We start from the raw sequence: 72,089 nt of genomic DNA, 5'->3' as shown, positions 1-72,089 counted from the left end.
CCATCAAACTGAAAACCTTGGTTTCGTTGGTGTTCATCTATAGTCCAACTCTAATTGCCTCTCTATCCAAATCCAGAGTCATTTGACCAAGCTGCATGACTCGATGAGAGAGCAAACAGATGTCATCAGCGTAGTCGAAGTGTTTGAGGAAAGATGAATTCCATTGAGTTCCGCCACATTTCCCCAACAAGGCAGCATGAAGAACGTCACCGATAATAAGAAGTAATAATATCGTAATGACAAAGTGCACTGGCAGACTCCGCTCTGAACCTCAAAATCCTCCGAGATTTTACCTCGGTTAATCAAATGACATTTTTCGTACCATATGTCGCTCTGATAGTGACTATTAGTTTCTTCGGAATGCCCCTTCTGCGTAGAGCACTCCAGATACACTCCCTGTTCACGGTGTGGAAAGCTTTCTCCAAATCGATGTGGATCCGGAGCGAAAACTAGCCTGCTCTCTCTCGATCAAATCTTCGAGATGTTTTTTGATGCGTTCCAGCATTATTTTAGTTATTATCTTTGCGATGACAGGGGGCATGCAGATACCCTTCAAATTTTCACACTCAGAAAGAATGCTGTTCTTTGGGATCTTAACGATCATCCCCTTCTTCCACTATCTAGGGAAAGTGTCAGATTCCCAAGATTTCGATACTAGTGGAAGTAACAGATCTACTTTCCTTCATTTGAGTGTATTGATGGCCGAAATGAGTTCTCTTCTTCTTGGAGGAACAGTCCGTATCCACACGTTATGGTGACTGGCAATTTCATCCACAAGAGAGGGAACCTCACCGGATTCGACACGGTTAAGGGTCATGCTAAATTGTTCTTTCCACCTCTTCAATTGCTCGTCATCGTAAATAGGAGTTTCTTCGGAAATGATAGTCGAAGACATGTTTGGCGAAAAACGAGCACAGTACTGCAATCGAGAAATCTTCCAACTGTAAAGCATTATAGAGATTTTGAGGATAGTTTTGTCCTGGAAAACATTGGACTCTTCAGTAAGACAATTATTCCAAACATGCTGCACACGTTATGAAGGGTTGGTTATTTTATTATGCACCAAGACATCTCCTCAATCACCTGATCTTATTTCATTGATCATTGTTAGAAAGTTTTGAAGCGAAAAACTTCATAACGAAACATACGATGAATGATTTTGAATTTGCAAAAAAAAAATTGTATAAAGTTTTTTGTCCTTAGCTGCACCTACCCATCTCTAAACGACACCAGCCTCATATACCTCGTTTCGGAGAGCTACGGCAATTTGACCGTCGTTTTTAAATAGTACATAGAAGCACTGCACTGAATAGGCTCTGAAGGCGATCGAAAACTAACAAACGGATCGCGGTTAGAGGCAAACCTGAAAACTGAAAACTTCCCGAGGCTCGCGGCCGTTATGAACATCAAATGGCGCGCAGCTACTACAGTGTTGCACTACTTTACCTCAAACATATTTTGAATTTCGTTCAGTGCCATCTAGAAGTAAACATTGGCAACTAGTCCCATATTCACCACTTTCCAGTAAACCTCTGCCTCCGCAGCTCGTATATTGTCAAGAACTATTTACAATTGTCACCTGTTTGCTTACTTCTTGCTTATTCACTGTCGTGTGCTAATGCTTTATAGACGGATGGCGAGCGCAGACATTAAGACCGCACTAGAAGCAACCCTTCGTCGCATAGAGATTGCTTTCGCGCGAAGGCCAAGTGTAAACCTAGCCTCAAATTTACTATATTCCGAATTACATTCTATTGTGTACTTTCAGGATGTCACGACTGCAAAACCTCGGCTTGTTGCAGTGAGCAAGACAAAACCTGCGGAGGATGTCGTGGAAGCTTACGAGGCCGGCCAGCGCCACTTTGGGGAGAATTATGTACAAGAGCTTGTCGAGAAGGCTTCCCATCCGGCGATCCTTGAAAAATGTAAGGATATCAAATGGCATTTTATTGGACATCTGCAGACAAACAAGATTCAGAAGGTAAAACAAGAGAGGTGATTTGAAACAAAGTGCCTTTAGTAAAAACATGCGATCATTATTGTGGAGAATGCATGAAACGTATGAGACGATGATCTGGTTCGTAACGAATAAGGTGCCTTTTCCACTATTGTACACAGACCACTTGGAACAGTTCAGCAGAATATCGATCATTCATATGTTCAAGGGACTGGCGATTTTATACGGAATATCTTTCTACCGCATTTACAAAAAGGTGAAATTCTATGTGAGCGGGGAGAGGTAACGCTTCTAAGCACTCAGGCTGTAGTGGTCCATTGTACCCGTCTCCCCCGTCTAACGGAATATGCCAGATCCCCGTTATAGACTGTGGGAAATTGGCTAAAGTTGGCAGAGTCATTCATGTTATCGGCTTTGTTTTGACCCAGGTAGGAGCTTCGTTGAAATGGAAGTTTTCCCCATCTGTATTTGAAGTATGTCTCAATCCCAGTTGCTGCACCGCCTGCTCAATCTAAATGATGTCCCCATAGGCCAGTGAATGTTTGTCGCTTTGAGTAGCAGAGTCGGCTGGTCTACATCGTATAGAGTCTAGAGGTGCTTAAATTCCATTTTAGCTAATGAGTTCTCATCGTCGCGGCTTACACGACCTTAATGTTCGACAAAGCGAACAATTTCCCAGAAGATTTTGGACTTTTCGTTGATGTGCCGATGGCAATGGGTATCAATTCAGGAGTGCCCGTTCATCTATCGACTGAGAGCTCCGGTGCCAAGTTCTTAACAGTCATCCATAGGATAGCGATTAAATGGGTTTGATGAAGACATACCCCTCTTGCTCACTCCAGAAACTGGGATCACTTTTTCCAATGGTAGATTAACGAATACATGTGACAGTGCGTTGAACGCTGACGGCAATTATGTGGACACATTGGACGCGGTCATCTTTGTTAGTCTGATAAGTTTAATTGGGATATTAAATTTCATCATCAACGGCGCAACAGCTGTTTTCTCCCTTGGCCTACCTACGTAAGGAACTCCGCCGATGTCCACCAATTCGATATCCCTAAAATCTGTCTGGCGTCCTAGCCTAGGCCATCGCTCCATCTCAGGCAGGGTTTGCCTCGTCTTATTTTTCTACCATACATATTGCCCTTATAAACTTTCCGGGTTGGATCGTCCTCATCCATACGGATTAAGTAATCTGCCTACCGCAACCTATTGAGCCGGATTTTATCCACAACCGGACGGTCACTGTATCGCTCATAGATTTCGTCGTTATATAGACTACGGAACCGTCTATCCTCATGTTGGAGACCATAAAAACTTCGAAGGATTCTTCTCTTGAATGCGGCCTAGGGTTCGAAATTTTTTTTGCTAAGAACCCAAGTCTCCGAGAAATACATGAGGATTGGCAAGATCATTGTCTTGCACAGTGAGAGCTTCGACCCTCTGGTGAGACGATTCAAGGGGAAAAGTTTTTGTAAGCTAGGCTCTCTTGGTTGCCAACAACCGTGCGCACATTTCAACGTCATAGCTGTTATCGGTTGTGATTTTCGACCCTAGATATGAGGAATTATCAACGGTCTCAAAGTTGTATTCTCCTATCCTTATTCTTCCTGTTTGACCAGTGCGGATTGATGTTGGTGGTTGATTGGTTTTCGATGCTGACGTTGCCACCATATACTTTGTCTTGCCTTCATTGATGTGAAGACAGTTTGTGCGTGTCGGGTGGTTATTCCCATGATGTCGATATCGTCAGCATAGGGATGGTTGTTGTTTAGGATCTGCGGGATCCTAAGTCCCCAGCCACTTGATGGTGGACCGGACTAAATGAGGAGCAACTTACTCCCTCGTTTTTTAGTCCATGGATCCCTAGTTTGGAGCGTACCACCCCAAGCATTAAAAAAACGAAAAAATCAATTTTTTTTTTTTTTTGGATGGTGCCACTCGCATTAACCTAAGCATCACCTTTTTAAGGGTCAGGTTAAAAAGGGTGCACATTGGTCTGATCTGTTGCTGATTTGGTATAGGCCAATGATGTCCAGGGCCAATGGGACTATCCGACCTAGCAAGATAGCGGAGAATATCTTATAGATGACACTCAGCAACGTGATATCTTTGTCATTGCTGCACTGCGTGCGCTGGTCAGGCACTGATTCGATGTTACCCTTTGAGTATACGTTGATGAACTGGTAGATTTAATTGGGCGCCTCCATATTTAACCAGATCGGCTGTAATTCCATTGGCTCCTGGCGACTTATGAGTTGCACAATTTGTCGATCGACTGTGAACTTAACGCTTGTGATTTTGCTTTCTCCCATAATTTTTTCCAACTGATTGCCTTTAAAATCATCATTTACATTTAACTACTTTCCAGTGGCAGTGTGTAATCATTCATCCAAATTACTCTTTTCTGCCCCCTTCGGCGTTTACATTTTAATCGTCACAACATTTTATCTGTGCATAGTCGTTCCTGCGGTTTGCATATTTGTAGGCAAATATTTTATTTTATTGATTCTCGGTCGCATTTTGTCTTCTATATAATGGCGTCACCTCCAATTTATGATATCTCGATTGCGACGGTTACTGCGGAAAATCTTACCACATCAAATGCTAAGGCATTCCTGCAGTATTTTTAGAGATTCGAGCAAAGTTTACCGACAACATATCCTATCGCTGCAACACTTGCCATGGCTCCACGCTGTCGGATGCAATACAGTTGCTTAATAAACAGTCTTCGATCTTGGCAGCCATTCAGCGCGCCGTTGAGGCTTCCGCTTCGGTACCGAAATCGAATGGAGTCCCACTTCCGGCGGCATCTACTGTATCTTCAGCTATGTCTACTTCTCCTTCTGCCAAGGATGACTTAACCAAGCCCAGCGATTCAGCACGATTCCGCCGAAAACGTAAACCGCAACTCTGGTGCAGTGCCAAAAATGCAACCATCTACTAAGTCGTCGTTATCTACGTGCTCCCGGCGGCTTAAGAATTCGTTCGACGAGACTTTGACTGCGCTTCCTACTGTGCTTAACAGTGTATCACCAACCTCTTCTCAGGAGTCTATGCACCAGGCCTCTCAATCTGAGTTGATTTCGTCTGCAATGTCTTCCTACATCAGGGTAGCTTCCACTGGCTCTACATCCCTGATCCAGCGGCCCCTATTCGACGAGCAACGGTCCACCAAGCCTCCGATCATTTCTCGTTCCATCGCGCCTACACGGGGACAATATCCGCAGCCTCCTCAGCAAGTCACAAATCGGAACACAGCCGCTCCACTTTTTGACATCGTTCCTGTCGCCAACGAAGCTTCACTTCCCGTTGCTGCCACATATCCTAGCAGTACCCATACCAGTGGCGCCAAACTAAGGCTGGCGTTCCCACCTAAACAGCTCTTTATCTCCAGGCTAGCCTACGAAACTTCTACGGACGATGTCCTGGAGTATATAAAGAGCAAAGTTGGTTTACCTTCTCCTCTGTCCTGCATCAAACTGACGACATCTTTCAAGGTAACTTATCCACACGAAGTTGACGTCCTCGTCAACCCTTCTTTCTGGCCTGAAGGTATATTCATCAAGCCATACAAGCGCCCCAATTCGCGGGTAAATTTCGGGGCAACCCGCCTGCCTCGCCGAGCTATATAACTGGATCTATGTGTCCGTCTGTTTTATCAGAACGTTAGGGGTTTAAGACCCAAGCGGGGGGCCTTCAATTTATCCGCGCTGGCTCAGCAACACCAGGACATCTGTATCTCCGAAACCTGGCTAGACGATGCCATATTAAAATTTCGAGCTCCCCGAAGGGTACTCCAATTTCCGCTGACAGTAAGTCCACCGGCGGTGGGATCCTAATTGGAATAAAAGATACACTTTCCGCCGAACTCGTCTTCTCCTCCTCTAACCTTCCTTTTGACTGTGTTGCTCTTCGTGTCTCCCCGTACAACTTCCTCCCGTTCATTGAATCTTGTGTATATGTCCCCTGTGCTTGCCCTTCTCACCTGTATGAAGAATTGTTTGACAGTTTGTCTGAACTCCTTACTGTTAGATTTCCCCCCCTAGCCGTCCAATTCCTTCCAACAACCTCTCACATTGCTCTGCCCTGAATTTCAATACCACCAAAATTTCCTTGAGTCGCACTCTCGATGTTTTCCTTTCCAACCTCCCCGGGCGCCACCTCTTTTTATTTCCTTTCACATCCCCGTATGTCAATTTGGAGCGGAGCTCCCTCGTTCAAAACTAAGCGTAAGTCTACTAAGTTCAACTTCCCCAAAGCCAATTTTGACGGACTGAACTCATCTTTAGCGTCTTTCAACTGGGTACATATATTAAACAACTCATCGTGTGATCAAGGTATAAACACCTTTTACAATATCCTGTCCGATCTCCTCGCCTCTTATGTCCCTTCTTCCCCTGTTCCCCCGTTCTTACCCACCTTGGTTCACAACGGAAATTCTTAATAACATTCGCCTGAAACATGCACTGCGGAAGAAGTTTGGGGCTTTTAAGAATGACGCCGACCTTGCTCACTTTAAGGTTATACGCTCCACTGTGAAGTCAATGGTTAGAAAAGCGCGTAAAAGGTACTTATTAAGCGTCGAAACCGCCCTTGCCCGCAGTAACGTAAACCCCTTTTGGTCTAACGCGTAAAATAATCCATTCACTTGCTCCTTCCTCTGAGGACAATATGTAATAAGGAATTTGTTTTCTGTGTATTGTCCACATAAAATAAATAAATAAACTGGGGCATGCATAATTTGAACCTAGTAATGCCATGGTATGCGAGGTGGAAATTGAGTATAATTTATAATCTTCTTCTTCAGCCTTTGTCCCGTTCACAAGCGGGGTCGGCTCGTCGTGATCGGCTTCGCCATTTGGCTCTATCGAATGCCTGATCTGGGTGCAATCTCGAGGCTTTCAAATCCCCATTCAGCGTATCAAGCCACCGTTGCTTAGGTCTGCCTTTTGCTCGTTTACCATCTACTTCGATGTTCAGACCAATCTTTGCAAGTGAATTCTCGTTTGCACGACTTGCGTGACCATACCATCGAAGACGCCTCTCTCGCAACTTTTCCACGACCGGTGCAACCCCATAACGATCGCGGATATCCTCATTTCGGATGTGATCTAAACGTGTGACGCCATTAGTCCAACGTAGCATCTTCGTCTCCATTACCGCGAGACGCCGTTCATTGTCTTTTATGGTCGGCCAACACTCAGAACCATAGAGAGCGACTGGACGGACAACATTGCGGTAAATTTTAGATTTGAGACGTTCGTTGATACGTCGATCACAAAGGACACCAGTTGTGGAACGCCACTTCATCCAGGTTGCGTTAATGCGTGAAGCAATTTCATAACGCAGCTCTCCATTGGCTGATAGCGTTGACCCGAGGTATTTAAATCGCTCAGATCTGGGCAGATCACTGCCGCTGACAGTGATTGTGCCTGTTTCATGGGGATCGGTCGTCAAAAATTCAGTTTTGTTTAAATTCAATCTGAGACCGTGTTGCATGAGGCGATCATTCCATTTTTGAACAAGTTGCTCGAGATCATTTTTGCTATCAGATGCTAGGAAAACATCATCTGCATAAAGCAGAGTGTAGGGCGCTGGACGTTGGATATCCCGTGTGACGGTGTCCATAACAAGGACAAAGAGGAGTGGTGAGAGGGCACTTCCTTGATGAACTCCAACAGAGACATGAAGCGGTTTTGATACACCCGCCATACTTCGAACTTTACTTTTCGGATCGTGGTAGAGCAATTGAACCCAGCGCACGAGTTCTTCTGGTACTAAGTGTTGTCGTAAAGCATACCAGATGAGTTCGTGTGGTACACGGTCAAACGCTTTCTCTAGATCCAGAAAGGCAATGTAAAGAGGGCGATGCTTCTCACGGTGTTTCTCCATGAGTAACCGCGCAGCGTGTATTGCGTCAGTAGTTCCGCAGTTCTTGACAAATCCGGCTTGATTCACGATTATTTCAACGATTTCGCGAATACGGTTGTCAAGAATGCGTTCAAAAATCTTCATGGTATGGGAAAGTAATCGGATCGGACGGTAATTTGAACATTCTGCTGGACTACCTTTCTTTTTCCATATTGGAACAGTGGTACTTTCTTGCCAGTCAGATGGTGTTCTTCCTTCCTGAATAACCCGGTTAAAGAATTCACTCAGCCACGGTGTTGGGTCCCAGCTCTTTGCTTTCCAGAGCTCAGATGCGATGTCGTCAGGTCCTGTTGCTTTCCCCGATTTCATTTGTTTTATTGCCTCCTCGACTTCAGTTGCGCTGACTGGTGGAACTGCTCCAAATGTCGGCAATGTTTGTGAAAGTGGAGGATGAGCAAATTCTTCAGTTGAAATCTGCTCGAAGTATTCTCGCCATCTATCCGTCGCGGCTCGACGATCAGTAAGCAAAGTACCGTTCTTGTCATTAACACAACAGAAGTGTTCGATATCCTGTGTGCGTTCATCACGGCTTTTAGCAAGTCGGTACAGATCTCTCTCGCCATCCCGAGTGTCCAGTTTATCGTAAAGATTTTTGAAATGGTTCGCTCGGGTGACAGCGACCGCTTTCTTTGCTTCCCCGTTGGCATTCTTATAAATTTGCCAATTAGCAGGCGTTTTATCGTCGAGAAATTTGTGGTAGAGGCGTTTCTTTTCACGGACCTTCATTTCAACATCATCATTCCAAAGCCAAGTATCTCGGTTGATGTATCGCTTACCCGGCTTGGTGACCCCGAGGGTTGCAGAGGCCGCTTTGTGGATCGTGTCTTTCATTTGGTTCCATGATTCTTCCACATTCGTAATGATTGGCAATCGTATGAGTGAGACCGTTTCTTCGTTCTTCTCACCAAATCGCCACCATTTAATGCGCGGCGGGCCAGTGCGTTCCTCACGCCGTTTTATCGGTGGCTTAATTCGCAGGACAGCAATCAACGGCCGATGTTGAGGTGCGATGGTCTCATAGGGAACGACTTTGCAATCAGTGACAGTGGTAAAATGTTGACGTCTTATGAGAATATAGTCGATTTGCGTTTTATTGTTCCCACTATAAAATGTGGGAAGATGAGACAATCGTTTGATGAACCATGTATTCATAAGTACAAGGTCATGGGTGTCCGCAAAATCGATTATACGCTCGCCACCTTCGTTGCGCGCTCCGAACCCCTTTCCCCCATGACACCTGTTACCGTCTGCCTTTTCACCCACATGACCATTAAGGTCGCCGGCAATGATTATGTAATCGTCAGCAGGCACGTGACAAGTCTTTTCATCGAGAAGTTGCCAGAAGGCATCTTTCTCGGCATCAGGTCGGCCTGTCTGTGGTGCATACGCGGTGAAGAAGTGAATAGTGCGATCAGCTGATATAATGGTGAGCTTCATTAGCCGATCATCAAATCGTTCGACTTCTTTAATGGCATCACGGAAACCCTCTGAGATGGCAATGCCAACACCATATTGAGTGTGTGGGTTACCAAAATAGAGAAGTTTGTAGCCATTTTTACCGCGTTCGCGTTCGATGTCGCAACTTTTGGAACCAGACCATCGGGTTTCTTGCAGAGCGCAGATGTCAATGCACCTTTTCCGAAGGGCTCTTGCGAGTTCCTCGGTCTTTCCAGTTAGGGTACCAACATTTAGCGTGCAGACACGTATTTGTTTTGTTCGTTGTGTGCGGACTAACTTGCTTACGTCCTGACGCCGTCCATGCGTCAAGAACCCTTGCCCATTTCTCGACAGGACCGGGGCCCGTCCTGCCGCGTCGACTGAGGTGGACGCCCTAGCATTTCTCCGAGGCCTGTGACTTAATCCGATCATCATGTTTGTAACGACATTCTATGCATTTTCTTGGTCGACCTGTCGCGGGGCCTGTCACCAAGAGAGATAATCGTGTTCCAAAATTTTTTTCATCGACTACCCTAAGGAGAATATAAAATTAAATGGTGGTTTTCGTGAGATGAGGCGCTGTTAATATGGGTCGATGATGTTCCGGGCGTATTCTGCCAAATGGTATAGCAGAGATTATCGTGTAGATAGTATATACATCTCATTTGTGAATTTGGGCCAAATAATGTATATGTATCAGCCGTCTGGCGTTGATTCGGTTTCTTTTGAACACTGAACGGTGCATTAACCCTTGAGGGAGTTTATCGTCTCGATGCCCTCCTGCCATATCCTGTTTCTACTTTGACAAAACTTCCGCCTCCAGTAATAAATTTATTTATGAATATCACATTTTCCAGGCTTCTTTCTGGTATCTTGAATCGTCCAAATCGCCCGTATTCTTCTACAAATGGCCGTGTTCTGTGCGTATATCACATACCTCTCGACGTGTTGTCAAATTTCGTTTACTGTAAGTTCAGTCCTAAGGCCATTCGTCAATGCTGCATCCGATGAATTTCTGAATTTGTTTCACATCTGTTCGTCCTGTGTCGGGTCGGTCCATCTTAAGCTTCTAAAGCACTATGTGCTCCTATGTTTTTCAGAACAGATTGCCGATCTGTTTGGAAGTCGTCTGGAGTATCTAGGTAATCTTGTGTATATATTTCCCCGCAAACCAAGTTCGTCTAAACCCAATTCTTCTTCAGCGCTATACGTCTATAGTGCTATATATGTCCCACCGAAGAAAGGAACAAGTTGTTGCGGAAATATAGATATATGAATACCAAAACAAATAATAGAGAAAAAGAAAATCGTCTTATTATTTACATTAACTAGAAGCACCCCAAAAATGCATCCAGTTTGAGTACTCAATGTGAGGCAAGTGAGCAGAGTGTTAATATCGTCCTCGAAAGGGCCCATCTTTGCTTGCTTGTCACGATTGCGTCTGCTCACGGAGGAACAGTCAGTCCATTTCTGCGAATTGACTTTAATTCAGAGAAATTTTCTTACTGTGCGCCGACACAAACTTACTGAAAAACCCGACCGAGGATAATAATGAGTATTGTGCCAAGAGGAGTGAATTTATTTGCAACGCAGGTGAAGTCGCGTCACAAGATCTGGCTGATTGCGGGACTGTGAAGACAGATCGATAAACGTGAGGAGTTTAGAATTCTGTTGATCACTAACAGCGGATTGGACACGACGCGCTAGAACTTGGTTTCCGTGGCAGAGAACGAGAAGTTCAACCCAACGCATGACCTGGAAAAAGGAATTTCATGATCCTGTTGGTAAGGGAAGTAAAACCTATGAGCAACGGTTTCGGCGGCACGCTTGCATGTGCAACATTCCAATCGTCTTGAACAATGGCAATCTGACGGGAGAGTGCATTTAATTATATGCAGCATTTCGTCTTTTGTCATGTTTAGCACCTCTTAATTTCTCCAAACACTCCTTTCCTAATTCCCACACCGAAATTCACTTATATAAAAAAATTCAATATTTAAAATGACCTTGCACTTTTTTCTAAAACTCTAAAACCCATTTCCATTTAAATATTTCAAATTTTAACTTTCAATCTTCTACCATTTTGAAAAGACCCTCGACCTTTTGCTTCCACCCAAGTCTGCTCATGGTGCACATTATTGGGTGCACACTGTGTGTTTTTGTAAACAAAATAAAATCATCTTAAATATTGAATTTTTGATATAAGTGAATGTCGAGACGGAAGTTAGGAAATTGGAAGGAATATATTGAAAAAGTTACGTGAGGAAAGAAGAAATGCTACATATTATTAAATGCACTCTCTCATGAATTTGTTACTGGAAAAGGTGAGTGAGATGTTGCAAATGGCACAAAGCCGCAGACTACATTATGGGGGATGGTAAAGATACGCATATTATCCGATTATGAGCAATTAAAGGGCTGGAAGGAGCGCTTCATTACCATTCTGAGTCGTATAACATCCACTGACAATGATGTACCATACACTACAACTTGCGGAGCAGAAGCGGTTTCATTTTCCACTTATTTGCAAATAATAACATTGAAATTGGTTAGTATGAATGGGAAAAGGGATGATCATTAGGATTGAATACGACAATCGGAAGTGTACTTGCATGTTTCTCGCTGTTGATAGAATAGTAGCTAAAACTATGCAACAACCACATTTTTTAACTTCTGTCTGTATCAAGCACTATTTTATCTTCTTTAAGCTATTTATAGTTTAAAATTATCATATTTTTTCCAAGGTTTCAATCTTTTGGCACTACTGTTGCAATGATTATTTTCGAAGATGGTTAAGTTTTTACAGTAGCAACTGAAGGGTTCGGTGATTGAATCTTTGTAACATTTACATTGTCATATTACCACTAGTTCGAAAATTTCTCAGCTATTCATTTTTGACGTCTTTTGAAAACCAAGTTATCACTCGGCTGGTTAGGTGTACTCAGAAATTGGCCCGATTTTTCCTTTTATTCGTGTTAGCTATTGTGTTGTTAGAGTCTCTTAATTTCCAATTAGGTCAGTTTTTTGAGATAATGTTTCGAGTCTTCACGGTGGCATCTAAATATTTGTGATATTGTGATATTTGTTACTTTGTAACTTTTCCTTCGCCAGAATCAACATGCGAAACCCGAAATCAAAACGTCCCCTTACCCCATTTGTAACTTCAGACCGCACTTTCGCCTTCAAGTAGCCCGTTATCAATGTTAATTCATGTGGACAAATATCCTTTCTTACCTCTTTATTCAAATCCAGAGTCAATTGACGAAAGTTATTGTCGGCAAGAAAGTAAAAAGATGTCATCAGTGTATTCCAGGAATCAAGGTAGCATGGGAGAAGTAACTGTACAAATATCATTAATAACAAAATGCAACCTTAGAAAATTCTGCCTGGGATTTCAAATTCCTGACAGCGACTATAAGTTTCTGCGTAGATATGCTTCTTGATGTGGAAAATTTTGTCAATCAGTTCAGAAGTATCCGGAAGGAACTCCATCCTGCTTTTTATCGATCTGACTTGCAATGTTCCTTCATCGACCAAAATAGGCGCGCAAATTCCGCTGCAATTATCGCATCCAAACCGTATACCCAGATGCCGTTCTGCCTGTTAAAATGGTCATCATCGTGTATGAGAAGTACTCCATACCTTCCTTTAGTATTGCTAGAAAGATGTGATCCATGCCAGGTGCTTTGAAGTGTTCAAAGGACGGTATGGCAACTCTCATCTTTTTCACCTTCAAGGGATGGTTTATGAATCACCAGTTTGCATCCCTGAAGTCAGATGCTGTTAAAAGCAGTGAACGCATGGTACTATTTGGGAGTTGGATATCAAAGATAATGGTGTCCTGGCCACTGAAGCCAGGAATGGTTTCCATGTGTGTGTATGGTGGGGGAGAAGCTACAGCTTCTGAGCACTCAGGCCGTGTTGGCCCATTGTACTCGCCTTTAACGGAATATTCCGGATTCGTTAACATATCGCAGGATTTGCGTTAGTGGATGTGATGCTACTCGTCGCAATTGGAGGACATCGGCACCAAAGACCTGATGCCTGATGCTTCCTCATTACAGGAGGGACACGTATCATCTTCGATAATTCCTATTCTGAACATATGCCCAGCTAGTGAATTATGGCCTGTCAGAATGCCCACAATACACCTGCAAGTCCTCCTGCTTTTCGACAGGATAAACTTTGCGGTACGTATGTTGGGTTCTGGCAGGAAAAGTTTGATGTGTCGAGCAGCATTTAAGCTCTGCCACCTGTCGTTATGGGAAACTTGTTCCCAGTTTTTGAAAACAGATTTAGCCAATGCTACTGATACCCCAATTGCTGGCTCCGGTCCCGGCATAGGGGAGATTGACCTCCGTCCGAGATTTCATTTCCCTCTATGCCACAGTGACCAGGTACCCAGAGTAGTTCCACCGTATTGAATCTAGACATAGAGTTCAAACGGTTTCTGGATTCCTAAACGATTTTCGAGGTGATCAAAGGACTGCTCAATGCCCTCAGTGCAGCTTGACTTTCACTGCAGATTGCGATGCGCCTGCCCTTCAATCGCTCGTCAATCACCCAGTTTGCCGCCCTTAGGATCGCATAAACTTCGGCTTGAAAAACCGTTGCATATTGTCCCAAAGGAAAAGCCCACTTCTCGTTTTTATTCGAGAGGTAGACTCCGGCTCCAGAACCCTCTTCTGTTTTTGAGCCATCGGTGTAGAAGACTTCCGTATATCCCGCCACGCATTCCTCTGGGTCTTCCCAGTCCTCTCTACGCTTCAGGGTAACTACATATCTTCTACCAAACAGATGTATGGGGACACGAGAATCGGAAGACATTGTAAGAACTGGATTTAGTCCTCCCAGTAACTCTTACAATGCTCTGCGTCCCCCACATCCGTTGTTTTCCCATAGATCTAATCGAATTAGCTTATGAGCTGCTCTCATTGCAGTGCTTTGAGTAAATATATCCAGGGGCTGCAAATTGAGTAGTGCATTGAGAGCTGCGCCGGATGTCGTGCTCATGGCACCAGTGATACCCAGACAAACAGTTCTTTGCAGTGCGTCTAGTTTACGGTGAAAACCTTTTTGTCTCACCTTAACCCACCACACTACGGATGCATATACGAACATCGGCCTAATGATGGCAACGTATATCCACATTACCACATGAGGCCTGAGTTCCCATGTCGAGGCAAAGGTCCGTCTGCACAGCCCATAAGCTGTGAGAGCTCGTTTCATCTTGACCTCTACATGTTTGTTCCAAAAAAGTTTTTTATCTAGAGTAATCCCCAGGTATTTCACTTCTTCGGAGAGTTGAAGGGTAGTACCCCTCATCTCAGGGAGGCAAAGTCCATCCAGTTTTGTCCTTTTTGTGAATAAAACCATTGTGGTTTTATTAGATTAACTGACAAACCATGTCTAAGACACCAGCTGTCTATCAAATCAACGGCACGCTGTATATTCCTACACACCGTTCCAAGATCCCGATCAACAGCAAGTACAGCCACGTCATCAGCATAAGCTTGAGCGTGTATTGGCAAATTTTGCAGTTCGCATAGCAGTGAGTCGATCAACATACTCCACAGAAGCGGCGAAAGCACACCTCCTTGGGGGCAGCCCTTCGTTGCTTTTGTAGTCAGGTAGCGATCGACCTCTACCTCAGCGCACAACAATCTTTGCGTTAGCATAGCATGGATCCACTTAATTAAAGCATCATCAACACCATGCGCTCTGGCGGCATCACACAATTTTTGAAAAGACGCACAGTCAAAAGCCCCTTAAATGTCCACGAACACCCCCATCGCGTACTCACCATTCAAAGTTGCATCCTCTATCTTTGTGACCAAAGAATGAAGAGCAGACTCACAGGATTGGAATGGTTTCCATAGTTTAGGAGGTATTTGGGTTTGATTTATCATAATGTAGCTGCTAATCAGAAACTGGTCAACGTACTAGTGGCAATTCATCATGTTGTAAGCAGTAAGCACCGAGTTAAAATAGGAGTTGTTTCGTATAGCAGGACTTCATCATATGTCAATCAGCGGTATAATTGATGAGCATTCTTGTTTATATAGGAATCAAACCGGGAAGTATGTTACAAGGCTAAAGACCACCATTTTCCAATTGGACGAAGTTGAACCGTACAAAAAAATATAATGGTAGAGAGGTCAATTGGGTCGAAAAAGTGGTAGGGGCAGTAGAGGAAAACGATATTTGCGACGCCGGACCTGGTTTCTATTGAGGCAACAGTCACCTGGAGGGACGTAAGGATATTGGCGGGAAGGAAAAGTTGCGTGGCTAGGAGTTTTTTGGAGACCAGTATTGCAGTTCTTCTAGCAAAGTGAGTGATTGATTAGACTGGTGTCTGTGGCTGGTTTACATTGGAAAATGCATTTATTTGAGGTGGGAGATGAAATGTAATTTCTGAGATTGTACTCGACTCCTCCGCCTAACGGAATATCCCGTTTATGTATCGCTGAAGTGTGCCCATAGGCGAGGCATTCACATAGAAAATGGATTTCACTTCCTCCTAACAGGATAGACACGTGTCATGTTCAGTTAGTGAATTATGGTCATTCAGAATGCCCACAACACTTTTGCAAGTCTCCCTGTTTTTCGACAGAATAAACTGCGCTATATACATTTAACTCTGACAGGAACACTTTGGTGTGTCTAGTAGCATTTGCTCTGCTAGCAGCCCTTACCAATGCTACTGAAACTCTAATTGTTGGTTCTGGTCTGAATCGAGTTTCGCTAAAACATTCGAAATTTCCTTTTCCTCTACATCACGGTGACCAGGTACCCAGAAGTATCAATGGACTACTCAGTGTACTCAGTGCAGCTTAACTATCATTGCAGATTGCGATGCGCGTGCCCTTTAAACACTTATCAATCATCCGGGTTCCCACCCTTAGAACCACAGCCTGAAAAATCATTGCCTATTGTTCCAAGGGAAAAGTCTACTTCTCGTTTCTATTCCAAAGGTAGACTCCTACTTCAAAACTCTGTTGTTTTCGAGCGGTCGGTATAGACGACCTTAGTATATCTCGCCATACAGTTTTCTCTACGTTGAAGAATAACTTCCTATCTTCTATTAAATAAATATTTAGGAATCCATCCTGAAAAACAGTAATGAAGCCTAGGAATTGTGTTATGCGAGTTCGTGTTTACGAACCCGGCGAGCTACAGAGTTCTACTCAATGCTTTTAATATTCAGGTTGTGTTCAACATCACCGTAAACTGCTGGGATTGCTTGGCGAACTGATGGCCAGCTGCGGTGAATTGATTAGGCATCATCGAAGAAAACTGATGGTCGAATGAAAGAGAGCGATGAGATTACGCGAGGTTTGTTCAGTTGAATCGAGTTGGCCCCCGATGGAGGGTCCCGTTTCTGGCGTCCCTTCGTAGCGCAGCTTTCAGTATTGATAGTATTGTTCCAAGACTCTTAAATCGCTCATTTCTTGGTAGATCTTTGCCTAAAAATGAATTGGGGTTGGTCGTCAAAAACTCTTATTTTATCCAGTTTGAGACGCCGACCGCGCTGCACAAGCGGTCATTTCACTTTTAAAAAGCTGCTGGCAATCAGCTTGGTTGTGAGATGCTAGAAAAACATAATCTGTACATAGTATCTAGTACGCTGGACGTCGGATGCCCCGTGTGGCAGTACTCATGACATGAATTAACCAACAGAAGTGACGAGAGGGATTTTTCTTGGCATTCTAGCATACAAGATGAATTTGTGTGGATCCAGTAGAGTTATACAGAGAGGGCGATGCTTCTCATGGTGTAATTTGAAAGAGTTGGAAATGTGATCATATATCTTGTTATGGGATAACAACCGAATCAAAGGGTAATCGGAATCACAGTGTTCAGCAAATTCTGCCGGTGAAACCTGCTGGAAGTGCTCTTGCCTTCCTATCATTCCTCCATCCTATCCGCAATGTCGCATTTTGACAAGTTGATACAGGCCAAATATTTCAGTTGACAAACCGCTTACCAGGCTTGTTGACGAGGAGAGTTGCGTAGGTCGCTTTGTGGATTGTATACTTGGTTTGATTCTACGTTTCGCGATCGACAATCATTTAATTCTCAGGACAGCAATCAACTGCTGATGTTGAGGTACGTTAACCTCGTACGGAACGGCTTTGCTGTCAATAACGGTGAAAAAATGTCTACGTCTTAGGATAATATAGTTGATATGTGTCTTTCTCTTCTCATTATAAAATGCAAGAAGATAAGATAATTTCATTCAATAAACCATGTATTGAGAAGTACAAAGGACTGAGTGTCGGAAAATTGACGGTATACCCGCTACCCCCATTACACGTACCAAACCGTTTACTCCTCTGGCACTGATCGTCGTAACCCTTTTCGACAACATGACCTGACATGAGATCACCCGCAATAATGATAGAGTCGTCGAAATGCACGTTACCGGTTTTTAGCTCCATTACTTTCCAGATGGAGTCTCTCAGCATTGGGTCGAGCTATCTTTGACGCGTATGTGGTAAAGAAGTAAATCGTGCGATCAGCTCAGATATTAGAGGGCTTCATGAATCGGTCATCATATCGCTAGACTTCTTTTATGGTGTCATGGAAACCCTCATAGACGGCAATCCGCAAGAAAACGTTACTGATGGTTTCATCCAGGGCAGAGGCAACGAATCAGACGCTGCCTCATCTCTGCCCTAGGAGCAGCGTAACAGAAAGTGGCTACAAGTGGTAATCGCTCCATTTATACATAATCGCAAACATGATATGCGTACGAAGTATATTCAAGTGAACATCGCCTTTTGTACATGGCTAAACTGAGCCGAAGTGATTTTTTTGTTTGAAGATTGAAGAAGTCCTGAGTCCGATTGACGATGATGGACCGGACCCAGGTCTGACGAGAAGGGAGTGGAAAGAGGGGGATTTCTCCGAGCCCGGACTTTTATCGGGGGCCCAGGATAGAAATTTCAAGGAAAAACGGGTAATATGGGGCTCAGCATAATTTTCACGACAGCCCCTTGTAATTTTCATTCCGGACCCGATTTTTTCGCATAATTTTCACCTCGGGCGCGAATTTCTCTATGGCCCAGACCGATCCAATTTTGTGGTCCACGGGCCCCTCTTTTTGGGCTAAATACGCAAGTTATTCAAAAAGACGATTGAAGGTTCACTTCGGTATTGTCTAGGCATGAACACAAGTCGGTCTTCAATATAATTCGATTTCTAATTGGTCGGGTCCATTATCAGGTCCATGCGGACTGAGAACTCCCTCAATCGTTAAGCAAAAAGTAGAGCACACAATGTCACAGCTTTTTACCACACCACTGAAATTTTAGTAAAGTGGATGCGTATCTTCCGCAAAAACCTTGAGAGTTCCTTCGCCTTCCCGCCGTACCAATATTTAATTTGCAGACATAAATTTATATTTCCCGGACTATTTTGCTTACTTTCTAAAGTCGTTGATTCTTTAAGAACCTTTGGCAATGTTTCGACAGGACCGGAACCCGTTCGCTGCGTCGACTGAAGTGGAAATCCTGGTATTTTTAGGCTTGTTTATTAACCTGATCTTTTTTCTTTAACATTAAATACATTTTCTTAGTGTGCGTGTCGTGGAACCTGTCACCAAGTGAGATCATGTAGGATTTAGCATAGTAAGCTAAATGCAATTATACTTTATTCGATTTCGTAATAGAGGAAATTCTCGACAGAAAGCAAAAAAAAATATGCAACCTTTAAATTGTTAAAAGACTTTTTTTGTTTTCTTCTGAAAGTAACTGCTTTTCCTCGATATATTTTTTTTATATAATATAAACTTTTTAACACGAATAATATTTCCAGGTGATAAAAGTCCCTGGGCTTGAAATGATTGAAACTGTAGACAGCGAAAAACTTGCAAACAGTTTAAACAAAGCCTGGGATCAACTTGAAACTGATAACAAAAAACCTCTGCAGATTTTAATACAAGTTAATACCAGTGGAGAGGAGGGTAGGATACTAAATAGACGCGAGAATCAATGAAATTATCAGTTTTTCCTGTTATTAGCAAAAAGTGGTGTAAAACCAGACGAGACTCTTTCTCTTTATCGGCACATTGTTGATAATTTACCAAACCTTCATGTAAAAGGTGTGATGACTATTGGCAAATTTGATCATGATTATGCGACAGGTCCGAACGAAGATTTCGTTACATTGATGCAATGCCACACCGACATATGTAAAGCAAACAACTTAACAGCTTCAGATGTACTTGTATCTATGGGAATGTCGGCTGACTTTGAAGAAGCGGTAATAAGAGCATGAGTTCATAGTTCTGTATGTGTAAATTTGTTTCTTCGTTTTAGATTATCATGGGTAGCTCCATAGTTCGGGTTGGATCTTCTATTTTTGGAACCCGACAGAGAAAAAGTGAATGTTGAGACGCTGATCTATGCCATGCATTGCTTAACGTCACCAATTAGCTTGTTATGGGGCTAGTATTCCCAGTTTTTTATTAGTTCTCTACTTTTAGTGTTGTTGATATAGATTAAATAATCTGTTGTATAAATTTTGGTGTAAAACATAATATGTTTAAAGTAAATATGGGGAAAATGATGTAATTGATGTAATTAAATTTTTGCAATAATCATTAGAATAACTTGCGCCGATGCCTCCTGAGAGGTGATAGAGAGAAGAAGATATGTCTATTTTTAAGATGACGAATATATTCCGCTTTCCAGTGGAATTTCCATCGATTTAAATTCTAGGGAGGGAATTTGGGCCCCAGGAAATTGCACCGTCAATCTCATTAAAATCTATTCCAGACGAGAGAAAACACTCTACCACCACATAACTCAAACTGTATGTGGACTATCAGAAGCAAAACTAAGAAATTGCTGTTGATTTTTTGTAATAATTTTCAAATTTCATTGAAATAAAGTTGTTTGTCATTACGCAAAAATATATTTTTCGAATGGTAATAGTCTTGTAAGTTACATTAGAACTGCTTCTAGTAAGGGACTTGAAAACAGAAAAAGAACACCCCCAATTTCCTTAGTTAAAATAACTACAAAATGTCCTAGTTTCACTTCCAAAACTCGCTCATTTTCTAGTAAGGTATTGTCTTCAAGAAAAAAAATTAATGACCCGGGAGAATACATTACTCAGATATTTTTAGCATAGAGCACACAAGTACGTCCAGTATTTACGTATATGAATGAAAGACTAGGTCACATACAATTGCTTACAATACTACTAAAGAAAGAAAATATGCAATCGGATAGATTGAATCATCGTTCTGTCAGATGGCGTGTAATCGGCAAAGAAATTCAAGCCAGAAAAAAATTCTGAAAAATTGGCGTGTTGCCAAAAGGTAAATATGCGGAGTCTGAAAAATGATTCGCTTGTTTTCACTATAGTTGTGTAAAATATAATATAATAGGGTGTTTTAACTTTAATGAATCGAGGTAACTTTAGCAGAATCTGAACAGAGGAAACTGTAAGGAGTAAAAATGTCTCTTCAAATTCCTTAACATTTCCAAAAAATATTTGTATAAAATTGGGAACTATTGCTACCAATATTTCGTTAATTTGAAGAAGTTGGCAATGCAATGAGCAATAATTATGAAAATAAACTCCGGAAGAAATCTTTCGAAACTCATATTAAAATTTTCTGATGTTAAAAACACCCTGTAATAGCCGAAAAGACATAATTCCTAGTGAAATATACACCACCACAAGAAATTAGAATTCCTTAGAGCAAAAATTTAGGAGAGAAAGTGGAGTTCAAAGATTAGTTTCTGGAATTCTTGAGAATATGCGTCAAATGTTCATACTATCATTTATATATAGCAGCCTTTAAATATAATTGAATCAATAATTACAAACATTCCGTCTGACGTCCCATGACGCTGAAAAGGAAGTTGGTGGACATCTAACCACCGTAGTACCTCCGTATTGAAGTGCATACTAATATTCTAAGAGGATATGTAGGAGTGAAACTTGAGTTACGCCGTGTTAATTCAACAGACGTTTAACGCTTGGTAGGTCCTCATTGAAAACACGATGCATTTGAGCAATTGACCACAGCGCAGACTCGAAAAACATTTTGAATAGTTCGATATAATAATAATAATACCTAGATCAATAAATAGAAACAAGTTAAAGGCCGGAAATACGTTGCGTTAGGTATGAAACGGTTTGTGCATTTTTTACGTAAGAATTTTTAAGTGTAGAGTTGTTCCATTTATATCTAACTCGCAAGACAGAGAATATGTGTTAATCGATTTGGCTAACAGCTTGTTTGAATAAACATTTATTAAGCAATGGAAAAAAATCGAGAAAATATCATATCATGATACCATGGCAACTGTATGTAACCCCTCACAACATGAGCCTGTAAAAGGCGGTTTTCATTATGCTAAATTTTCACTACATTTTTATTATATTGTTGTAAAGTTTTAGATAATTTCAAAGTATATTTTCCGCTTCTTTATGATAGTTACATTTTAGAGGAATTTTAGGCGATTGCAAGTAAAGAAAAATATTCAAATTTGTGTAATTTTCTGACGAGGGTTTAATATCGTTTCAACCTTGAGGTTTCAGAAAAATGCTTCGAAAATTCCGAAGTGGGAATAAATGTCATAAAAATGAAGAACTTTGACGAAAATCTGACGCTGAAAACATACATTGCAAACGTTGCTTGAGGAGGATTGGATTTGCGAGCAGCTATCCAGGAACGTCTTTAAGCCCAGCGACCCAAACATGTCGATATTTGAAACAATCAATCATTAAAATAACCTCAAAGAATTCATTGCCTCCCGACCACAGAGCATTGTTGCGAAAATACTGTGTGGCTAACATTTGGGAAAGCAGACGCACTGTACACTTACTGATAATATAAATAGACGTTGTAGGTATGGCCCCTTTTTCCCCCAAACAGTTGGATCATATTCAGGAATATTATTGCCGAAGAAATGTTAAACGATGACAAATGAATGGATATCCATTGATTGGTTGGAGGAACGAAGAACAAAGTCCGTCGTTCTGGGAGCTCGGCTGAGCGAATCGACGTAATGAAACTTAAATTGAAATTTTCTGCCAAACTTGAAATCAAGATTCGCCTAATAGCCAATTATTATCAAAGGCTGAAACAGTAAGTAGGTGACATGAGAGAAGTTTCAATAGCGGGGTCATTTTGTTCCGAACGCACCGCCGAGGTAGTGGAAATGGAGGTTTAATTAAGAGCTGCTTTATTGAATGAAGTAGGAAAAAAGGTAATTTATGAAGACTGAAAACAAAAATGGACTAAATGCTGAACCTTAAGGCAATCTCCGATAAGCCGAAAAGGGGAGACAAGATTCAACCATTTAAGGGGTTTTATACAGTCGTAATGGCCGCCGAAACAGAAAAAAATTTATTGCAAATTCTTTAAGGACATTATCTCAAGAATATTCTCACGATTTCATAACGATCGGAGCGTTAGGCCCGAAGTTATCGCTATTTATAACGCATTGCCTCGCTGCCACAAGGTAGTTGTGCATAGACTTTTGAATCTACCTACCCTTTGTAAAAGTGGGTTTGCGGTGGACACGATTACTACTACTAGTCCAATCAAAGCCAAATTTCCACCACTTATTTATTATGATAACAGCTAGTAAAGAACGAAAGGATTTCAATTCTTTTAAAAAATATTTCTTATAAGTAAAAAAATTGAAATGTTTGCATATAAAAAAAAGTAAATATTTGAGTAAAATCGCCTTCATTTTTTTAATAGTTCCTATTTTGCAAATCCCTCATTCAACGACGAGATAATATGACATACTAACGAATATTTTTCCAAATTCTGTGATCGGCTGAACCGTTATCAAGTTATTGCGTTCACCGCAAAACAAAATAAATCGGGAAACCGGAAGCTAGACGCTTCAGGTATAAAAGGTTTCGTGCATATATATAGTTAAATATTCAACTGTGTATTATCTGTTAAAGATCCATTTACACAAAAAAATTGATCTGAAAAGCACTGTATTGATAATAGTCAACCGCGTAGGCTTCACACTAGAAGTTCAATATTATTCAGAAATGTGATGAAGCTACCCTACAACAGATACAAACAAGTCGGAATACCGGAAGCTCGCGCTTCGGGTATAAAGGTTTTGTGTTTATCTTATGTAAGAAATTTCAACGCACATTTTTCTATCCGTATATAGCTACAAATCCAACATAATCCTTCATATTGTTCCAAACCACGAGACATACGTACATATTACAGCCATAGATATTACGCTCACCCTAAACAAACAAACTGCCTATTTCGCAATACTGTACAAATATATCATCATCATCAACGGCGCAACAACCGGTATCCGGTCTAAGCCTGCCTTAATAAGGAACTCCAGACATCCCGGTTTTACGCCGAGGTCCACCAATTCGATATCCCTAAAGGCTGTCTGGCGTCCTGGCCCACGCCATCGCTCCATCTTAGGCAGGGTCTGCCTCGTCTTTTTTTCCTACCTTAGATATTGCCCTTATAGACTTTCCGGGTGGGATCATCTTCATCCATACGGATTAAGTGACCCGCCCACCGTAACCCATTGAGCCGGATTTTATCCACAACCGCACGGTCATGGTATCGCTCATAGATTTCGTCATTGTGTAGCCTACGGAATCGTCCATCCTCATGTAGGGGGCCAAAAATTCTTCGGAGGATTCTTCTCTCGAACGCGGCCAAGAGTTCGCAATTTTTCTTGCTAAGAACCCAAGTTTGCGAGGAATACATGAGGACTGGCAAGATCATAGTCTTGTACAGTAAGAGCTTTGACCCTATGGTGAGACGTTTCGAGCGGAACAGTTTTTGTAAGCTGATTTCATCGTGCGCGGATTTCATCATCGTAGTTTTTATCGGTTGTGACTTTCGACCCTAGATAGGAGAAATTGCCAACGGTCTCAAAGTTGTATTCTCCTATCCTTATTCTTGTTCGTGTTTGTGTTTGACCAGTGCGGTTTGATGTTGTTGGTTGATTCGTCTTCGGTGCTGACGTTGCTACCATATATTTTGTCTTGCCTCCATTGATGTGCAGCCCAAGATCTCGCCCCAATGGCCGCCTGCTCGATCTGGATGAAGGCAGTTTGTACGTCTCGGGTGGTTCTTCCCATGATGTCGATATCGTCAGCATAGGCCAGTAGTTGGGTGGACTTGAAGAGGATCGTACCTCTTGCATTCACCTCAGCATCACGGATCACTTTCTCGAGAGCCAGGTTAAAGAGGACGCATGATAGCGCATCCCCTTGTTGTAGACCGTTGTTGATGTCGAATGGTCTTGAGAGTGATCCGGCTGCTTTTACCTGGCCTCGCACATTGGTCAGGGTCTGCCTAGTCAGTCTTATTAATTTCATCGGGATATCGAATTCTCTCATGGCCGTGTACAGTTTTACCCTGGCTATGCTATCATAGGCGGCTTTAAAGTCGATGAACAGGTGGTGCAACTGTTGTCCATATTCCAACAGTTTTTCCATCGCTTGCCGCAGAGAGAAAATCTGATCTGTTGCTGATTTGCCTGGAGTGAAGCCTCTTTGGTATGGGCCAATGATGTTCTGGGCGTATGGGGCTATCCGGCCTAGCAAGATAGTGGAGAATATCTTATAGATGGTACTCAGCAACGTGATACCTCTATAATTGCTGCACTGTGTGATATCTCCCTTTTTATGTATGAGACAGATTATGCCTCGTTGCCAATCGTCAGGCATTGATTCGCTGTCCCATACCTTGAGCACAAGTTGATGAACCACTTGGTGTAACTGGTCGCCTCCATATTTAACCAATTCGGCTGTAATTCCATCGGCTCCTGGCGACTTATGATTTTTTAGCCGATGAATTGCACGGACTGTTTCTCCTAAACTTGGTGGTGGCAGTATTTGTCCGTCGTCTTCAGTTGGCGGGACCTCCAACTCGCCGATGTTCTGGTTGTTCAGTAGCTCATCAAAGTACTCAACCCATCTCTCTAATATGCCCATTCTGTCGGAAATCAGATTTCCCTCTTTGTCTCGGCACTATGAGCATCGAGGTGTATAAGGCTTCATCCTGCTGACTTGTTGGTAAAACTTGCGCGCCTGGTGCGGTTGCTCCCTGTACTTTTCTAGTTCACAGACTTGTTGGTTCTCCGAGGCTTCCTTTTTCCGTCTGTGAAGTCGCTTCTCCGCTCGACGGAGTTCGTGATAAGTCTCTGCGCGTGCCCGCGTTCTTTGAGAATGCAACATTACTCGGTATGCGGCATTCTTCCGTTCCGTTGCTAGCTTACATTCATCGTCAAACCAGCCGTTCCGACTCCTTTTGCGGCTGGGGCCAAGTATGTGTGTGGCCGTATCCATGATAACGTTCTTCAGGTGGTTGTGAAGATCATTTGTTGATGCTTCATCTCCAGGTCCTCTGTTGACTGCGGTTATTGCGGCATCCATTTCCCTCTTATAGGTGTCGCGGAGGGTTGTGTTGTGGATGGCTTCAGGGTTCACTCTCACCTGATTGTCAGAGGGGATTCTAGGTGGTATTGTTATTCGAGCTCGGAGCACCATGCCAACGAGATAGTGATCCGAGTCTATATTGGGCCCCCTATATGTTCTGACATCCATCAAGGCTGAGAGGTGGCGGCGTTCGATCAACACGTGGTCAATTTGGTTGAAAGTGGTCCCGTCTGGAGAGGCCCACGTATGTTTGTGGACCGCTTTCTGCGCAAACCAGGTACTTCCAACAACCATCTCGTGTGACCCTGCTAATTGAATAGTCCGCAGTCCGTTATCATTTGTTTTTTCGTGTAAGCTATGGGAGCCAACGTATCGCCTGAATACGGGCTCCTTCCCTACTTGGCTGTTAAAATCCCCAAGTATGATTTTGATATCATATCTGGGACAGGCTTCGAGGGTTCTTTCTACTGCCTCGTAGAAGCTATCCTTCTCCGACTCTGCAGTCTCCTCTGTAAGGGCGTGAACGTTTATGAGGCTTATATTTCTAAACTTGCCTCGCAAGCGCAGAGTGCATAGCCGTTTGCTTATGCTTTCAAAGCCGATAACAGCAGGTTTCATTTTTTGGCTGACTAAGAAACCTACTCCGAGCACATGGTTTACTGGATGACCGCTATAATATATGGTGTAGTGGCTCTTCTCCAGGAAACCGGTCCCTGTCCATCGCATCTCTTGCAACGCTGTTACATCAGCCCTATATTGGGACAGGGTATCGGCTAGCTGCTTATCAGCTTCATCTCTGTACAGGGAGCGCACGTTCCATGAGACAATGCGCAAATCGTTGTTCCTTTGTCGTTGCCGGGTCCGTCGTTTTAAAATCCGTCCTATCCGAGGCTCCTGTTGTGGCTTCGTAACATGTTGTTTTCCGTGTAGGGTTGTCAGCCCTACCCAACCCCCAACCTGGAGGACCAGTTGGTACAATTTGTCCCGTTTTTAGGCGCGGGAGACTCGCCTTCATCCTTCTCCGTCTGCAGCTTTTCGTCAAGAAAGAGCTCCCAGCGGTCACCACGTGGAGGTGGAGATAGGGTTTGGTAGTAGAGCTGTTGGTGTTGGTTCAGCAGGCATTTCCCAGGTTTTATGCTCCATCGTGGATACCAATCCACGTTTCGCCCCGGGACCTATACTACCCTTTGACCACCACAAATATATGCATATATATAAATGTATCGTACCCATATTTCCGATTTACTACTATCTGAATTAGGCACTACCCGCAAAGTTCATTAGCACGCATATATTATATACCGACATACATACATGTCTGGTTGGAGTAATTGATATTCATATTTAATATAAAACAAGTCGGGAAACCGGAAGCTGGACGCTTGAAGTACGAAAGGTTTTGTGTATTTCCTAGTACTTAGCACGTAATATATCCATATATTATGTGAGAGTATCCACTTTCGGGCGGTATTGACATTCATAGTCTTCAATTTTTAAAGAGGCAACAAATTTGAGGTATTATAACTTTGTTAGTAATAGTGCGATTTCCACCAAACTTGGTAAGATCATGCTCTATATTATAGGCTATATCATTGCAAAATTTCATGGTACTAGGGTGAACTTAAGGGGGGTTTCTTACCAATTACAAAAAATTGTAGTAATAGACTATTATTAACTTTATTTAAACAGATATCGGCATGGAAGGTATTTCGGAGCCCAGGCACCATATAGTGGCAGCCTCCTGATTTTTTTCAGATTTTTCGGTTTGGTAGTTTCTGAGAATGGCCCCCTTGAAGAAGTGATCACTTTCAACCCCCCGCGCTCCCCACTCTTCCAACGAATGTCAAAACTAAGATCGGCTTTGAAAAGTACTAATCGAGACCTTTAATTTGATACCCCACATGACTATATTTGATGAAAAAAAATGTTACACCTCCCTTTTGCATGTATGGGGACCCCCCCTTAAATTCGACGTAAAAGGATGTAATTCACTATATGCGTGAGCGTTCACAGTTCCCACCTTTCTACCAAATTTGGTGTCAATCGCTATAACCGTCTCCGAGAAAAACGCGTGTGACGGACAGACAGACAGACAGTAAACCGATTTTAATAAGGTTTTGTGTTTACACAAAACCTTAAAAACTAAAACAAAATAATTCTTTGCCACCCCATCCATAGGAACTCATTTCGTTGTGGTATTGACGAATTGATATGTGATGATGACGTCATCCAGGTTGTAGAGTGCACGAAATTCACACAAAAAAAGGTAAAGTTTTACCCCCTATAACTTTGTTAATAACAGTTGGATTTTCTTCAAACTTAACCAAATTGTGCATTATATTCATTACACGCATGCCAAATTTTGTACTTCTAGGATGAACATAAGAGATATTTTTCTAAAATGCGGAAATATACTATTATTAACTTTATTTGTGCAGATATCGGAACCGGATATATGTTGAGGCTTAGATTTCGTAGAGATGCACCACTGTAATTTTTTTCAGATTTTTCGGTTGGATAGGTTCTGAGAACGAGACCTGTTACACCTTTTGGGGGTCATATTTTGAGCCCTCACTCCCCTATGTTTCACCCAATATTAAATATTGAACCAGTTTCGAAAAGTACTAACTGATACCTTTCATTTGATACCCGCCATCGCTACATTCTGCGAAAAAAAATTTACACCCTCCATTCACATGTATGGGGAGCCCCCTTAAACTTAACACAAAATAGCCGTTTCCGAATAAAACGGGTGTGACAGACAGACAGACACCGTCTCGATTCTAATAAGGTTTTGTTTCACACAAAACCTAAAAAAAGGCTGGGCAGATATTGATTCTTTATGAATGGAATTTTAATACTACACTCAAATGTCAATTATTGACGTTAATTATGAGGTCAGCATCTTATTTGCATTGCTTAGGATGCAGTTAATTCGCACAAAATTGATAAGTTTGAACTGCTATAACTTTGACTATAATAGCTATGAAAGTTGACATACGTATGCGCGATACTGTTCTCTATGCCCGTGCAAATTAGTACTCCTAGGATGAACGTCAGGAGGTTTTTTTTCAATCAATTTCTAGAAGTTGCTAATATACTATTAGTAAGTTTATTTGAGCAGATATCGGAATAGGACATATTTTGAGGCTTAGATTCGATATAAGTGTTTTACACAAAACCTTAAAAAGGGCTGGAGAAGTAAATTCTTCATAACTGAGACTATAAAATTTCACGCAAATGTCAATTATTCTCGTTAATTATGACATCAGCAACTCATGTACATGGCTTCGGATGCAGTAAATTTACACGAAATTCTACGAATTACAGTTACTTACTCTAACTTACAGTTTGAACTGCTTTAACTTTGGCGTTAATAGGCGGATTTGCCTGAAACTTCCGTATGCGGGATAATGTCTCCAATGGTATAAAACTTGATATTCCTAGGGAGAACTTAAGGGGGATTTCAGTCAATTTCTAAAAGTTGGTAATTTACTATTCATCATCATCAACGGCGCAACAACCGGTATCCGGTATAGGCCTACCTTAATAAGGAACTCCAGACATCCTGGTTTTACGCCGAGGTCCACAAATTCGATATCCCTAAAAGCTGTCTGGCGTCCTGACCTACGTCATCGCTCCATCTTAGGCAGGGTCTGCCTCGTCTTCTCTTCCTACCATAGATATTGCCCTTATAGACTTTCCGGGTGGGATCATCTTCATCCATACGGATTAAGTGACCCGCCCACCGTAACCTATTCAGCCGGATTTTATCCACAACCGGACGGTCATGGTATCGCTCATAGATTTCGTCATTGTGTAGCCTACGGAATCGTCCATCCTCATGTAGGGGGCCAAAAATTCTTCGGAGGATTCTTCTCTCGAACGCGGCCAAGAGTTCGCAATTTTTCTTGCTAAGAACCCAAGTTTCCGAGGAATACATAAGGACTGGCAAGATCATAGTCTTGTACAGTAAGAGCTTTGATCCTATGGTGAGACGTTTCGAGCGGAACAGTCTTTGTAAGCCGAAATAGGCTCTGTTGGCTGACAACAACCGTGCGCGGATTTCATCATCGTAGTTGTTATCGGTTGTGATTTTCGAACCTAGATAGGAGAAATTGTCAACGGTCTCAAAGTTGTATTCTCCTATCCTTATTCTTGTTCGTGTTTGTGTTTGACCAGTGCGGTTTGATGTTGTTGGTTGATTCGTCTTCGGTGCTGACGTTGCTACCATATATTTTGTCTTGCCTCCATTGATGTGCAGCCCAAGATCTCGCCCCAATGGCCGCCTGCTCGATCTGGATGAAGGCAGTTTGTACGTCTCGGGTGGTTCTTCCCATGATGTCGATATCGTCAGCATAGGCCAGTAGTTGGGTGGACTTGAAGAGGATCGTACCTCTTGCATTTACCTCAGCATCACGGATCACTTTCTCGAGGGCCAGGTTAAAGAGGACGCATGATAGCGCATCCCCTTGTCGTAGACTGTTATTGATGTCGAATGGTCTTGAGAGTAATCCTGCTGCTTTTGCCTGGCCTCGCACATTGGTCAGGGTCTGCCTAGTCAGTCTTATTAATTTCGTCGGGATACCAAATTCTCCCATGGCCGTGTACAGTTTTACCCTGGCTATGCTATCATAGGCGGCTTTAAAGTCGATGAACAGATGGTGCAACTGTTGTCCATATTCCAACAGCTTTTCCATCGCTTGCCGCAGAGAGAAAATCTGATCTGTTGCTGATTTGCCTGGAGTGAAGCCTCTTTGGTATGGGCCAATGATGTTCTGGGCGTATGGGGCTATCCGACCTAGCAAGATAGTGGAGAATATCTTATAGATGGTACTCAGCAACGTGATACCTCTATAATTGCTGCACTGTGTGATATCTCCCTTTTTATGTATGAGACAGATAATGCCTCGTTGCCAATCATCAGGCATTGATTCGCTGTCCCATACCTTGAGCACAAGTTGATGAACCACTTGGTGTAACTGGTCGCCTCCATATTTAACCAATTCGGCTGTAATTCCATCGGCTCCTGGCGACTTATGATTTTTTAGCCGATGAATTGCACGGACTGTTTCTGCAAAGCTTGGTGGTGGCAGTATTTGTCCGTCGTCTTCAGTTGGCGGGACCTCCAACTCGCCGATGTTCTGGTTGTTCAGTAGCTCATCAAAGTACTCAACCCATCGCTCTAATATGCCCATTCTGTCGGAAATCAGATTTCCCTCTTTGTCTCGGCAGGATGAGCATCGAGGTGTATAAGGCTTCATCCTGCTGACTTGTTGGTAAAACTTGCGCGCCTGGTGCGGTTGCTCCCTGTACTTTTCTAGTTCACAGACTTGTTGGTTCTCCCAGGTTTCCTTTTTCCGTCTGTGAAGTCGCTTCTCCGCTCGACGGAGTTCGTGATAAGTCTCTGCGCGTGTCCGCGTTCTTTGAGAATGCAACATTACTCGGTATGCGGCATTCTTCCGTTCCGTTGTTAGTTTACATTCATCGTCAAACCAGCCATCCATGATTCATGATAACGTTCTTCAGGTGATTGTGAAGATCATTTGTTGATGCTTCATCTCCAGGTCCTCTGTTGACTGCGGTTATTGCAGCATCCATTTCCCTCTTATAGGTGTCGCGGAGGGTTGTGTTGTGGATGGCTTCAGTGTTCACTCTCACCTGATTGTCAGAGGAGATTCTAGGTGGTATTGTTATTCGAGCTCGGAGCACCATGCCAACGAGATAGTGATCCGAGTTTATATTGGCCCCCCTATATGTTCTGACATTCATAAAGGCTGAGAGGTGGCGGCGTTCGATCAACACGTGGTCAATTTGGCTGAAAGTGGCCCTGTCTGGAGAGGCCCACGTATATTTGTGGACTGCTTTCTGCGCAAACCAGGTACTGCCAACAACCATTTGGCGCTGACGACCATCTTAGAAGTTTGTTGCAAACAGTAGAAATGTTCAGCCGTGTTATTCGGATGGAGTTTGGATTAGACAAGTGTTGAATCCAAGCCATTCGCAAAGGATCACAAGCCGCATGCCGGACATAGCATTGGTGACCTCCTCATCGAAGCTATGACCGAGGCAGACTTCTACAAATACCTAGGAATTCTGCAAGGAACCCATGCTCGAGTTGGTGATCTGAAGAATGCTCTGCTGTCCGAATTCCTGCGACATGTAAAGCTGGTGGAGGTCCTCATACATGTAAAAGGGCGGTGTAAAATGTTTTTTCACCAAATATAGTCATGTGGGGTATCAAATGAAAGGTCTTGATTAGTACTTTTCGAGGCTGGTCTTAGTTTTGAGATTTGTTAGAAAGGCGAGGAGTGGGAGGGGTGGCAAATGATGATTTTTTAACGGAGCCATTCTCAGAAACTACCCAACCGAAAAATCTGAAAAAAATCATAAAGCTGCCTCTATATGGTGCCCAGGTCTCAAAATACTCTCCATATCGATATCTGTTCAAATTAAGTTAGTAATAGTATATTACCATATTTTTGGGAAAATTGAGTAAAATCCCCCTTAAGTTTATCCCAGAGTTATAAAAGTTGGTAGTAGTATAAAATATAATATGAAGCAAATTATCCCCAAGTTTGATCAAAATCATACTATTAGTAACAAAGTTACAGTAGCTCAAAATTGTCTTTACCGTGTAAATTTACAACCCGAAGTACTAAATCTGACATGCTACATGCATATACATAACGGGCTACGTACAAATGGGATAGTTCCACACTCAAATATACTCACAGAAGAAGCAAACAAAACCTTTCATACCCTGAAGCGCCCAGCTTCAGGCGATAATAGGAATATGCTTAACGTCGATTACGACACATTCTCCCGTGACTGCTTGATAAAAGAGCAACACGATTGCAATGGGGGATCGTGTAATGACCAAGAAACGGTGCAGTGTACCCTCTAACGTCGAATTAAACTTTAGATACATATGCAGATCACGTCCTGCATTGAGCCACGTCGTTATTAAGCATAAGAAATCAATGCTGTATCAGGAGATCTTTTGGACTTCCCCATCGGCTTGGATGTTAAGGCTAAGGCGAAAGAAGCGAAAGCGTCTGATTCGCGAGGTAATTTCATGTCGTTATTCACCATTGGTTAGTGGTGTCGTCCAGTTGGGCAAAATGCAGTTCCATTTCCATACATACAAACGAAATGTTATATGGATATGGATGGGAAGTGCATTCATTTCATTTCTAAGCTTATTACTGTGCTGCTGTAAATGGAAGCACATTCTGTTCAACTCTGTAGAGTGCCGTAACGATGGGGTGATGAATATTTTAAAGGTGTATCAACTTTGCACCGTTGTCCTTGTGGTTACCAAAACCTTATTTCTCTGTTGTCTGCCCGAAGCAGGTTTTGATCAACCTTTACCTATTGTTTGCAACAGTACAAAATAATAACTACCATAAACAGTTTAAATCTTCCTAGGAGGTTAATCACCTCCACTGACTCTCCACTGACTTTCCCGTAATATCAATTTTCACACATATCTTGGTGACATATCTAACCTTAACTATTTAGTTTCATCTTTTGCAACTAGGGAATGTTATAATAGTTCTTCATGCCATTCGAAAAGTACGATTATGGTCTTACTTTGTTGCTCTGCGTGCATCCTTTTTTCGTCAGTTATGGGTGTGTATATTCTATTTTGCAAATTATTCAAAACTGGAAGCAGCGACCATTACAGGAATGACGTGTAAAGCGCCAAGCAATTCTTTATATTAATGAAAATAATATGCTCCCTGTGTCCACGTTTCATTTCGGAAATCATTAATATCTCGCGTCCAAGAACTTGATTTCTCCATTGGTTTCCTCAAGAACTCTTATCTTTTTATTCAATAATATTGAAAAAAATAATTTAAGCCTACTCTTTCCTATTATCGCCTAAACAGCTCCTTATTTCGTGCCGTCCCCCCATACGAAAGGTGGACTGCATATTAGCGAACGCCGAGCTATTTCAGTACAGTACCATTAAACAAACACTATTCAATTGGCTATTTCGCTATTTCTAATTTCACACAGGCACAAAAGCAGCTCCCAGATGAATAGCTTGGCTTACATCTTGAGGTGTCTTGGCGATATTTAATTTTAGATTTGGTCCAATGACTAAATACATGGTGGCTACTAAATAAGGAGTGTGAGTATACGTTGAATATAATACAGGAGGATTGTATCGAGTCAAATAGACAAAGCACATTTAGTCAGTTGGTTTTTGCCTCTCGATCGCAGTAGACAGCTCAACTTTTGTACAGCAAGATGGTAAGGATAAGAAGTTGTCGGTGATAAGATGAACGGGTGGAATGCCAAATAAACTGAGTGAAATCCGAAATCGAATAAAAGTGAAAAATACATATTTTGAGTTAAAGTACGGAAGTGATCAAGTGGAATACACTGAGTAGTGCGGAACAGAAGCTGTGACGGGGGATTAGGATTAGAACGATACAGTTTATCCTGGCTGGATACAGGGACTACGCACAATGGGGTTTACTCAAACTTCAAAATAATTTTAAGTAACCCAGCGCAATAGGCCTTATGTAGTAGAGTCAACGATTCCTGACATAATCTTCTAGAACGTAATGGAGCAGTGCCTCGACTTATTTTTAGCATCTTTACTCGTTAACCAATCGGGAGAAAATTACGCAACCGATTGCCCGTGGAGTGATTCATTCTTGTTTTATGTGAAAACCAAAATAGAATATACGTTATGTAAGCCCAAATAAGTGCAGTGTCGGAAGATATCGGATTTCAGTCATTCTAGACCTTCTCCAGCCCCACCCTATTTGAATTTGCAAGGTTTATAAATGTTTTTTCTTTATTCTTAATTTAAGGCGGATGACAAGAAGAAGGTTAAGAAGAAGAAGGTAAAGGAAGAGGGCGCAAGTTCCGCTGAAGCTACTTCTGAAGCTGCATCCGAGACGGCAACTCCAGCAGCACCAGCCACCCCTGCCCCCGTCTCCACTGGAGGTTCCCAACGCGCTTCTTCCCGCGGATCAAGGAAATCCAAGCGCGCTGGATCAAGCGTCTTCTCTGTTTTCTCCCAGAAACAGGTTGCCGAATTCAAGGAGGTATTATTGCTTATCCCCGCTAATCCGAACAGCCTAGTTATACTGTTTTTCTTTCAAATAGGCTTTCGCTCTTATGGATGCCGACAAGGATGGTATTATTGGTAAGAATGACCTCCGCGCCACCTTCGACGTTATTGGCAAATTGTCAAACGACAAGGAATTGGATTCCATGCTTGCCGAAGCCCCAGGTCCAATCAACTTCACCCAATTGATGTCCTTGTTCGCCAACCGTATGGCTAGTGCAGGTGCCACCGATGATGATGAGGTCGTCATTGCGGCTTTCAAAACATTCGACAGGAACGGGCTAATCGATGGTGATAAATTGCGCCATGATCTGATGGCCTACGGCGATAAGTTCACTGCCGACGAAGTTGATGATGCCTACGACCAAATGGTGATTGACGACAAGAACATGATTGATACAGCCGCCCTCATTGCCATGCTTACCGGCAAGGACGAAGAGGAAGAAGAGGAGGCCGCATAAGTGCTGGCACCCTCCTACGAATAACATCAACGCAATGTTCCCAGATCAAGAACATCGCAATCCGAACAACAGTAATCACCATCGCATCATTGTCATTATCTCCATTCTTTAAAAGCAAAAGGGTAATAATTGCTCATCTCTGGATTAAAGTTCCAATGAAATAAAAAGTGAAAAAAGGATTTTATCGATTCTTGTGTTTTTTTCTACAATATCATATAAAGTCAAAAAATATTTACAATCATAAACAAAAAGAAAGAATATCAATCACAAGCACAACGAACAACATCACACAAACTATTAGAAAAATTACCAACAAACGCATACGAATAATAGTTTTGTATTTAATATTTTGTTTACCAGTTTACATAAAAAGAAAAGAAAATATGTTTATGTCTTAGGATATTTTTAAAATAACTTGTGGGCGACAGAAACCAACTCGTTGCAATAACTTAAGTGTACATGAGCCGAGAAAGAAAGTAATATTAAGAAGGAAATAAAAACAGGAAAAAATAAAAAAAAATATTAAAAACTTTGGATGATGAGTTTTTGATACTTTCAAATAATGTCAGCCATTAGCCATAAAATAGGATACTACCTTTAGTTCTTGAATATTTTCCCACAAAAATCCCTAGTAAACCACAATACATAACTGATGACTAGGCGGATCCCGGTTAAAGACCAGCAGGTGGGGAAAGCATAAAGTCGGCTGACTCCTATTACAGTTTACTCGGCTAAACAGGTACCTGATTCACTATCGTAAAGTACACAAGAAAAGAAATACAAGCCCTCCAAGTATTGTCGCCTGCAGTTTGCGTCCTGTGCCGGGCTAGACTTAGTACATTGTACACTTTAAAAAACATCTTAACATTAGTTTATCTTACAGTTATAGTGTAGTTCTTAGTTTTGATGTTGTTACTAGCCGGTACATTGCCATTGAAAACGACTGATTTACACATTTTTGTCCCCTTCAAAAGCGCGATCGGTTGTGCCATTTTGTTTGGACATATCCCTGGTCTAGATGTGGTGGAGAGGCTTTTAAATTACCGCTCAGCATTACCAGCCATCATTGTTTCAACCAGCCTTTTAGTCGTTTCTTATCGACTTCGATGTTCAGACCAATCTTGGCAAATGAATTCTCGTTAGCGCAGATTGCATGTCCACACCATAGACGATGCCTCTCTCGCAATTTTTCCACGGTCGGATCGACCTCACATCGATCGCGGATATCTTTATTTCGAATGTGATTTTAGCGTGGTACATCACTGGTCCAACGCAAAATTTTGATCTTCATTATCACGAGACGTTCATTATTCTTTATATTTAGCCAACATTTAGAACCAAAGACGGTGGCAGCGCAGACAACAATGCGGTAGATTTTGAGACGTTCATTGATACGTCGATCAAAAAGAACGTCATTTCATCCAAGTGACGCTGGTGCCTGAAGTAATTACATAAGGCAGTTCACCATTGGCTGACAACATTCACTAGAGATATCTAAATCGCTCAGTTTTCGGCAGGTCGCTGCCACTTGGAATATAGAATCGGTCTTTAAAAATTCAGATTTAGTCACATTCAATCTGAGACCGTGTTGCATGAGGCGATCATTGCATTTTTGGACAAACTGCTCTAAATCAGATTTTCTATAAGATTCTGTGACTCGATGGAGGTTGGATGGATGTGACAGGGTCCATAATAAAAACAAAGAAGAGAGGTGAGAAGGCGCTTCCTGGATCAGCAGTGACATTGACACAGTTTGCATGGCACAAAATCAAATGTTTTTCTAGATCCTGAAATGCAATGTAAAGTGTGTTATGCTTTGTACGGTGTTTCTCCATAAGTAATATTGCGTCAGTAGTTCCGTAGTGTGTGATGAATTTGGCTTAATTCACAGTTATATATTATGATGTAGTCAATACAGGATGATCCGGAGCGGAAACCAGCCTACTCTCTGCGCATCAAGCCCTGCGGCTTTACTCCGTTTGAGGGCATCGATATCATATTCTGCTCCTATCACCAGCGCAAAAGCCAATTTCCTTTTGCTACGGCGCACACTACGCAGAACTTCTGTTTCCCCATTATATTTCAAAGCAAGTGTTGCAAAAGCCCACCTTGGCATTCATCTTTCTGAAGCCTCCCCATGAAATGCGTGTAATTTGTTTCCTTTTCCACTATATCGGAAATCTCCATTGGTCCATTTTCGATAGCCAAAGACCGTAGCCGTGAGGTGTTGTTGTTTCGGTAGCAATGAAGTTTTCGAATTTGTAGGTTGCTAGCACACAAACTTTTATTTCTTTCTTCGCCTCTTCCGACAAGCAGGGAACGGTTTGAGTACCCCAACTCAAAGGCATCTGTAATACTAAATGCATATACACAAGTCACCTACAAATAGAAAAGTTGTCGACTCAAATATTCTTATACAAAAAATACATAAAACTCTTCATAACTGTGTGTCTGAAACACTTAGCGATTTTATCTAAGAGGAATCAAGGGGTTCCACGTGTTCTGAGTGGATGCAAACCCATTTATATGCACAGTCATTAGTAGGAGCGATTGGTAAACCGTTGTCTTCTAATTCTTCATCTTCTTCTCTCTCTAATTCTACACCCTTCCTTACTAAGTGACTGTTATGTTGCCTGCAGGTAGATAGGTAGGTATCAGTGGCCGCTCCGAGGAGCCCAATTAACGCTTTGGTGCGCCGTTTTGATGCTACAAACTCCTAAGACCGTGACTGTTGTTATGGGAGCAGGGAAGCACAGTCCAGGCGGCTCGGATCTTCAGAGCCAGCCCGTAGCATTTACGAAAGAAAGCAGCTCTCCCACCCTGCAGCTAAAAATCTCTCTGAGTTCCCCAAAGAATAGTTTACCAAATGTCCGCGTCTTGGTGGTGAATAGCATCAGTTGCGTTTTGGTTGGGTTTATGCTGAGTCTGCATCTTGCGGCACACAGGCACAACTTTCGCAACGCTCCTTCCATGATTTCGCTCATAATGGACAGAACCATCCATCCATCCAGACCGGCTGCGTGTTGCAAGACTATGATACAGTATTCTTTATGGACGGATCAAAGATAGCCTATGGAGTCGGCCTAGGGGTTTTCTCGAATACACACGGTGTATCCAAGTCGTATGGTCTCCCTGGTTTCGCTAGTGTATTCCAGGCGGAAGTACTGGCGATATTGGAAGTCTGTCGATGGCTGGAGCGAGATTCGAGCCCCAAGCGTAGCATAGCTATTCTGACCGACAGCCAAGCGGCCATCAAGGCCTTGTACTCAGCGACGACATTTTCCAGGCTGGTGGGGCAATGCAGAGACGCGCTGAACCGTCTGGGTGGCACGCTCAAGGTCACTATACTCTGAGTTCCCGGGCATAGGAACACAGAAGGGAATGAGAAGGCTCTGCTCTTGGTAGTCCTTCGGCGAATACAGTCGGTGTTCCGCTGGCGGTTGTCGGGGGCCAAGTCTACTCACACTACCTAGCAGCCGCGGGCCTGAGATGGTGAAGGCTTACAAGCTGTGCCAAGTCAAGGAGAATTCGGCCCGCTTATAACATAGCCCGATCACGAAAGCTCCTGTGCCAGACGTGTGCAAATGCATTCAAGACTACGGCGGTCTGCACGGGGCACTGGCCCATAGAGGACCATGACTCTAGGCTCGGCATACCCTACAATTGGCATTGCCGAAGCTACGGAGAATGAAGGGAAACGGCGCATCAAAGCGCTAATTGGGTTCCTCGGGTCGGCCACTGATACCTACCTACCTACCTACCCTACACTAAAATCCGTTTTAGCGGTTGCACTGGGCGAGTCACTTAATCCATATGGGTGAGGATGATGCAGCCTGGAAAGTCTATAGGCGCAAAATTTACATTAGAAAAAGAAGGTGAGGCAAACCCCGCCTGAGATGGAGCGATGGTGTAAGTCAGGATGCCAGACAGCTTTTAGGAATATCAAACTGGCGGACCTCGGCGCAAAACCGAGATGTCTGGAGTTTCTTACTAAGAGAGGCCTATACCGGGTACCGGTTGACGTGCCGTTGATGATGATGACAGTGAAGTCGATTTGTATGACTCTATCGCACCTCAACATCGGCCGTTGATTGCCGTCTTGAAAATCAATAATAATAATAATCGTTGGCGCAACAATCCATATTAGATCAGGGCCTTGAAGTGTGTTAGAACAGTTCTTGATTTCTTGAGAAAAAAGAAGAAATGATCTCATTTACGCGATTACCTACCGTTACCAAAGGATAGTATTGTCGACATTTCGAGCAATCTGTCATCGATACTGAAGTCGAGGAAGCAATAAAACCAATGAAATCGGGGAAAGCAACAGCACCTCATATCTGAGCTCTGGAAAGCGAAGAGCTAGGACTCAGTGGATTCTTCAATGGGATAATGGAGGAAGGTAGAGCACTATCTGACTAGCAAGGAAGAACCACAGTTCCAATATGGAAAAAGATAGGTAGTCCAGCAGAATGTTCAAACTGTCATCCTATCCGGTTGCTGTCCTGTACCATGAAGATTTTTGAACGCTATTCTCGAAATTCTTCAAATAACCGTCAGTCAAGCCGGGTTTGTTACTACTGTTTGGAACCGCTGACGCAATATGGCAAAACCTAGTACCAGAAGAACTCGTGCCTTGGGTTAAATTGCTCTACCATGATCCAAAAAGTAGAGTTCGAAGTATGGTGGCCATATCAAAACCGTACTTCGTGTCTCTGTCGGTGTTCATCAAGGAAGCGCTCTATCAGCACTCCTCGGTGTTCTTGTTATGGACATTTTCACACAGGACATCCAGCGCCCTATACCCTGCTTTATGCAGATGATGTTTTCCTAGCGTCTAACAGCAAAGCTGACCTCTGACAACTTTTTCAAATGTGAATAACATTTTTGATGACCAATCCTAATGTAACAGGCATTATCACTGGCCATAACTGAGCGATTCAAATATCTCGGATCACTACTATCAGCCAATGGAGAACTGCATTAAAAATTACCACCGCTGGATGGTGATCTGAAAGCCTCGCCACTACATCCAGATCAGCCCTCTGACAGAATAAAAGGGCACAGCCGACCAATAATCAAGCCGGCCCCGCTTCTGGATGGGACAAAGGCTAAAAAAAAAGAAGAAAGTATGGTTAGAATCAAATAATATATATTTGTTACAAAAAAAAAAAGATTTTGTGTCGCACAAATCTTATTATCACTAGTTCTGAAATGTTTCAACGGCTACACTTTCACGTATAAGGGGAACTTCTTTTAGAATTTAGTGCGTAAATATTGATGATACTCAGTATATGAGTAGAATTCAATTGACCATTTCCACCAGTAAAAACATTAAAGGAGCACTAGTCTCGTATATGCTACTACTTTTCAAATTCACTCCGTCTCATATATCACAATTTGTCATTAGCCGTATAAATATGGTCAAAAAATAATAAAGCTTTTTTTTTATTGCTTTCTATACTTTATACAACGCTCTTCGTATGAAATATTAAAATGATCAATCAATGTAAACCTTATTTTCCTGCACGGAAATGACTAATGAATGAAAACAGTGCACAATAGTATAATTACATTTTCTTCACAACCTCCATTCTTCTAAAAGATTTTTGTCGTGGTTCGCATAATATCTACCAGCGCAGGTTAATCAGGAGTGCGGTTAGCAAACACATTGAAATTTTTGCTTTTCTAAAAACCCCCGAAGACTTTCTTTTTTTTGAATCTAGAAATATATAAAAATTAGGTCAGTATCCTTAAAATCAATTATTTATTTACTTTTCTCATTGGGATCTACGACATCGCAAGTTCTATAAGGCAATGTCGTTTTTCGTTTCTGGTTGGAATAACCCGGAATATAAACACTGGGACGATACAAAACTCCAGCAGCTAAAAGCCCTGAAAGGTCCTTTTAAAAAAGATTGAGAACATGTGAACAGGAGAGAAACAAACAGCTTGCATCATAACTTACAACTTCCAGCTGATGAGCGTAAGGTCCTTTAAAATGCATAATCATTTGGATACATGTCCCTCCATGCAACGTTTTTATCGTCCGAGCATCAACGTTGAGCATCCATTCTGGTGCTTCCGTAACATGACGTACATCCTCTAGGAATTGGGCCCTTAAATGAAATGCAGAGAGATTGGGTTGGATGCATATTGAATCGTTATTTACCATCATTATTTTACCGATTTACGTTTGAAAACTGACTGTAGTAGTAATACATATGTATATACTCAATGATATGATAACTTAGCCAAGCACTCTTAACATCTACCAGGGAATTGCTAGAGCCCTCTCCGAAATTTCAGTTTCAGCGGGGAGGACGATATACGTCGAAGGATTTTAGGAGCTCCGTTTGCATAACCTAAGGGTCACAATTCTGAGGAACTTATGAAAAGGCGTAGTCGGTCGAGAGCAAATCAGTCGACTACGTTCTTACATGAAGAGCTTGTTGCTTTAACGCTTCAGAAATGTAAGGCTTATAAGGTTTATGCTAATGATTGCGTAACAAAGTATTGAAAAGGTACAATTTCTGATCAAGTTTCCGACGCATTTGACAAAGGGTTTTAGTTTAGTTTTGATATATACTATTACAAAGCTGACAAAATTCTCAATGGAATTTTCTATATAATAATAGGAAATATTAAATTTCGCTTGCAAAGTATAAGAAATAATCAAAAGAAAACGATGGAACTGTAACTTGTTTGTATACTTACACCACAAATCTAGGTGGCTTTTGTAGATTTATATATTTTATGATGTCATGATCAGGTTCAATGTTAGCACATGCAAAACGCTCTCCTGAACTATTTGCACCGAAAATCACTATAGAACGCCCCATCGCACTGACTGGTCCTTCCAAAGGGAAATTCGAATCACTCAAAACAACACGTTTATCACCCAAATCTGTCAAAGATTAAGCTCATAATATTTTAAATGTAAGGATAGTAGAAAACGGTACCTATTTTGCCCACTCTAGCTGACACGTCTCCAACGTAGCACCGCAAAGGGTTGTCTGGTGCACATTCTTGATGGTATAATTCACTCTGAAAAATTAGTAGCATTTACGCATACATCTGTTACAATATATTATAACACATCATAAAAATTTCTTATACATTTAAAGGATCAGCAAGTTGTGTGTAGTACGGATTCCAAACATAACCACCAGCTACACAACGAGTTATAGTTTGCTTCACCGCAGCATCTACCCCTATCGGATTTACAAATATTTGCCAATGATGATCCCGTGTCTAAGGAAGTAAAAGTAAGTATGAGATGGAAGTGAAAAAATAATTTTTTATTACTATATTCCGATCATTTTTCCCAGGATGCCGTAATTTAATTTCCATAATTGTGTCACTTGTACTACCGTCTGCGTAAATAAGTTGTTGCATACGAATGTACCCATAGGCATAACCGCCCGGATGGTGAAAGGAAGCTATTGCACTTACTTGTCGCGCTTCACTGGGACTGTAACCCGCTTCTATGGTGCTACACGCCCACCGCTGGTTATTTTCTTTCTTGTGAATTACAACCGATCGCCCGAGAACAGTTTCATACCCAAATAAGGGAATGTTTGTGTCATTATACCACGTTTCATAGTCTTGAAAACCATCAAGAGCTCCAAACTTTCCACTCAAGTCACCCATCTCGTATTGATCTGTGCTACCATATCGCGGCTTTGGAGAATTTCTCGGATCTACATTTCTTGGGTTCCAGTGTCCATACAATGACGTCTTCTCACAAGGAAAGGCTAGGTTCGCCTCCACCGGTGTCTAAAAACTCATTAGGTAAAAACTGAAACATACTTATAACGAGCAAATATACCATGTGAATGTGGTATCCACTTGTATTTACTAAACCTTTAAAGTCAACTTCTATGTTGGTAATATCATATTCAGATTGCTGAAATATTTCCAATTTGCCTTTCATTTTGATGTCACCTCCATTGGAATACCAGTCTCGTGCAACAGCTTTCCGACTATAATGTCCGGATATTCTTAAAGAAAGGGATGTTAAAATGTAAACCAGTAATATTTTTCGAGTGAACTTACAAAGCACAACCTAAACGTTCTCCTCGAGCTTTCGGGCCAAAATCATCATATAAAACCACAGACTTTCCCAAAATTTTACTGCTTCCACTTAATGGCAGGTTTTCGTCAATGAATAATTTGCGGCTGACTTCAGCGGCATTTATCCTGCTTCCAGCTATGGATATTGTTCCAAGCCGATTAAACAAATCACCCAACCGGCAAAGCCATGGGAAATGGGATTGGCAAGTATCTTCAGGCGAATTAAGTGTGAAGAATACTTTATGCGGATTATAAACATCTCCAGCACTCAAGCACCTTCCACTCCAGTTATAGAAATCCTTTCCGGGCGGCTCTAAGTGAATAGCCCAGCGATGTGAATGCGAAGTATTTTGGGTTGAACCGTCGGCATGTATGAGATATTCAATAATTATAGCGGTGTCATGCCAAGGTTCATCTTTAGGTTGCCTGAATAGGATGCGCCCTACTACAGGATATCGGAAAAGCACTTGAGCTGTAAACATTGACTTTTGATAGATTCCATTCTTCTCGTATTGCAAAATCGAACTGCATCCCCATTGATCTTCAGTGATATTCTTTAAATTGCTTCGATTATATTTATATAAGACAAGTCCTCTGTGGGCTACACTATGTTTTCCTTGTAGAGGAAGAAAAACATCCCAATAAATTCCATCCAACTCTGAGCTAGCCCCAGGTAGAATAAAATGATGAAAATACTTTTTGTTTCGACTTTGCAACTTTCCTGACAGATCCCCAACAGCATATTGGTCTTGCGTCCCAAATCCGGGTGGTGGAAAAGAGGTCCTTTCTAATTCCCGTGGATTAAAGAGGTTTCCAGTACTCGCGCAGTAGTCATCCCTATTTGCACGTTGCGGTGCAGGCGGAAGTTCTGCAACCCTGAACGCAGCGACGTCTTCTGCATACTTAACATTGTCCTCCGTTTTTCCACTTACAGAAGATATGGTGAAGTTCAATGTTGTTGGATCGAATATCGATCTTTGAGTGAATATAACGTCGCCTTTAACTCCATCCACATTTAAAAAGGATCTATGAAAAACTTATTGAAATTCTGCAAACATAATAGCTCAATTAAACTTACCTGAAAATGAGTGGCTGAACATGCCGCACCTTTGCACATGCAATGAAATTTTCTGGATGGATAGGATCGATTAGAACAAGATATAGTGTTCTATGAGGAATATTTAAATCTGATGGCAATAAAACTAACTTATTGTCATTGAAAAGCATTCGTTGTTCCTGCTTCAGAGGGTTCGTTGCAACCCTTATTTTTCCCGATCGAACATCCAAATCTCCTAACGCTTTCCCATCACCATATCCCTGCGGATCGAATAATTGCTGTAAAAAGTTACAATTATCTTCAGATCGATGATGATCGTGCTCGAATATATCAGTAACGTAGATTTTCCAAGCATGTTCCGTATATGCTTTGAAGCGGAAGGATTGTGGCAGCTCGCTCAAGTGATACAAATTGGAGAAGATAAGAGTATCCCAACGATTTTCGCCTTGTTCCGCCAACCAACGGAAATAAACGGAACCGGAAATGGTAGATCTAAACCGCGCCTCGGCTATATGTTCTAATGATTGATCTTGTGATATTATTGTACCACATGCACGCACCCGACGTTCAAAATCCGTAAGAACAAGAGATTTACCCCAAATACCGTCTTTTCCTGAAAAATAAAATAACAAATATTGTTGATCGATATCTTTACATTGGTACAAATACAGTATTTCTATGTTTGCTTATATTTTAGACCTGAATAACTATATGCTTTTTACGATTTTGTGTCAAACAAAATCTTATTAGAATCGGTTCAATGTCTGTTCGTCCGTCTTTGACACCCAATTTGCAAAGGCTGAAACTATTATCACGAAATTTGATGAGAAAATGTGGTCTGTGAGCCTCTTTACATTCAACGAGTAGCGCTGGGCTTAAGGGTGGGCTCCCAATATATACGATTTTTCTTTTCACAGGATATGTTCATGTCGGGTAGAAAGAGCCCGATTAGTACTTTTCGAAGCTGAAGATTTCTGAAAATTAGGGGAGTGAGGGCTTAAAATGGATGTCCAAAAAGAGTGACAGGTCTCGTTCTCAGAATCTATCCAACCGAAAAATCCACAATAGTGCATCTGCAGAAAATCTTTGCCTCAAAATACATCCCATTCCGATAAAAACGCTCATTCTACAAAATTTGGCACCGTTATAAGTAATAATATAATACACAATTTTGGAAAGTTTGGAGGAAATTTAACTATTATTAACAAGGTTATAGAAGGTCAAAATTTTGAATTTCACGTGGAAACGTGTATGACGTCATCATTATATGAAACTCATATGAACGGCACAGTTGGAGTTTGGAAATACATATACCACTCGCCTGCCGGCAACAGGCTTAACTCTCCCAAAAAAACGTGCGAGGAATGCTCGACCGAAGGAAACTTCATCCGCAAAGGAGAAGGGACTACAGGTTTGCCTGTCAGAACCTTCTTCTCCGCCTCTACCAGGAATAGCGGAAGAAAGGGAAGCTGGTGATGGTGGAAACAGATCCATGCAGCCCGGACACCGTGAACCTGGAAGGGTCCCCAGCCGACGACAACGGAAGGCATTGCAAAAGAAGGTGAAGTTTCTTGGGAATGAGGGCATAGGCGTTGCTACACCACCAAGTGTGGTGATGTCCAGAGAAATCGGACGCAAGAAAACGGAACTTTCGGTGTGTAGAAATACACGCGGCGTTGATTTGATTGGCAGTTCACGCCACAGACATAGTCTTTCAGTAAATCCAAATAAAACCACAATGGTATTATTTACAAAAAGGAATTAATACATTACTCAATTTGCCGTCCTTGGATTTGTTGGATTTATTCAGGACACTGCAATAAGAGTAGCTTATAGAACAATTCGATTAGATCTATGGGGAAACAATGGACAGAGGGAGCACAGTTTTCGGAATGCCTTCTGATTCTCGGATCCCCATACATCTGTTTGATAGGAGATATGATGTTGAAACGAAGAGAAAACTAGATTGAACCAGAAGAATGCGTGTCAGGATATACTGACATCTTCTACACCAATGGCTCAAAAAGAGAACAGATTTCTGGAGGTGAAGTCTACCTCTCGAATAAAATCGAGAAGTAGGCTTTTCCCTTGGAACAATATACAACGGTCTTTCAGGTTGGAGTGCATGCGGTCCTAAGGGCCGCAACCTGGATGATTGGCGAGCATCGCAATCTGTAGCGATAGCATTGAAGGCGGTGAGCAGTTTTGATCACTTCAAAAATCGTTCCGAATGTAGAAATCGATTGACCTCTATTTCTAGATTCAATACGGTGAAACTACTTCGGGTACCCGGTCATTGTGGTGTAAAGGGAAATGAAATCTCGGATGCTTTAGCAAAAAAAGGGTTCAATTTCCCCCATGCCCGAACCGAAACCAGCAATTAGGGTGTCAGTAGCATTGAATAATGATGCTATCAAAAACTGGGAACAATCTTTCCATAATGTTAGGTGGCTGAGCCTTAATACTATTAAACACACCAAACTTTTTTTGTCAGAACCAAACAAACATATTGCAAAGTTTATTTTGGCGAAAAGCAGGAAGACTTGCCGAAGTAGTGTGGGCATTCTGACAGGCCATAATTAACTAACTCTCCAAGATGATACATGTCCATCCTGTAATGAGGAAGCGGAATGCACGCCTATGGACGAATCAGACATCAGATTTTTGGTGCTGACATACTCCAACTGCAGCGGGTAGCATCACATCCACTAACGGAAATCCTGCGATATATAAACAAATCCGGGATATTCCGTTAGACGGGGGTGGCGAGTACAATGGACGACTATGAATTGAGTGGTTAGAGGCTATGCCTCTCCTCCTCGTCAATGGAAAAACGTGGATAGGAAATTTCTCACACAAGATGAACACAAAGCTTTTATACCCGAACCGTCCCGGTATTTCGATATTGAATCAAATTAATCAAATTTATGAGTTTTGAATTTAAATATTTCGCAATTTACACCGCTTCGGCTTTTTTTTCTTATCAGAGAAACTGATCAAACTTAAACGCATAACTGGAACAAGGAAAACATTTGACGAAATATTGCAAACTATTTTCTTTATACTTATAATATTATATATTCAAAAAATCATAAGTCATCTACTCATCTACTTGCATATCTCTCAGGTATTGACGTTTTGCCCTACTCCAATTTTGTTTTGTGGTTTTTGACAACCCTCTTTTCGCATTACTGTCCGAAATGAGTTTTATCTCGTTTACCTCGGGCAGAGTCGCTTCCGACTATGAACGGTGAACGGGAAAAGGCTGCTCGAGTCTGAGTAGGCAGAAGACATTTACTGTACTTAAGGACTATATGAAAGAAAATTCTATATACAATTAATAAGGTGTTTTATTATGAAAATAATAATCGATGGCGCAACAGTTTAAATTGAACCTAGGCTGTGAAACAGTTGGCATACTTCAAACTCTAACGGTATGCTGGTAAGTATGTAATATGGTCATCAACCTTCAGCACCACAACTGAAGCAATTGATATCCCGCATCCATCTTACAATAAAAATTTGTTTAGCATCACTGGATTTTAAGGTGGTCCACTTTGAAAGTTTAGCCCTTTAACAACTAAAGCATCTGGGTACAGCAGACTTGAAAAATTCTGTGCTCGCGAAAACGTTATCTACTCTATACGAAAAGTGAGCTTCTCTTTATCAAAAACACCATGTTTTAACCGTATTTGTGATGTTATATCACCAGTATCACGTATTACACTTGGCGGTCGATATTATCAAATACTCGTATTGCTTATGACTAGAGAATATTTTCCCTGCAATTATCACATTCGAAGCGTAACATACGGTAGCGCCTTTGCACGTAAAGAACAAAGAATCATGATTTTTAGTAATGAGTATTACTTATCACTTATTGCATCCGTTGCTTTGCTTGACTATTGCGCGTAAACAAAGAATTCCTCCAAAATAATTTTTCCACAACGTCAACAAGTAATATCATCATATTTTTAATGTATTATTTGTGATATTTGGATCCCACTCGGTGATGGTAATATATTTTCTTCTTTTCTTCAGCCTTTGTCCTGTTCACAAGCGGGGTTGGCTCGTCGTGATCGGTTTCGTCATTTGGCTCTATCGAATGCCTGATCTGGGTGCAATCTTGAGGCTTTTAGATCCAGCGTATCAGGGGAGTTAAAAGTCTCGAGATTGCACCCAGATATGCAACTCATCTTTAATGCGAAAAAGGTTGCTTTTTGGAACGGCTTCTAGTTAATCAGAAAGTTATTTTCCCACTTCAAGAACTCGTTCTCGGAAACTACCCAAACGAAAAATGTGGTGATCCATGCACATCGTACGAAACCTCAAAATATTCTTCATTCAGCTATTAACAGTGGTGGATTAAATTAACTTATCAGTACTTACTCAGTCGTCAGTAGTCAATTCAATTATTTCGTTATCTTTTTTTCAACTAACCAAACCAGATATTATACTAGTATTTAAGAATGCATTTGTTAATATTTTTATTGACAAGAAATAAAGATCTAGACATGGAACGTTCTAGCAATATTTCTTTTTCGTGTAAGGTATTTTCAATAATTTGAGGATTATTAAACAAATATGAACATTTTTGTCATTAATTTTAGGATTTTTGCATTGTTGATATTTTCTTGAATAATATATTATCATACTTTTAAAATTTACTGCAAGTACCCTCTAAGTTCATCCCAGGTCCGTAGTATAGGTTTTAATATGAAGCATCATACTGGAAAGTTTGGTGGTTATTTTATTATTATTAACATAGTTATAGTAGGTCAAAATTGCATACTAGTTACACAATTAGTGGTAGTTACGGTGCTGGAGATGTAAACAATAGAAAGGAAAAATGCACTGAAATGAAAAGAAATTTATTTTCAAAGGCCAAACTGATATAACGAACACTTTTTTTGAATGAAAATTGAAAGACGTTGTGTTCCAAGTGTTTTCATTTGATTTTTTCATGAAAGTGTTCGGACTAACCACCCTCCATTGTTAAACAATAGGAGAGTTTTGATTGAAATTACGTATTGCTTTTAATAACATTCTGGTTGACATGATCCACAAAGCGGCCTCTGCAACCCTCGGGGTCACCAAGCCGGGTAAGCGGTACATCAACCGAGATACTTTGGAATGATGATGTTGAAATAAAGGTCCGTGAAAAGAAACGCCTCTACTACAAATTTCTCGACGATAAAACGCCTACTAATTGGCAAATTTATAAGAATGCCAACGGGGAAGCAAAGAAAGCGGTCCCTGTCACCCGAGCGAACCATTATAAAAATCTTTACGATAAACTGGACACTCGGGATGGCGAGAGAGATCTGTATTGACTTGCTAAAAGCCGTAACGAACGTACACAGGATATCGAACACTTCTGTTGTGTTAATGACAAGAACGGTACTTTGGTTACCAACCGTCGACTCGCAACGGATAGGTGGCGAGAATACTTCGAGCAGATTTCAACTGAAGAATTTGCTCATCCTCCACTTCCACAATTATTTGCCAACATTTGGACCAATTCCACCTGTCAGCGGAACTGGTGCTCTGAGGTGACGGTGAGGAAGATGGGGCGGCAACCCTATCGGCCAAACCAAAACCAAGTGACCGAGGAGAACCTCCATAGTGGTGGCATCGGGAGACGCTGTATTCACTTTCGTTTGCCGGCCGTGATGCAGTAGGCGAATGCTCCAAAGGCCTAATCAGGGCGATCAGACCCGAGTCTGCACGGGGATTCATCTGAAGTGGCAAATTGGTCACGAAACCTTACCAGGGGTATACTGGTACCACGGGAAACGGGGGTAGCCCCTGGACTCATATACTTCGGGAGGATTCCTGTCGTATATGAGTACAGCTTGGTTGTTTGCGGTTGGCCCCCTAGTGGGAGCTTCATGGGGGTTGTTGGTGATGCTCAAGCGAGAAGAGACCTTCGTGCCTCGGCGTGGTGTTGCGTTTCGACACGGGTGCCGTACTCCTTAGTTCGGTAGAGATTTAGGTAATTCTTGCATCCACCAGTATGAATGCTAAGCCATGCACTTGCATAAACTGGTACCGTTTTTGCCTGTCACAGCGGGGCTCTGATTGTGGTCCCAAAATCAATCCGTGTCCTAAGAAGACCGTAGGATTAAGTCTCCACGACAGGTACCCCAAGGAATTAACTGTCAGCGGAACTGAAGTCGAGCAGGCAATAAAACGAATGAAATCGGGGAAAGCCTCAGGAACTGACGACTTCGTATCTGAGCTCTGGAAAACGAAGAGCTGGGACCCACAGCGAATTCTTTAATCGGATTATTAGGAAGGAAGAACACCATCTGACTGACAAGAAAGTACCACTGTTCCAATATGGAAAAGGAAAGGTCGCGCAGCAGAATGTTCAAATTACCGTCCGATCCGATTACTTTCCCATACCATGAAGAGTTTTGAATTCATTCTTGACAACCGTATTCGCGAAATCGTTGAAATAACCGTGAATCAAGTTGGATTTGTCAAAAACTGTGGAACTACTGACACGCGGTTACTCATGGAGAAACACTGTGAGAAGCATCGCCCTCTTTACATTGCATTTCTGGATCTAGAGAAAGCGTTCGACCGTGTGCCACACGAACTCACCTGGTATGTTTTACGGCAACACTTAGTACCAGAACAACTCGTGCGCTGGGTTGCTCTACCACGATTCGAAAAGTAAAGTTCGAAATATGGCGGGTGTATCAAAACCGCTTCATGTCCCTGTTGGTGTTCATCAAGGAAGCGCCTTCTCACCACTCCTTTTTATTCTTCTTATGGACACCGTCACACGGGATATCCAACCTCCAGCGCCCTACACACTGCTTTATGCATCTGATAATAATAATATAATCGTTGGCGCATCAATCCATATTGGATCAGGGCCTTGAAGTGTGTTAGAGCACTTCATTCAAGACCGTAACGGTACACCACAGTACACTGTGGGACCCAACACTGTGGCTCAGCGAATTCTTTAATCGGATTATTAGGAAGGAAGAACACCATCTGACTGACAGGCAATGTGGTCAGCATTGCGCTCGCCCGAGATTATTACCCTGATTTGACTCAGGTGCTCATTCACAGCTGAGTCGACTGGTGTCCGACATCCAATCACGATAACAAATTCCTCTGTCCCCAGCGAGATTTGAACCGCGACCTTCCGCTACGACAGCCCAGCGCTCTAACCACTTGAGCCATTCGGACACATCTGCATCTGATAGCAAAAATTATCTCAAGCAACTTGTCCAAAAATGGAATGATCGCCTCATGCAACACGGTCTCAGATTGAATCTAAACAAACTGAATTTTTGACAACCAATCCCCATGAAACAGGCACAATCACTGTCAGCCGCAGTGGTCTGTCCAGAACTGAGCGATTTAAATACCTCGGGTCAACGCTATCAGCCAATGGAGAACTGCATGATAAAATTGCTTCACGCATCAACGCAACCTGGATGAAGTGGCGTTCCACAACTGGTGTTCTTTGTGATCGCAGTTCGTGCTAACGAGAATTCACTTGCCAAGATTGGTCTGAACATCGAATTCGATAGTAAACGACCAAAAGGCAGGCCTAAACAAATGTGCCTTGATACGTTGGATGGTGATTTAAAAGTCTCGAGATTGCACCCAGATCAGGCATTCGATAGAGCCAAATGGCGAAACCGATCACGACGAGCCGACCCCGCATTCTGGTTGACATCTTTGCAGCAGCATAACTACCCTATAGGTTGGGCTTAAATAATTCCTGCCCAAGCTCCTAAATTCCATCGGCTTTGGTATGGTAATAAAAAGTCCCTTCTTGTGCTCCACCTGGACTTGAAACGGTTTGAATAAACTTTCTTATATTTTATTGTTGAAATTGCTTGCAAGTTATGCTTGTTTAAGTTTACAATGATTTTATTAAGGTATAGGAACACTTAGAATGGCGGCCGACTTTATTTGTATCCGTATGTGTTCCACAATTGTATCGATTTTTACAGTCTTCCCAGCATCCAAAAATTCTATTAATACAGGGCCTTCACGATTTACGATCAAAGTAATCACGCAAGAATAAATACTTAGTTGCCAGCGGGAATTCACCATGTTCAAATAATTGCAGTAAATCTGTGCATTGCCCGTGTATAATAATAATGAATAATAAGCTATAATAGCACCCATGAACGCCCTGAGCACCTCATAATTTCCTCAAATTCCGCAGTAGCGAAAAAAATATATTTTGCGAGGACATTGACATGACAATGCATCACTTCTTTATTCTTCTCCTTTTTAGGCAAATCACTTATGAATTTAAACTCAGTTGAAATAAAAGAAACAAACACTTCGTGTGTTCGAATGGCTCAAGTGGTTAGAGCGCTGGGCCGTCGTAGCAGAAGGTCGCGGTTCAAATCTCACTGGTGGCAGAGGGATTTGTTATCGAGACTGGATGACGGATACCAGTCGACTCAGCTGTGTATGACTACCTGAGTAAAATCGGGGTAATAATCATCGCTACGATGATGAAATCCGCGCGCGGTTCTTGTCAGCCAACAGAGAGCCTAGTTCAGATTACAAAAACTGTTCCGCTCGAAACGTCTCACTATAGTGTCAAAGCTCTTACTGTACAAGACTATGATCTTGCCAGTCCTCATGTATTCCTCGAAAACTTGGGTTCTTAGCAAGAAGAATTGCGAACTCTTGGCCGCGTTGGAGAGGAGAATCCTCCGAAGAATTTTTGGCCCCCTACATGAGGATGGACGATTTCGTAGCGTATATATGAGCGATATCATGACCGTCAGGCTGTGGATAAAATCCGGCTCAATAGGATACGGTGGATCACTTAATCCGTATGGATGAGGATGATCCAAGCCGTAAAGTCTATAAGGGCAATATCTATGGTAGAAAAAGAAGACGAAGCAGACCCTGCCTGAGATGGAGCGATGGCGTAGGTCAGGACGCCAGACAGCTTTTAGGGAAATCGAATTGGTGGACCTCTGCGCAAAGCCGGCATGTCTCGAGTTCCTTACTAAGGCAGGCCTAGATCGGATACCGGTTGTTGCGCCGTTGATGATGATGAATAATCTCGTGCGAGCGCAATGCTGACCACAATGTCCCCATCCGTTAATTTTCGCAACCACTAAACCCGCCCTTGAATTTTCAATTCCAAGTCAGATTTCCTTTGTTCGCAGCTTGCAATGTGTGTTAGGGAATCAGTGTTATGTAAACATTGAAATTTTCAAATGGAAATGGATTTTGGAGTTTAGGGGACAGTACCAATTATAAGTTTTTGTTTTTTTTTAAATAAATAAAATTAATCATTAAAATTATGATGAATGTCGGTATGGGAATTAAGAAATTGAAAGGAGTGGGAAAGCTAAGAGGTGCCAAAACATGAGAAAACGAAGGAATGTTGTATATTACTAAATACATTCTTTCGTCAGGTTGCCTCTGGACGAGGCGAATGAAATAATGCACATGTCGTCAAAGCCGCGGACACTACAGGTGTTTCGTTTCATTTTATTATAACTACCACAAACTGAGCTCTTAGGATAAAATATTGTTAAAAAAAATTTATCCAGATAAAATGGAAATTAATTAGTAGTTAGCATAATGTGTATGTTAAAATTCGAGAAAAGTTGTGTTAACAGTTTGGCAGCCCGCTCGTGCCTTGGCCTTCCAGTAGGCCTTCTGACCGACCCGGCCGTTGCTTCACGAAAAACAACAATGCTACAATTTCTACGTAAAATTTTTTGTGCAACGAGCCGTTTAAATTTTGGTGTAACCAGCTCTCTATTTATTGTCTGTAATGCGTCATTGAGATATTTTGATCTGACACGATCCGGAATTAAGCCGAGTTTACATTTGCACTACCAAATCATGCTGCTAACGCTGAGACTGTAACATAGTTCTACGTTGAGTTCAAGCCGTAGTCCCTATACATACAATGCGGCGTACATGTTTTTTTTCACCGAATATAATCATGTGGGTTATCAAATGAAAGGGCTCGATTAGTACTTTCCAAACTTGCTCTCATTTTTAAGGTTTTGTGTAAAAAAAAACCTTATAAAAATCGGTTTGCTATCTTTCTGTCCGTCACACGCATTCTTCTCGGAGATGGCTGTAGCACTATTACTAACAAAATTATAACAGGTCAAAATTGCCGTTTCTGCGCAAATTTAAAGCTTTCAATGTCATTATCACGCGAAAGTGGATATTTTCACATAATATATGCGTATATTATATAATATATGCATATATTACGTACGGTGGTTAAAGGGTAGTATAGATCCCAGGGCGAAACGTGGATTGGTACCTACGATGGAGCATAAAACTTGGAAAACGCCTTCTGAACCAACACCCACCAAGGCTCTACTACCAAACCCCACCTCCACCTCCACGTGGTGACCGCTGGGAGCTTTTTCTTAACAAGAAGCTGCAGACGGAGAAGGATGAAGGCGAGTCTCCCGCGTCTAAAAACGGGACAAATTGTATCAACTGGTCCTCCAGGTTGGAGGTTGGGTAGGGCTGACAACCCTACATGGAAAAGAACTTGTTACGAAGCCAAAACAGGAGCCTCGGACTGGACGGATTACACAACGACGAACCCAGCAACGACAACGGAATAACTATTTGCGGATTTTCTCATGGAAAGTGCGCTCCCTGTACAGAGATGAAGCTGATGAGCAGCTAGCCGATACCCTGTTCCAATATAGGGCTGATGTAACAGCGTTACAGGAGATGCGTTGGACAGGGACCGGTTCCCTGGAGAAGAGTCGCTACACCATATATTATAGTGGTCATCCAGTAAACCATATGCTCGGAGAGTAGGTTTCTTAGTCAGCCAAAAAATGAAACCTGCTGCTATCGGCTTTGAAAACATAAGCGAACGGCTATGCACTTTGCATTTGCGATGCAAGTTTAGAAATATAAGTCTCATTAACGTTTACGCCCCTACAGAGGAGACTGCAAAGTCGGCGAAGGATACCTTCTACGAGGCAGTAGAACGAACTCTCGAAGCCTGTCCCAGATATGATATCAAAATCATACCTGGGGACTTTAACAGCTAAGTAGGGAAGGAGCCCGTATTCAGGCGAAACGTTGACTCCCATAGCTTACACCAAAATACAAATGATAACGGACTGCGGATTATTCAATTAGCAGTGTCACACGAAATGGTTGTTGGAAGTACCTGGATTGCGCTAAAAGCGGTTCACAAACATACATGGGCCTCTCTAGACGGGACCGCTTTCAACCAAATTTGACCACGTTTTGATCGAACGCCGCCACCTCTCAGCCTTTATGAATGTCAGAACATACAGGGGGGCCAATATAGACTCGGATCACTATCTCGTTGGCATGATGCTCCGAGCTCGAATAACAACACCACCCAGAATCCCCTCTGACAATCAGAGTTAACATCCACAACAAAGCCCTCCGCAACACGTATAAGAGGGAAATGGATGTCACAATAATCGCAGTCAACAAAGGTCCTGGAGATGAAGCATCAACAAATGATCTTCACAACCACCTGAAGAACGTTATAGCCGATACGGCCAGAAACATACTTGGCCCCAGCCGCAAAAGGAGTCGGAACGGCTGGTTTAACGATGAATGTAAGCTAGCAACGGAACGGAAGAATGCCGCATACCAACTAATGTTACATTCTCAAAGAACGCGGGCACGCGCAAGGACTTATCACGAAGTCCGTCGAGCGGGGAAACGACTTCACATACGGAAAAAAGGAAGCCTCGGAGAACCAACAAGTCTGTGAACTAGAAAAGTACAGGGAGCAACCGCACCAGGCGCGGAAGTTTTACCAACAAGTCAACAGGATACACACCTCGATTGTCTCTCTGCCCAGAAAAAGAGGGAAATCTGGTTCGAAATAATAAAAACTTGTTGTTTCTTTTTCGTTGGTGTGAATATTTATTCTTGCAAAAACCGATATTTCGGGAACCGCTTCTTCCCTTCATCAGTGCTAACAAACTTGTTTGTTTCTTTGTTTGAAATAATAAACACTTATTCTTTCTTTTTCGTTGGTGTGAATATTTATTCTTGCAAAAACCGATGTTTCAGGAACCACTTGTTCCCTTCATCAGTGCTAACAAACTTGCAAAAACCGATATTTCGAGAAACATTTGTTCCCTTCATCAGTGCTAACAAACTTGTTCTTTTTCGTTTGTGTGAATATTTATTCTTGCAAAAACCGATATTTCGGGAACCATTTGTTCCCTTCATCAGTGCATCAGTGTTAGCACTGATGAAGGGAACAAATGGTTCCCGAAATATCGGTTTTTGCAAGAATAAATATCCACACCCACGAAAAAGAAACAACAAGTTTTTATTATTTCAAATAATTAATCGTTGGAAATACCGCATAATTTCACTCAGGGAAATCTGATTTCCAAAAGAATGGTCATATTGGAGCGATGGGTTGAGTTCTTTGATGAGCTACTGAACAACCAGAACATCGGCGAGTTGGAGGTCCCGCCAACTGAAAACGACGGACAAATACTGCCACCACCAATTACAGAACAAACAGTCCGTGCGATTCATCGGCTAAAAAATCATAAGTCGCCAGGAGCCAATGGAATTACAGCGGAATTGATTAAATATGGAGGCGATCAGTTACACCAAGTGGTTCACCAACTTGTGCTCAAGGTATGGGACAGCGAATCAATGCCTGACATTTGGCAACGAGGCATTATCTGTCTCAAACATAAAAAGGGAGATATCACACAGTGCAGTTATAGAGGTATCACGTTGCTGAGTACCATCTATAAGATATTCTCCTCTATCTTGCTAGGCCGGATAGCCCCATACGCCCAGAACATCATTGGTCCATACCAAAGAGGCTTCACTTCAGGCAAATCAGCAACAGATCAGATTTACTCACTGCGGCAAGCGATGGAAATATGGACACCAGTTTCACCATCTATTCATCGACTTTAAAACCGCCTATGATAGCATAGCCAGGGTAAAACTGTACACGGCCATGAGAGAATTTGGTATCCCGACGAAATTGATAAGACTAACTAGGCTCACCCTGACCAATGTGCGAGGCCAGATAAAAGCAGCAGGATTACTCTCGAGACCATTCGCCATCAACAACGGCTTACGACAAGGGGAAGCCCTATCATGCGTCCTCTTTAACCTGGCCCTCGAGAAAGTGATCCGTGATGCAGAGGTAAATGCAAGAGGTACGATCCTTTTTAAGTCCACCCAACTACTGGTTTATACTGACAATATCGGCATCATAGGAAGAATCACCCCAGACGTACAAACTGCCTTCATCCAGATCGAGCAAACGACCACTGGGGTGAGATCCTGGGCTGCACATCAATAAAGGCAAGGCGAAGTATATGGTGGCAAAGTCAGCACCGAAAACCAACCAACCAACAACATCAAACCGCACTGGTTAAACGGGAAGAATAAAGATAGGAGAATACAACTTTGAGACCGTTGATAGTTTCTCCTATCTAAGGTCGAAAATCATAACCGATAACAGCTACGAAGATAAAATCCGCGCACGGTTGTTGTCAGCCAACAGAGCCTATTTCAGCTTACAAAGACTGTTCCGCTCGAAACATCTCATTACAGGGTCAAAGCTCTTACTGTACAAGACTATGATCTTGCCAGTCCTCATGTATTCCTCGGAGACTTGGGTTCTTAGCAAGAAGAATTGCGAACTCTTGGCCACGTTCGAAAGAAGAATCCTCCGAAGAATTTTTATATCCCTACATGAGGATGGACGATTTCGTAGTCTACACAAGGACGAAATCTATGAACGATACCATGACCGTTGAGTTATGGATAAAATCGGGCTCAATAGGTTACGGTGGGCGGGTCACTTAATTCGTATGGATGAGGATGATCCCACCCGGAAAGTCTATAAGGGCAATATCTATGGTAGAAAAAGAAGACGAGGCAGACCCTGGCTAAGATGGAGCGATGGCGTAGGTCAGGACGCCAGACAGCTTGTAGGGATATCGAATTGGTGGACCTCGGCGCAAAACCGGGATGTCTGGAGTTCGTTATTAAGGCAGGCCTAGACCCGATACCGGTGGTTGCGCCGTTGATGATGATAATGATGATGAATTACGTTGTCTAACACGATTTTGAGCTGAGATTTGCTAATCAGAAAGCGGAAGTTGCGAAATATAGGTCACGTATGAAGAAAGGGGCACAATTCCATTGCTGGCTGCGCTCCACAATCGGATCCACTATTCCAGATTGTCTGCCTAAGAACTACATTAGACAGAATAGCCGATAAAGAGGTCAAATTTCTCAGAAAGTCTTGGAAGTAGCTGAACCATATAATCGTTACAAGTAGATCAGGGTACTTTCCCACGGATCTACGTCCGCGTTCTTACAAAGTTATTTAAAGCAATCCCTCAAACTTCTGAAGTTACACTGGGAACTAGAAGTTTTAGAATTAAATACTGGGGAAAATACTGTGCAAACCAAAATATTAAAGCGACTTTGCTCTCTCGAAAGCGGTAACTTGTAAGTAGTCCAGAAACTTTAAACCTGGTGATATGTGTGCCAATGTTTCACACAAAACCTTAAAAACTCCGCTTAGGGTCATTTCAGAGTAATCTAGTAAATTCGACGGTATGGGACAATGGATGATATATGGATATACCACTGATCCCATGTGGGTAGTGATTAGATGCAGAACACCAGAAAAGGTGTCGGCTATGAAATAATTTGTTGTAATTACCTTGAAAAAAGGAAAAACAGAACAATGTTACAATACATTATATCAGCAGTCGAATGAGGAGATCAAGACAAAACGACCGCATATGAAGAACAAAATAATAATGCTCCTGAAAAAGCAATCACCAAATGAACGAAGTAAATTACGAAAATATCCGGATAGCTCAGTGGTTAGAGCACTGGGGTTGTGGAAGGCTGCGGTTCAAATCTCGCTAGTAGCGTTGGGATTTGCATCGTGACATGACGTCGGATACCAGTCGACTCAGCTGTGAATGAGTACCAGAGTCAAATCAGGGTAATAATCTCGGGCACCGCATTGCCTCCTACAGTTTTCTGAGTGTAGCGTTACGGTCTTGAATGAAGTGCTCTAACACACTTCAAGGCCCTGATCCAATATGGATTGTTGCGCCAACGATTATTATTATTATCAAATTACGAAAATCCTTCCTAACCATTATACTCCCCAGACATGCTACCAAGTGGTTAGTTTTTGTTCCCGAATTTGAAGAGGTGGCTACAAAGCAAGGGATTTTACTCAAATGAAAAGGTCAAACAAGAAACCGAGGCTTATTTTGAAGTATTCGACAAAACTTACTTTACGAAGGGTGTGTATTGCTCCTGAAAGGAATACGTTGAACAGTAAATAAAATTTTTCCGAAAAAACGATATCTTCATTTCAAGCTCTTTACTAACTTTTTACTTCTTTTTAAAAAAAAAAGAAAATGTAAATGACCTTTTCCAGTATTTGATAGGTCTGTATTTCTATAACAACATATGTATATTTGAGTAAAGAACAGGCTCCCAAATAATGCAGTTCCTGCTTGATTTTAAAAAAGTTTATCCCAGATTGGTAAAAGGACGTTACAGGAAAAAGACCTGCGGAAGAAGAGGAGCTTTACCGCTCGTCTCGACGAAAATGCGGGTGTAGATGACATTATCAGGGCAATGGAAGAAGATACTTCTGACTCTGACTTTGTAGGTGTTGGGAATGACAAACCGACGGGTGGTGGTAATATTGACAATGTTGCTTTCTCATACCATAATATCTCGCCCTTTTCGTAACACCGATACCTTTCCCTATAAATTGTTGCCAGTCAACTAGTTTACTTGATGTTTCCGATAATTTAAACTTTATTCAATTTTAGCACACCCGACACAGACACTTCTCCTGCTTGCATGTTTTCCTCCTAAAGAAATATTTTCACGAGTGGGCATCCGCTTCTCCAATGCAAAACAAACGTTTATTTACCTGTGAGACTTAGTTCTTTCATCCAAGTTGAAGTCATATTATCTGGCAGCACTAAGTATCCGAGATCTTCGTCTAAGTCCACCACGGAAGGGCCTAGTTTGTCCTGACTACATCTAGTGGTGGGGTTGACGTCGGTGTAATCAACCGGGAATTGCGCTATATTCCAAGCCCATACTTGGTCAGGAAATTGCAGCGTTGTCTCAAGATCGGCACTTATTTCCACGGTCGTAGCATTGTGCTGGAGAAAGTGAATTTCGCCATGGAGGCCGTGTTGAGAGATATAAACCACCAATTTCGCACAACTGCCTGAAAATATTGGCAAATGTTACAGTCCATTTTGTTCTCGGAATAAAGAATACATTTTCTGGCTCGCGATCTCTATACCTCGAACAAACACGACTAAGAAAAGTGCAAAAATGCACTTTACAATTATTGACATCTTAAATAACGAAAAGAAATCACCGACTCACACGCATTGTAGGCCAGTTGCTCACTAGCGACTTGAGTGACTAACAGTACAAGTAGTGGAAAGACCAGTTTTGTTGGCCGTGGTTAGGTTGCTGAGCGGTTACTTGCAGTCTCTTCATATTTCTCTTCGCCTACGAAAATGTGCGTGTTGAGTTGGAGGTTCCACTGCAACAACAAACAATGTTTAGTTTGCTAACTTCGATCCAGGAAGAAACCTGGCGGAAGAAGTTAGCAAATTTGGGTACGTTGTATTGATCACGGTGTGTGAGCGAAGATGCACTGCTTGCATACATTTTTGTTCACACAGCTGCCGAAGTAAAACCCTCATTGCCTGGTGGAAACAATTCTATAGAGAAAGAACTTACTGTATGTATGTATGAATTTGCTTCAAAAGCAGCTCAATTTGACCATCATACATACATACTTACATACAGTATGGTTCAGAAGTGATTCAATGTCATATGAAAATGAAAAGAAATGCTAATTAAAAATAGTTTTTTCGATTAACCAAATAAATTATTTTTATTAAACAAGTCGAGAAGCCGGAAGCTGGACGTTTCAGGTGTGAAAGATTGTGTTTATTTTTTAATTAAAAGTGAGTGGACATTTGTCCCATTAGTATGTATATGAATATATTGTATTATGTCAGAATATCCACTTTCGCGTGCTACTGACATTCAGTGTATTAGAATTTGCACTGAAGCGACAACTTTGATTGATAGTAACTTTGTTATAGTAGCACGATCTCCACCAAACTAACTGGTAGGATCATGCTCTATATTATAACCTATATTGTTTCAGAAGGGGTTTTGCATTCAATTACTAAAAATTATAGTAATGTACTAATATTAATTTTATTTCGGAGCCTAGGTACTACTATACGAGTGGCAGCTTCGTGATTTTATTCAGGTTTATCGGTTGGCACTCTCCATTGTGCATTAGAAAGCACTAATGGAGACCCTTCATTTGGTACTCCAGATGACTATATTTGATGGAAAAGAATTTTACACCACTCTTAAAGACGGACAGATGTACAGAAGGACAGGCGAACAGTGGGACGGCCGGACGAACGGGCAGACGGAGAAGGAGTAAAGTTGCGGTGCAGGGCCGCCCAGTCCTGGCGGCTTTTGGGAGTGACCAAGCGGGCTCCCGGCCGTCGATATCCCTCGACCACAGTGCTTCGGTGGTGGACAACTTGGCCACTGGGCCATCTAATGCTACAAATGTTTTAGATTTGGAGAAGGAGGCGTTCAAACAAAGCACAACTCTGCCAAGAACACCCATTGCAAAGGCAATGATGAAAGATTATGAGCTAAAAAGAGATAGGTGGCCAAAAAAGGCGGATCTGATCAAGAGGTACTCTAGCAGCAGCAATAGATGCATTTAGGAGAAGGTCAGCAATTTTACGATACGAAAGCTCATAGGAGCTTAGCTATTGAAAAAGGTGAAGGAGTGTGTAAAAGGGGTAGTGTGGCCAAAACTCACTGAGAACAGAGCCCTGACCCAGAAGAACTACCTTTTTTGCAGTTTAAGACTAAAATAGTTGCGCTGTCCGAATTCATCAAGGACAAGCACAACGTGTACCAAGCCATTAAGAGAATGGCGAGAGCGATTAGGGCGCTTTACAAAAGGTTGCAGGAAGAAGAAAGAAAGCGTGAGGAAAAGCCAAACATCCCAGCCCCAACAGTGTCACAGGCGACCCAAGTGGCACTGCTTTGGGGAATCAACAGGCACCAAAAAGGAAACAAGTCGGAATACCGGAAGCTCGCACTTCGGGTATAAAGGTTTTGTGTTCATCTTATGTAAGAAATTTCAACGAACATTTTTCTATCCGTATATAGCTACAAATCCAACATAATCCTTCATATTTCTACAAACTACAAGACATACGTACATATTACAGCCATAGATATTATCCTCACATTAAACAAACAAACTGCCTATTTCCGATATATATATATAAATTGATCGTACTCATATTTCGGATTTACTTTGTACGCAAAAGCATACATATGTATATATATAGAACGTATATTAAATACGGCTGGTTTAATGCACAAATATATATATCTTAATTAGACACTAGCCGCAAACTTCATTAGCACGCATATCTCAACATACACACATGTCTGTTCGGAGTAATTGCTATTCATATACAAATGACTAAAAGACTAAAACAAAATAATTCTTTGCGACCCCTTTCTAAGAAACCACTTCCTTGTGGTATTGATGAATTGATATGTGATGATGACGTCATACAGGGTGTAGAGTCCACGAAATTCACAAAAAATGACAAAGTTTCACCCCTTATAACTTTGTTAGTAATAGTTGGATTTTCTTCAAACTTGACCAAATTGTGCATTATTTACATCCATGCCAAACTGTGTACTTCTGGGATGGAAATAAGGGGGTTGCCGGGTAAATTTTTAAAATGTGGAAATATACTACATTTAACTTTATTTGTGCAGATATCGGAACCGGATGTATTTTGAGGCCTAGATATCGTAGAGATGCACCACTGTGATTTTTTTTCAGATTTTTCGGTTGGATAGGTTCTGAGAACGAGACCTGTTACACTTTTTGATGGTAATTTGTGATCCTTCGCTCCCCTATGTTTCACCCGATATCAAATATGGAACCGGTATTAATTGAGCTCTTTCATTTGATACTCCACATGGCCACATCCTTTGAAAAAAAAATTGCACCCTCCATTCACATGTATAGGGCGCCCCCCTTAAACTTAATACAAAATGGCGCCACTTGCTGCATGTAAAGGGAACAACAGATCACATACTCTCAGCAATTTTCGTGACAATCTATTCAGCCATTTTCGAATAAACCGGGCGTGACAGACAGACAGATAAACAGACAGGGGTTACTTCCTCAGCAAGAGGGGGGTACTGACACCTTCTAGCGCCCCCTGAATGTGACACCGATTCCACCAGTTACCAGGGACGAGCTGCTGGAGATCTGCAGTCGACTAGGTGATAGTAAAGCCCCGGGTCTTGACGGCATACCGAATAAGGCCCTCAAACTTGCCGTCAAATGTAAACCAGATATGTTTGAAACGTGCATGTCCAAGGGTATCTTTCCTATACCATGGAGGCGGCAGAAGCTGTTGCTGTTGCCTAAGGCTAGCAAACCTCCACGGGAACCGCCCTCCTATAGACCCATATGTCTTCTAGACACTATGGGGAAATGTTGGAGCGGGTAATTTATAATAGATTACTGCCAGTCGTCGAGAGCCAAGGGGGCTTTCCGATAGGCAGTATGGTTCATCATCAAAATGGTTACTGGCTTGGCCGAAAATGCAATTCACGAAGGGGTTTTACCAGCAAATATTGCGTGGTTGTGACCCTGAATGTGAGGAATGCATTTAACTCGCCCAATTGGAAGTTTATACGAAAGTCTCTGGCGACGATTGGTGTTCCCACCTACCTCGCCGCTATTATCGATAGCTACTTGAAAGAGCGGACACTCTGTACTGGGCCCACTACTGTGGAACGTCATGTATAATGATGTACTCAACCTTTCGGTTCCGGAGGAGGCCACGGTGGTGGGTTACGCCGATGATATAGTACTGGTTGTGGTTGCAACACATCTCGACAATACTGAGTTGTGCTCAAGTGAAGCAATCAGTGTTGTTAAGGCTTGATTAGAGAGTGCTGGACTGGCACTCGCTGAGAAAAAGACGGAAGCGGTTTTGTCTCACATAAAACCTTAAAAAGGGGTCTTGACCAGTCCAACAAACGAAACTAAAAGTTCAGAAGGGCCCAAAGTAGGAAAGTCGGCTAACGAAACGAAACCGAAAGAAAATAAGAACGGTGGCTGGACTAAGGTTGTGAACAAAAAAAGCAACAGAAAACCAAAGGTGCGAATTCGCCCGGAGGCAATTGTTATATTTCAGCAGAGGACATCTAATGTATGCGGAGATACTGAAGAAGGTGAAATCTGACCCCGACCTAAAAGACCTAAGCGCAAATGTCAGTAAAATCCGGAGAACCCAGAAAGGGGATTTCATGTTTGAGCTGAGAAAATCCAGCGTAGGAAAAACTGACGGCTTTCGTAACCAAGTTACCACTTGGGGAGAACGTCGCGGTTCGTTCCTAAAAACATGAGGCCTATATACAGTGCAAGGATCTCAATGAGGTAACATCCAGAGAAGAGATCTGCACTGCCTTGAAGGAACAATTCAAGTTGGAGGAATTCAGGGAAGAATCTATCGTGAGCCTAAGAAAAGCTTATGGGGGTACTCAAACGGCCACAATGCGACTGCCAGTGGAGTCAGCGCAGAAGTTGTTGGCCGTGGGGAAGGTTCGGATTGGATGGGTTGTTTACCGACTAAGGGAACAGATATCTTTAAAAAGGTGCTTCAAATGGCTAATGTTTGGACACTTCGCGAAGGCATGCACTATCGGCATCGAAGGTGTGGGGAAAAAGGACATATTGCCAAGGAGTGCAATAGAGAGTCCAAGTGCGTTTTGTGCAAAGGAAAGGGGGGAAGGGATAACCGGCATATTGCGGAAGTGGTAAATGCCCGAAATTTAGGAAAGCGTTTACTGCAGTGAAAAAATGAGGTTAATATAAATGAATCTCAATCATTGCAGGGTCCCACAAGATTTACTTGCGCAAACCACTTACGGATCCGCGATGGAGATTGCTATCATTAGTGAACCGTACAGAAACGTCTGCGGTGGTGTACGGCTCACAGATTCAACTGGTGGAGCGGCAATATGGGCGTGCGGTCGTCAATCCATACAATATAGCATAGATTAGGCGGCTAGTGGCTTTGTGTGGGCAAAAATAAACGGTATATTAGTATACAACTGCTACGCCCCACCAAGTCTCACACCCTCTGAGTTTGAAGACCTGTTAGACGATCTTATTCACGACGCAAGTGGACGAAATCCAAAGGTGATAGCCGGTGACTTTAATGCGCGGGCCATCGAGTGGGCCGGCAAAGAGACAAGGAGGCAGTGCTTATTAGAAGCATTCGCCCAGTTGGATGTATTTCTGGCTAATGAGGGCGATGTTAATACTTATCCGAAAGGAGGATCTGTTTCAATTGTAAATCTGACTTTTGTCAGATATTGTCACGTGATATGTCCTGGCAAGTTAGCGAGGACTTCACGTACACCGACTACCAGGCAATCACCTTTGAACTAAAGACGGAATCAAAAGACAGGAGACCCGCACCTCCGAAGCTGAAATCCAAAAGAACACCAGGATGCTCTGCAAAAGCGATGGATGAGCAAACATTCATGGAAATGTGGTTAGACGTGCCTAGCAAAGCAGGCACCTCCACGGATAGAGCTCTCCATATCACACAAAGCATTTCCCTAGCATGTAACGCGTCGATGGTTAGGAGATGCTCATTTCGCACGAGGAGACCCAATTATTGGTGGAATAGAGATCTTGCCAGCCTTCGATCGATTTGTCACAGAGCCAGACAAATGGCTCAGAGAGCAATAGGTAGAATCGATCAAGGCCAAAAGGAGCATGCCTATAGAGAGGCCCGCAAGAACGTCAAGCTCGCCATCTAGCGGAGTAAGAGGGAATCTTTTATTGAGCTCTGTGCGGAAGCGGATATAAATCCGTGGGGTAGTGCCCTGACGGGACGATTGAGAGGCCGATCCTCTCCGCAGATCACGTACCCTATGCTCTTTTAATAAAATAACTTCTTAATCCCAAATTGAAAACTTTCCTAATCCCGATTGCTTTTCATTTTTTTTATACGGCTGTACAGTTAACTTGCACACGATGTGGTTTCGTGTGTTACACACTTCACACCAGAGTGATTGCACAACTGAGGAAATCAATGCAAAATGATTTAAATGAAAAAAAATCGCTTGAGACTCGTGTATACTGTATCACGGTTGGGGCAGAAGAGACCGGTTGGTTTCCCATGCGGTTCCTCTGCCTCCAACTAACGGAACTTTTCCACCACTAGCTCTCCGCTCTTGTGGCGAGTTCTAAAAAGCGCGGAGCACGAAGAGCGCCGGCGGCATCGTCTACACGCTCGCATCAACGTTGTTATTCCTGCTGCGCCACATCACTCCGCCCCCAGATGAAACCGCGGGGTTTCAGCAACCGAACCCGGAACTGCGTTCTCCATCATTCGGCGAAGCGAACATGACGTTGTTTTGGGGCGCACACGGGCTTCAGCCTGGATAGAGAGACTGCCTTTTTGTGTCCCCCGATCTCGAGCTAGAAGAAATGCTCTCCCCGCTCGAGAACACGGTACGGGCCTTCATATGAAGGTTGCAGCGGTTTCCGGACGGCATCCGTCCTGACCAGGACGAGTGTCGGATGAGAGGTGTGGCTTTGATGCGTCGGAAATTGTCCCTCAGCAGAAGCAGCAATTCCGAATCTGTGAGACTGGAAAACTGGATCACTTGGGAGTCTTGGTTTCTCCCCGTATACCAGCTCCGTGGGGCTGGCAGCAAATTCCTTTCGGCGGGTTGTTCGTAGGACGAAAGGCAAAACTCCAGGACGGTCCGTCGCGTGTCATAATGGCGGCTTTCAGCGTCCGGTCCCAACGTTCTAGCATCCCATTGGATTGCGGGTGGTATGCAGTAGTTCGCTGGCGTTTGAAACCCAGGAGTTTGCCTAACTCCGAGAAAAGGGTGGACTCAAATTGCATTCCCTGGTCAGTGATGACCACCGCAGGGACGTCAAAGCGAGGAATCCATTCTCGACAGAGGGTTTCGGCACAAGATTGCGCCGTAATATCCTTCAGAGGTATTGCCTCAGGCGACCGCGTGAACCTGTCGATGATTGTAAGGCAATATTTGAAACCGTGCGAGTCTCGCAAAGGCCCTACTATGTCGAGGTGTATGGTGTGAAATCGCTTGGTAGTGCGGGGAAGTGAGCCCACTTCTTTCCTTATATGCCTGGTGACTTTACACTTCGGGCATGCGATGCACTCTCTGGCCCAGGAGTTGACGTCCTTGTTCATGGAGAGCCAGAAGTATTTCTCGGTGACTAGCCGATTTGTTGTCCTGATGACTGGATGCACTAACTCGTGAACCGCGTGGAACACTTCCTTGCGAAAGGTGGCCGGAATGTATGGCCGGGCTTCCTTTTCCGAGTCTTCGCAGCAGAGAGAGAGGTTCGACCCAAAGATGGGCAACTCCCGAAATTTATATTTGGGGTTGGATTTGAGGCTCTGAAGTACTGCGTCATCCTCCTGAGCCTTGGCGATAACCGAGAAGTCGAGTGAGGCGGGGATGTTAACCTCGGAGACACGTGACAAAGCGTTAGCAACTATGTTGTCCTTGCCGGACACATGTTGGATGTCTGACGTAAACTGGCTTATAAAGCTCAGATGTCCAAGCTGACGAGGGGACGCTTTGTCGGGCTTTTGTTTCAAAGCATACGCGAGAGGCTTACGGTCCGTGAACACTGTGAACGCCCTGCCTTCTAGGGAGAAACGGAAGTATTTGATGCTCAAGTACGCTTCGAGCAGTTCTCGATCGTAGGCACGGTAGTTTCATTGGGCGGGGTTCAACTGCTTAGATAAGAAGCTCAACGGCAGCCAGACTTGATTCACCTTTTGGTGAAGAGCAGCACATGCTGTGATGTCAGAGGCATCAACAAAAACGGCTGGGGGTGCATTTTGTTGAGGAAGTGACAAAAGTGTAGCGTCGGCCAGTTGTTGACGGGATTTGTCAAACGCGCGGATAGCCTCTTCAGACCACTCAATCCGTGTGTCCTTAGTTTTGGGGCCAGACAAGTACGCGTTCAAAACGGACTGATGTTGGCCGGCCTTGGGCAGGAAACGACGATAGAAGTTTAGCATGCCCAAGAACCTTCGCAAATCCTTCACGGTTTTCGGAAGCTTGTAATTGCTTGCACCTTGTCTGGGGGGGCTGTATTCCTTCAGGGGAAATGGAGTGGCCGAGGAATGTTACCTGTGTCTGGAGGAACTTGCATTTCTCAACGTTTAGGACTAATCCGGCCTCAAGGAGACGTTGAAAAATGCACTCGAGATGGGCTAAGTACTCAGACTCAATGGAAGAAGCGACCAAAACATCATCCAAGTACACGAAACCTTTGAAAGGTTTGCGCCGCATTGCACAACCTGAAAGTCATCCGTGTGAACTCGAAGAGTCCAAAGGGTGTGCATATTGCCGTCTTCGGAAGATCTTCTGGAGCTACAGGGATTTGGTGATAGGCCTTTGTTAAATCCAAGGTCGAAAAGATGCGCAGTTTGCGAGATGATGCGCAAAGTCGTGGATGAGTGGAATAGGATTTCGGTTTGGAACAGCCTGCGCGTTTAGCCTTCTTTAATCCCCAAAGGGACGCCATTTGCCATCTCGCTTAGGGACCATATGGAGTGGGGAAGACCAACAGCTGTCCGAAGGTCTGCAGATTCCCTGTTTCATAAGTTGTTTAAACTTTTTCAGTGCAATAGCAAGCTTCTGGGGCGGTAGGGGACGCACCTTCGAGAAGATCGGGGAACCAGTAGTGTTAATGTGGTGCTGCACATTGTGCTTCACTGGTTTTGAGAGACTACACTCGGTAATAATCTGGCTGAAATTTTGGAGGGGTGGCCGAACACGAGAGTCGGTAATGTCTTCTACTTGGATGAGATGCCATTTGGCCCGACTAATTAAGGTTGGTCGTGGGGTCTATAAGGGACTTACTTTGCAAGTCCACCAGCAACCCATAGTGACACCAGAAGTCTGCGCCTAGTATGGGGAAACTGACATCCTCCAGGATGAATCGTCACGAAAACGTCCTACGCAAGCCAAGACTCACGTCCTCTTGCTTATACCCGTATGCGTTAATTCGGAAGAAATTTTCTGCCGCCAGTTTCATCAGTTGCGGAAATAGCCGATGGTGCCGGGGTACGGGAGGAACCGAAACCTCCGCATCAGGCAACTGCGCCTGCCGAGGGGGCCAGAAATCGTTAGGCGACGTGGCGCTGCGTTCTGGGCTGCGGACGTAGTTTTTTTGTGGTAGGCGCGAATTTACACAGGACCGTACTCTTTCTCGCTGAATCTGCAATGGTACCAACAAATATTACGCTCCGTAGGCTGTCCTGACGACCTGCTACCCGATCGCCTTTTTCGAGCGGCAGACCGCCCGAACGGTGAGCGCCCAGCGTCGCCAGCATTTCAGCCATACTGGCTGGTAAGGCGGCTATCTCGCGCTTCAGCTCGTTCGATGGCTGTTGAACGGCCGCTATGGTCGGGCGTGCGTGCACCTTGTCGGCCGCAGCTGCCAGTGCCTTCAAAGAACCGGAGATGCATGCGAGGACCGCCTGAGTGCCCTCCGGGAGTCGACGCAGCCAGAGCGACTTTGTCAAGTCATCGTCGATCTTGCTTCCACTCAATTGCCTCATTTCGCAAAGCAATTGGCTGGGAGTTCGATCGCCCAATGTTAAACCTGGCAGCAAGTGATCCAGTTTAGCTGACTCACTTAGCGACAGGCGCATGATCAACTCGGTCTTCAGAAGCGTGTAAGAGGCCAACCTTACTACGTCCAGTAGTACCAGTAGGATGGACTTCTCATTCAGTCCGACTATTGCGTAATTGAACCGCGTCGCGTCCGCCGTTATTCCGGACATCTGGAATTGTGCTTCCAGATGGACGAACCACAGCTCCGGATTCCCCCGCCAAAATGGAGGGACGTGCACCGCGAGGGCGTTCACCTGAGGGTCCGATGGCCTGCCGCGTCTGTATTGTCAACTGATATTTCCAGGAGCTAGTGCTACACCGCGAGTTTCTGTCGAAGACGCGGCGATACCGAATTCTGCAAGGCGAAATAAATTTCGAATGTGGTTAATCCTGCTTCACCACACTCTTTTTGAAAATAATCCAGGAGTTATTTCCCCAGCAAGAGGGAGGTACTGACACCTTCTAGCGTCCCTGCAATGTGACGCCGATTCCATCAGTCACCAGCGACGAACTGCTGGAGATCCGCAGTCGAACAGGCGATAGCAATACCTCGGGTCTTGACGGCATACCGAATAAGACCCTCAAACTTGCCGTCAAACGTAGACCGGATATGTTCGCGGAGCTGTTTGAAACGTGGATGTCCGAGAGTACCTTTCCTGCACCATGTAAGCGGCAAAAGCTGGTGCTGCTGCCTAAGCCTGGCAAACCTCCATGGGAAACGTCCTCCTATAGACGCATATGTCTTTTGGGCACTATAGGGAAAATGTTGGAGCGGGTAATTTATAATAGATTACAGCCAGTTGTTGAGAGCCATTCAGATAACAGTATGGGATCAATCATTGATGCCATCAAAATGGTTACTGACTTAACCGAAAATGCAATTCACGGAAGGGGTTGTACCAGCAAATATTGCGTGGTGGTGACCCTGTATGTGAGCAATGCGTTCAACGCGGCCAATTGGAACCTTATGCGGAAGTCTCTGGCGACGATTAGTGTTCCCACCTACCTCGCCGCTATTATCGATAGCTACTTGAAAGAGCGGAAACTCTGGTATGATACCAATGATGGATTCAAGGAGTACATTGTCTCCGCGGGTGTCCCACAGGACTCTGTACTGGGCCCACTACTGTGGAACATCATGTATAATGATGTACTCAACTTTCCGGTTCCGGAGGAGGCCACGGTGGTGGGTTACGCCGACGATATAGTACTGGTTGTGGTCGCAAAACATCTCGAGAATGCAGAGTTGTACTCAAGCGAAGCAATCAGTGTTGTTAAGGCTTGATTATAGAGTGCCGGAGTGGCACTCGCGGAGGAAAAGGAAACGGTCCTCATCACTAAGCCCCGCAAGAAAAATTACGCCTGCTTTAGAGTCGGGAATCGTATCTTCACTTCCAAGCCACCCATCAAATACTTGGGGGTGATGATAGACGGAAAACTCAATTTTAAGCAGCACATAGAGTATACTTGCGAAAAAACATCCACCATGAATATGGCTCTCGTAAGGATGATACCGAACGTACGAGGAACGGGGCACACATAAACTTTAAGAGCGAGTTGTGCTTTCGGGGTCGTTTCAGATGATGCAGCTTTCGTCATCTCGGGAATGATGCTGATTGATATCTTGGCAACCGAGATGGGGAACATTTATAAAACCAGGTCCATCTCTCCCTTATCGCAGGTGAAAAAAACCGAAAGGGAGAGATCCTTCAGCAGATGGCAACAGCGATGGGACCTGCCAAAAAAGGGTCGTTGGACTTACAGGTTGATCCCTTCCATCGGGGAGTGACTGGGGAGAAAGCATGGGGAGATCAATTATAATCTCACTCAGCTTCTAACCGGCCA

General features: G+C 42.9%; 3 protein-coding genes across 3 annotated transcripts; 2 read left to right on the top strand and 1 right to left on the bottom strand.

The window, feature by feature from the left end:
* The first annotated feature begins 1,510 nt into the window (after window positions 1–1,510).
* Window positions 1,511–20,249, top strand: LOC119651519 (pyridoxal phosphate homeostasis protein). The gene is made up of 5 exons (XM_038055150.1): window positions 1,511–1,711; window positions 1,769–1,981; window positions 19,151–19,298; window positions 19,356–19,597; window positions 19,654–20,249. The coding sequence occupies exons 1-5, from the start codon at window positions 1,619–1,621 to the stop codon at window positions 19,726–19,728; spliced, it is 771 nt and encodes a 256-aa protein (XP_037911078.1). The 5' UTR covers window positions 1,511–1,618; the 3' UTR covers window positions 19,729–20,249.
* Window positions 20,250–33,850: 13,601 nt separating this feature from the next.
* Window positions 33,851–35,484, top strand: LOC119651191 (myosin regulatory light chain 2). Its single transcript, XM_038054629.1, has 3 exons — window positions 33,851–34,006; window positions 34,576–34,812; window positions 34,874–35,484. Exons 1-3 carry the CDS (start codon window positions 34,004–34,006, stop codon window positions 35,294–35,296), a joined length of 663 nt encoding a protein of 220 aa, XP_037910557.1. The 5' UTR covers window positions 33,851–34,003; the 3' UTR covers window positions 35,297–35,484.
* A 5,228-nt stretch (window positions 35,485–40,712) lies between these two features.
* On the bottom strand, window positions 40,713–61,261 carry LOC119651954. Its single transcript, XM_038055807.1, has 12 exons — window positions 60,757–61,261; window positions 60,373–60,678; window positions 44,448–45,039; window positions 43,352–44,395; window positions 43,125–43,296; window positions 42,602–43,072; window positions 42,413–42,547; window positions 42,256–42,340; window positions 42,011–42,200; window positions 41,262–41,412; window positions 41,069–41,198; window positions 40,713–41,015 (listed from the first exon to the last, which is right to left on the bottom strand). Exons 1-12 carry the CDS (start codon window positions 60,809–60,811, stop codon window positions 40,924–40,926), a joined length of 3,423 nt encoding a protein of 1,140 aa, XP_037911735.1. The 5' UTR covers window positions 60,812–61,261; the 3' UTR covers window positions 40,713–40,923.
* Window positions 61,262–72,089: the final 10,828 nt, after the last annotated feature.

Source organism: Hermetia illucens, chromosome 3 (assembly GCF_905115235.1).
Source record: "Hermetia illucens chromosome 3, iHerIll2.2.curated.20191125, whole genome shotgun sequence".
Taxonomy (NCBI): Eukaryota; Metazoa; Arthropoda; class Insecta; order Diptera; family Stratiomyidae; genus Hermetia; species Hermetia illucens.
Note: the sequence above shows the minus strand (reverse complement) of the source record. Positions and strands in the feature narration are given on the sequence as shown.

Excerpts from the sequence above, each read along its gene's own strand:
- LOC119651954 (XM_038055807.1), bottom strand. The coding sequence starts at position 60,811 with ATGTCAATAATTGTAAAGTGCATTTTTGCACTTTTCTTAGTCGTGTTT. Across the intron at positions 43,297-43,351 it reads GAACGTTTAGGTTGTGCTTT|AATATCCGGACATTATAGTC; the intron begins GTAAGTTCACTC and ends CCTTTCTTTAAG. Across the intron at positions 41,016-41,068 it reads CGTAGATCCCAATGAGAAAA|ATTCAAAAAAAAGAAAGTCT; the intron begins GTAAATAAATAA and ends ATATATTTCTAG.
- LOC119651191 (XM_038054629.1), top strand. Across the intron at positions 34,813-34,873 it reads AGGTTGCCGAATTCAAGGAG|GCTTTCGCTCTTATGGATGC; the intron begins GTATTATTGCTT and ends TCTTTCAAATAG.
- LOC119651519 (XM_038055150.1), top strand. The coding sequence starts at position 1,619 with ATGCTTTATAGACGGATGGCGAGCGCAGACATTAAGACCGCACTAGAA. Across the intron at positions 1,712-1,768 it reads CTTTCGCGCGAAGGCCAAGT|GATGTCACGACTGCAAAACC; the intron begins GTAAACCTAGCC and ends GTGTACTTTCAG. Across the intron at positions 19,299-19,355 it reads TAATACCAGTGGAGAGGAGG|CAAAAAGTGGTGTAAAACCA; the intron begins GTAGGATACTAA and ends TCCTGTTATTAG.